Below are 72,089 nucleotides of genomic sequence, written 5' to 3' on the forward strand. Positions count from 1 at the left end.
CATTCCATCAAGCCGTGTCTGTTTAATTTAACCAACCAAACTATTGATATTGACTTTTTTGGTTTCAATCCACATTTTTGCAAGTAAGCCCTATCAATTTGTGGTATTGTGATCCTCAAAGGAGAACTTTTAAAGGTAAACCTAGTGGGAACATATCTCTAGAGAATGACCTTTTGCTTAAATACACTTCTGATCAACCTATTTTTCCAATTTTTTTTCCCTTCTCTTTATCTTTCCATATCATTGTCTATTCTACATAATATATTTTTCAAAGTTCACTCTGGCCACTGATCCCATATAGACTGACCCTTCTTGTTCTGCAGAGGTAATTTTTTTGCAGTCAGCTCATTACCAGGATTGCATTGACTAGTACACCTCTATTATATAGCCAGAATTACACAGTCCACCTTAGTGATGCTTACAGTTTATCACCTCCCTCTCCCAATACAATGACCTCTGCACATGTCGCAGAGCACGCCTAGAACCATAAAACTGTGAGTTTCTTGTAAAGCTAGTGTAAAGTGTATCCATGAACTTGTGATAGTAGAGTGGCAGCCCCCTTAATCCCATAAAGAAAATTGAATACAAAAAAAAAAAAAAAAAATCCCTACAAAAGATGGATGATGCGTTCCCTTTAGATTATTCACGTGAGCCCTCAGATATCCCCTCCAGTACAAGTGGTTTCATTTGGACCCTGTAACAAGGCTTCCAGTCAGCAGTCCCTGATTGACATTTAACTAATGGAGACCCTTGATTCACATGAATGTAAACGGACACTTGGGAGCTGCTGGTTGTGAGCCAGCTAAGAAATTGTACTGCAGTTGTACCAAATTATTGATAGGATTTAGCCTGTGCAGTTGGTCCCCAAAATATCCTGAGAATGAGTCTCCGGGGGTCTCCCGTCCTCATGTTTTTTTTTTTTTTTAATTAACTAGTTGAACAGTTCTCTATGGAAGATATGAGGGAGCAGTTTGTGTATGTGATATTTTAACCAAGCATTACACCATGTATAGAAAACAGTTGATCACTTAGCAGAAGACTGCAAGAATTTTTTTTTATGTTCCTTACTTTTTTAAATACGAAGAATACTGACATTCTGACAATAATACTGACATTCCCTTCACATAGTTACAAAAGTTGTAACTATCCTATATATCGTAAAATCAAAAAGCATCTACTACGGTAATAGAAAAGATGAGTGAACGTTTTATTCTGAGTACCACAATTATATGAACATGGCTGAATAGGTAGGCATTGCAAATTCTAATATTTCTGAAGTTTCAGTAGCTTGAGACTTGGCTTGATGTGAACTGTAAACACTTTACTTGACAGTAGGAGGAACATTTATGTGGTGAAGCAGAAAACTTGGTTTTCATGGACTAGTCACTTCTCCTAGTTTTGTAATTTCAAACTAGTGGCGTCCTTAAAAATTCCTAAACAAATTTCTATTTCCTCAGGAAAAGCTGCTTGTTACACCTAGTCAATGCTGTATCATGTTTGTCATCCTTTCATAAACCAATATCCAGTATTATGACTAAAACTGCACAATGTATGTACAGGAAAAAAAAAAAAAATCAGTGCCATTTTTGATTAATTTTATACACCCTTAAGTTTGTGTATCCTCTGGGCAGCCAGATTTTGCTGCAGAATACCATGTATTTTATATTTTTATTCATATTTATTATAATGTGAGCTGGTTTGTTGTCAAAGTAGTATTTTTAACCAGCATGACTGTTTTAGGACTTTTGACTACATAGATGCTGCAATGTTTTCTCTCTTAAGGTAAATGCTTTCATCTGCTATCTAGCTATTTTAGACATCAATTTTCTTTAGGGGTTGAAAATTGATTCACTTTTCATGAATTTTCATATGCTCAAGGTATATACAACTATCATTTAACGAATTCTTAGCCCATTTAAGAGAATGTATGCTATAAATCCTGGTCCCATGGAGACAGAAATGTGGTAGCTGCCCATAGCAAACAGATCACATCTCATTTTTAGATTTTGTTGTTCAGACGACAGCTGGAATCTGGTTTTCATGGGCCTCAACTCGTGCTTTTGTTTGCACAATTTTTCGTACATACAGTTTGTTGATTGTGTTGTCCGGGTGCAAAGGATGGAGGCATTGATTGTGTATTTATTGTGCATGTCAGAAATGATAGCAAAGGCACATTGATGATGAAGAGTATGCCCTCCTGAGCACCATTTTACAATCTATCCTATAAATATGCATAAGACGTTCAATAACTTTGTAAATGCATTGCATTGTGTCTTGTACTGCACAGTATTAGTCCAGGTCTACACTGCGTCTTTTTGTAGTACAACTGGTTCATTTTTACTATTTCAGCTGAAGTCCAAATGAAGGCATTTTACACAATCTAGTCATCTGTAGTTGTCACTTAAAAGGAGTTTCCTGGCCCCTAATGCATATTTTATACTGATGAGGTATTCACAGGATAGGCCGTGATCTATGTGATCTGTAGAGGTCTGACTTTCAAACCCTGTACAGATCCGCTGTCCCTGCAATCTCCAGGTGTAACCTGCTGCAGTGGACAGGAAGCTTGTGCAGACTGCTCCTGCTCAAGTAATAGGAGTAGAGGAGCAACCCATCCACACTATAGCGGACTGCACAAGGCGTGTTGGACCACCATAAATCACATACCTGTGGCTTGTTCCATGGATACGTCATCGATATGAACTATGCATCAGGGGCCAGAAAACGCTTCTAACGCCTTCCCACTGCAGACATTTTTTGATTCTTCATTTTTGGTTCCCCTACAAACCCCATATCTCTCATATTTTTCCATTCCCTGAGCCATATGAGAGCATAATGTTTGTGCAACAAACTGTACTTCATAAGGTACCATTTAATATACCATATCATATACTGGGAATTTATTTTTTTTACAACTTATTAGCCTTCCCTTAGGGTACATGAACCTTCTGTCTTCTGATTGCATGTCCCATAGATTGCAATAGAACTGCATACAAGTCTATGGGACTTTTGGTACATAGCTGTTAAGGCTTCATTCCTACGACTGGCCTGATAACCTCCATTAGGCTCTCAGCTGCCATAGGAACAGGATGACTCGCACTATAGTAAAGTATGGATGGGCTTTTTTCCTCTTAATGCAGTTACAACGATCACTGTGAACTCTGATTGTGGGATTAGCTTTGGATTTCAGCTGTACAATGGGTAAAATCACTTGGTCATGTTACAGAAGGTTGCAGTGGAGCCCAGGCCATATACTCCAGAGCTTCATTCACAATTCTGTTGGCTGATGAAAACAAGCTTATTGACAGGTTCCTTCCTAATAGTTAAGCTTCGCTCCAGTAATGTGAAGGTATAAAGCTAGGTTTCTTGTTTAGAGCAAAGCTCTCCTTTTACATTAAGGCTTTATAAATGTACCACATTTGGCTGGATCTGATGATATATGGTATATATTCCCCCCCCCCCCCCCCCTTGCCTGTAGATGTTATAAGAAAGCTGGATCAGGCATGTTGTATTTCAGCATGTCCCATCCTTAGTTTCCATGTGAGAGAAGCTGCTGGAGATTTCCACTATTAAGCTTGCAAAATTGTGAATGTGACTGACAACTACAATACAGGTTGTAACTCCAGACCAGAACATGTGTAGTGCATTATGTCTTTCATATGTAAGCTATAAAATATTTTGGACACATGTCTTAATATTGTATTGTTCTCACTATACCATGGACTATATATCCTCAGGGCATTATATGTCACCTGTAATGATCTAATGGCTAAGAATGTTTTGCATATAAGACACTTCTATACTTTGCTGGTAATTGTTTTCTAAGTTACATTTTGTGATTATATTTTTTTCCTTATTGGTCCTCCATCTATATAATCTATTGCACTGAAGTTACAGAATGAATGTAATGATATATCATTTTTATTTTCTTATATATTTTTTTAAACTGTCCAAAGTAATTTTTGGGCTGTGCCAAACATGTTGCTGCACTAAGCAGAACCTGAACCTGTATCAGAGACTTTGTACCAGACTTAAAAGTTTTTCTTAGATGCTGTAAAGTAACATTTCTGTAGATGACCCAACAGAACATCGAAGAAAAAAAAAGTAAAGGCTGTTTAGAACAACCAAGGAGATATAAACTGGAATTTACAAGGTTATTCCCCTTTATTTCATAAACTTGCGTCATAAAATGCCTCAATTAAGAATGTTACCTATTAGAGTAATGTCTGGAAGTGTGGCAAACCATGAATGATTTTCCCTTTAGTCTGTGTATGATGTCTTTGGTTTAGTAAAGTAATTTTACAAGTTGTTTCTTGGTTCTCTGATATACTAGTTCTAGTGGCATCACAGAAGCCTAGCGCGCTACTGCCGACAAAGTGCAAGAACTCTGCAACCTACACTTTTACTTGACAACTGTAATCTGACTGGTGAATAGTAAATACTAGTTCTCATGGGAACGGCCAACAACATTTACATAGTTGCATAGTAGATGAGGTTAGATGAAGACACAGGTCCATCAAGTCCAACCTATAACCCTTCAATGTTGATCCTGTGGAAAAAAAAAACAAAAACATGCTGATGCCCTAAATACAGGCCCTAATACAGCAGTCTGTATGAAACCCTGGATCAACTTGTCTTTACCAAAATCTAAGACCCATAACCTGTGATATTTTTCCTTCAGAAAAGCCGTCCAGGCATTTTGAACTTGCACAAAGTATCCACCATCACAACATCATGAAATCTCCTCCTCTAGGCATAGAAGACACCCCCTTGTCTCTTCCATCAGTGAGCATTGGAAAAAATAGTGAAGACCACATACATAGGCTTCAAGATCATGACTATGAGCACTATACTGCATAGACACTGTGAAGACACATGTCTGCTCTTGGGCAGTGTATCATCTTGCTGATGTTTGCGGTCTTGTCACATGCTGCAATAAAGAAGGGTGTTTGGCGGTTTGTTTTGTTTTTGTTCTTTTTGATGTCTCCAATACCCCTGGTTGAAGATGAAACATGTGTTGCTTGTATTTTTCTGGTGCCAATCGTGTTCTCTGATTTTTCATTATGGGTGTCATTTGTCATCTGGTTTAGCATTATTACAGTCTATTATTAGGGTGCTTACAAAAAGACAGTACTCCATTTGGACAGAAGGAACCAGTGAGTCACATGAAGCAATAGATGCTTTTGGTTATAGAACACTCTGCACTACTCCAATGGCAACATGCTCTTTGTGGTTTCAACTTGTATTTGTGTATTAACCAGTGTAATTCCCATCAAAAGTGCATTATCACTTACCTATGGTGAAGCTTGTGTGCTAGGCATCTCTCCTCCCTCTATCTTTCTGTCTGCTGCTTGCTGCCATGTTAAGAATGTTTCTAGCATTGTAGATACTAAGACAGATTACATTAAATGGTGGCCGCACTTACAGCATTTCTCTTCTGTTAGAACCCCCTCTCTTAAGAATACTCAGTGGTGCCTCTGAAATTAACCCTTTCCTGCCCCCGTTCAAAGCCCGTAATGCTAGCTCCGTTTTCAGCAAAAACATTGATGTCATAGACTTGCAAGACGCACTACAGGCATGCCTGTTACCGCTGAAAGACTGTACAGTTTTGCTGCATTATCTTACAGTCCACACATGATGCTATAGACAGTAGCATTAGCACTGCCAGTGCAGTGAGCAGAGTTGGACTGACACATCTATTTCCAGTGTCCATGTATAGGACACACAGGATCGTTGTAGCTCTAGACAGAACCATTATTCTAGAGCTGGAATAAGCAGGCAGAAAAGGATTAGTAGAGGAAATACTGTGTTTCACGGTGGTGACAATAGTATTTGCAATGCGTAATGGGAGGTTAGGGACATGCCATCTCATGACCTACACTTATGTCAGACTTTTCACGCTGTGAGCACATCACCAGAAATGGAGATACAGCTGGGGGTGGGGTGGGGGAACAACCTAGATCCAGGTAAAGTAAGATCTGATCTATAGGCATTTAATGCTGTTTAGGTTTTTGGTTTTTTTCGGGGGGGCGGGGGTTTGTGTTTTGTTTTGTTTGAAAAGTTAATAAGATGGAAGAGCGCTTCATTCGTGTGTGTGTGGTCACCTTAAAACAGTTGTTGAGTCCAACTAAACTTAACTGAGGCCTAGACATTGCCTTCTTTAAAAATTAAAGTCTCTTTTCACTGGTTTTCCCATTCTGCGCGGACAGCCTGGTCTCTGACATTTTCAGTTCTTGAAGAGGGGATTTTTATTTGTTTATTTCTTTTATTTTCCTCATTGACTCCACTGTGGTGAAGTACAGTAGGTGAATGCTGAGGCTAGTGACAGATGAGCTTTTTTTTTTTTTTTGTAGGTGGATTTTGAGGTGGGTTCTGTATCAAAATCTGCCTGCAAAAAAACTCTGTGAACTAGCCCTAAGATTCTTTAATGAAAATTGCCAAACGGAATCGTTGTTAAAATTGAATAAATTTAAAGTGATTGGGTACCTTTTTCTTAAGAGACTGTAAAATATGGAACTGACCAATAAAATATAATATCCCATTGATGTTGTAAAATACAATATCTTTCAGAAAAATGCCTTGCCTTGAGATCCACGTTAGTGGTTTGCAGCTTGTGCGTTTTCAACTGTTGTATAATTCTGGTTTTCATTCGGAGGATGACAGGCATTCTGAGGTTCTTCACTACACAACAGATGGAGACTCAAAGACTTCAAACCATTGAGATAGGAGTATAGCACTTCTCAATAGGCTTGTATCTTTACACTGTCCAAAATGGTTTTGATCTCGTGTTTTGTTGTTGTTGTTGTTTTTTTTTTTTTTTCTTTTAATTTTAATGAGGAGGTTTGTTGTATATAAGCTTCAGAATAACCATTTGTACCTTAATAACATAGTTCATTTATGGTTGCCTATCTGCTTAGAAATACCTATTTAGCAATAAACATGTATGGTTTCTACAGAAGCGCGAGTAATTTACTTGGATTTCAAACTCATTCTTGTATTATATTCCTGTTTGGATATATGCTGGGTTTGAATGTGTATTGTGCTATTTTCTATCTAAAGCTTAAGAGGGTGGTCCAGGCAAAATAGGACACCCAAATTATTATTTAAATAGACGGGCAGAGGTGGTTTAAGAAAACAAAACAAAAAAAACACCCTTTCCCTGGTGCTCCGGTGTGTCTCAGCAATGGTCTGCTCCTGAAACTCCATTGTTGTCTTCTGGCGGAAGTGACCACTAATGCCAATTGGCCGACTCGGGAAAGGAACCTGGGACATCTCTACCTGTGAAGGACACCGGGACATTGCAGCTGGCAAGAAATTCCAGAGCAAGAAGGCAGCCGAGCTGCAGGACCCGACTAGGAAACTGGAGCATCTGAGACAGGCGTGTGTATGGGTGTGTTTGGTTTTTGTCCCACTTCCCCGAGCCTATTATAAAAATAACTTATTTTCCCGGACAACCTCTTTTATGGAAAGCTTGGTTGGGTTATGCTTGTGTTTTAGGAGGATCTTTGAATATCTGTAATGAATAAGGATTTATTAACCTTTAGTTTGGAAGGCTGAAATAAGTCTGTTGTTCTAATAGTGGATTGTGTGAAACTTCTACACAAAATTCTAAAGGTTTTAATGCACAGTGGGCATATTCAGGTAGTTGAATGCATATCCGTTATTTTACATGCACACTTCCTATAGTTCATCTATGCAATTCCTTTTTGACTGTTCATGCTGTATGTAACAGGTTTTGATATGTCTAAATATTTTTGACCAAAGCATCATATATTGAATGTATTGATTTACTTATCCTGAACTCATGAATGTTTATTGAATGTTATCTGTAGCTTGTCTTGTTCAATAAATCTTATTGATTATACAGAGTTTTCATCATGGTTTTTTTTTTTTTTTTTTTTTTTTTCCCTATTAAAGTGTGTGCCAAATGTACAATTTAACAGGGTATCCCAATTTCAAGGATCACATTCAAAATTGTAGTTTAAGTTAACTGCAGCTTTTTACCCATCATATTGTTCTATCCATTATGCTCTGTTTGGTTTTGATGTAAATTCAAAGATAATTGCAGTTTACAACGAGCAGCAACTGGATTGAACTGAAACCCAGGAAATGGAGGGGAGAGGAGACAAGAGGGCAGATAAAATCCTGAGATGGGGAAAACTTTGAGGTTAACTAACCCATAGTTACCCACAGCTTAAAAAAAATAAAAAATCAGTGAAAACTTTCTTTTTTCCCCTCTAACCAACCCCCCAAATTAAAATCTATAGGGAAAATGCTCCAATTTCTTCGGCTAAGATGAAAATTATTTTCCACAGCTTTTTTTAAAGGCTGTTCTGGATAACCGTATTTATTTATTTATTCTGAGTGGTTGTGGCAACATGATGGCATGAATTTTCCCCACTGGAATCTGCATCTGGGGGAAATCTATGTCAGTTGGTAGCTGATGTACATTTCCTGTCTTCACCTGACTTCTGGTTTGTACACAAGGCATAACAAATTTACGCTAGGTTCACACTAGCGCCCGGAGTCCGTTGTAAGCTTTCCGTCTTCTGCAGAAGATGGAAAGCTGTCAGACCGGGTCCGGCCGTGTGCGCTGGTGAGCGTTTTATGCTCTCCGCCACGAAACCGTTTTTTTTTTTTTTTTTTTTTAAACCGGACACCCGAGTACAGCATGTCTGACTCTGTGTTAGATTTAAAAAAAAAAAAAAAAAAAAGAATGTTTTGCCGTGGAGAGCATAAAACGCTCACCGGCGCTCACAGCCGGACATCTTTCAAACTCATTCAAATGAATTGGTTTGAAAGAGTCCTGCAGGTTTCAGTCTCCTGCTCAGTTTTGTGCAGGAAACGGAAACCTGCATGAACGGAGACCGGGCGCAGATGTGAACAAGCCCTTAGGCCATTGTGTGGCAGTCTGTAATATAGTGAGCATTGGCCGCAGATGTGCCAGAATTGTAAAGGGTCTCTGGCCTCTTAATAATAGAGAGATCCCATGTGTCAGAATTCAGATCTTCACCAGTTTGGGACTGGACATAATTTTGGGCATAACACACACATTTTGACATCTCCATCCCTCTCCACCCACTTTTCTCAAAAGTAGCAAAAAGGTTAGAAAATTAGAAAATTCTGCACCGGAAAACTGGTGCGACCAGATTAATACATTACTTCCAATAGTATAGGTTCATGGAGCTGGAGAAATGAGGGCATACTTACTAGCTCTGTTATAGGGGGATTGTGAGATCCCTACTGTATAATATTACGGAACAGGATTGCTGGCTACTATGCTCACCATAGCATACCTTGTCAACCTTCAAAATTGTAATAAAAACATAAATATATTTACATATCGGAAGCCAATAATTCTATAGATTTAACCCTTAAACTTTTTCTATTCACTCTTACTTCCAGATTTGTACTTTTTTTTTTTTTTTTTTTTTTTTTTTTTAGTTTTTCACTTGTGGGTTTCCTGTTACTTTATTGGGCTTCTACATAATGTACCTGTAGAAAGCTGTTGAGAATTTGTATGCCAAATTATTGGCATGAGTTGGCTGCTTTTTGATATTTCTTTCTAAGTAATATTAAATGCAACTAGTGTCCATGACTTGAGCAGCAGATGCAGGGCCTTGACTTGTTGACTTTCTCTTGCAGTATCACTGTATAGATTACATGCTGTCTTTTTCAGTTTTGCTCTGTACAGCGTGGCTTTTCATGTAATTAACGTCTACTGAGGAAGCGCTTTGCCTTTAAAAAAAATACATGATTTACATTATCCTGCAGCACAGAACTGCTAAACAAGTATGATGTAATGTGTTTACTGAGGAGCCGATAAATGAATTATGGTGCATTCAAGGATTTGCAGAGCTGGCATTCAGTAAGTTTGTCTCAATTACCGGGCTAAGGTTGTTATGTTGTGGTTCAATTTAAATTCATAGTATAAGCAAAATCTAAACATTGAAGCCTGTCGTATGATATAATTACACAGCGCTACAAAAATGTTGGGAACCAATGATACCAGCATAAACTCTTGTCAATCCCGTATCATATAAAGTCAGCATCCTGCTAACATGCAAACACATTTTTGGAAAAACCATAAAGTATAGACTTTGTTCCAATCCAATATATAGCATGCGTAATCTGTTTAACCTGTCTCGCTATAGTTTACAGTCAAATTAAAAGCTGTAAGAACTGTGACTTGAATGAATCACAAGGGATTCTGGTAGTTTATTTAAGATCAAAGCATTAGCCCAAATACTGCCGACGGCGATGTTTGCTGGAAAATAAACAGACATCTGTCGTCATTTTAATTTCTTTAACCATATATTGAGATCCTATGCATACATAAAAGGAGGGGTTACATGAGTTATGGAACTGCAGATCTTCAATCATCGTATCCTTGGGTTATAATTGAAGGCAGTATGACAAGCCTTGGGTATTTGGTATTTAAGTGTGGTCTCCCTGGATAAATAGATCATATTGTGTTGGAGCCTCAGTTAGGACAACCTTAATCTTTTCACATAACATAATTGTATCAACACCCTTAGTAACTTCTGAGGTTTGGTGTCCTCCATTTACAAGCTGGGAATCTAGGTTCTGATAAGAACCGAAATGTTGCTCTTGGAATAAATCCACAGTTTTTTCTAATTGTTGGAGTGCTGCCATTTTTTCCACTTCTTATGTAAAGTTGAAGATTTGCCACCCTCTAGTTTGGCTCTGCATCTGGTTTGCATGCTGTGCTGCTTTTGCGCAATATATTTTATATATATATATATATATATATATATATATATATATATATATATATATATATATATTATGTGTGTACAGTACAGACCAAACGTTTGGACACACCTCAATCAAAGACTTCTGCACAACACAACTGATTGTCCCAACCCCACTTATAAGGCAAGAAATCCCACTTATTGTGCCCTGTCAGGTTTAACTGTGAAGTGAAAACTATGTCCGGTGACTACCTCTTGAAGCTCCCCAAGAGTGTGCAAAGCAGTAATCAAAGCAAAAGGTGGCTACTTTGAAGAACCTAGAATATAAGACATATTTTCAGTTGTTTCACACTTATTTGTTAAGTATATAACTGATCTGTGACTTTAGCAGTGTACGGGAGTGGGTCGGTAAATGATTGTGGAGACCAGAATAGAGCTTAGAGCAGAGATTCTAATGACGCCCATCGTGAGCAATTCACAGTGTTGTAAATGGAACATAGTTGTGATAATCACGTAGCTAGATTAAGATTTATAAATTGGGATGAAAGTCCTGATATTTGTTTATGAAAGTACATAATGCGCTTCCTCAATCTGTTTTGTTTTTTTTTCTTTTTTTTATAAATATTCACGAAGGTAATGTGAGATTTCTCTCTGCAGACCTATAATGGAGGAGAATGTCACCGGATTTGGTAGGCTGCAGTAATAATAATTGTTATATATTGATGGGCACACCTTTTTGTCTTTCATCATTTTTTTTTAATTTTTTTATTTTTTTTTTTCCTTCCTTCTCATTTTTTTCCATTATTTCTTGTGTGGTCTTTACCTTTTCATTTACATGCGTATGCACTGTTTTCACCTATTTATGCTTTTCTCTACATTTTTGTGCTGTATATACAGTATATTCATGAGTCGCTCCTATTCCATGGTGTCCTGCTCAACCGATAAGTGTTATGTGGCTATTTCTATTGCTGAGATGTCGGGATTGTAGCAAATAGTTATAGCTAAAGGTTCAAATGAAAATAGTAGGGAGCACAAGAGAATAAGAGGCAGGAGGCTATTCCAACATGCCATTACTTCAAAACGTCATTTTCTAATGATAGAGTTCCTTTAAAGAGGACCTTTCACCGATTTGGGCACAGGCAGCTCTATACACTGCTGGAAAGCTGACAGTGTGCTGAATTCAGCTGATTCAGTCAGCTTTCCCGATCTGTGCCCCGGGTAAAGAGCTATCGGTCCCGGTACCTTAGCTCTGTACAGTCAGAAGGGCATTCCTGACAGTCAGTCAGGTACGTCCTTCTCCACAGCAGCGCCTATTGCGCTGTACAGTTTGAGCGGGGAGGAACGCCCCCTCCCTCTGCTGACACAGCTCGTCCATAGACGAGTATTATCAGGAGGGGAGGAGGCGTTCCTCCCTGCTCACAGTGCACAGCGTGATAGGCACTGCTGTGACGAAGGATGTACCTGACTGTCAGGAACGCCCTTCTGACTGTAAAGAGCTACGGTACCGGGACCGATAGCTCTTTACCCAGGGCACAGATAGGGAAAGCCAACAGTGCGCTGAATTCAACGCACTGTCAGCTTTCCAACAGTATATAGAACTGCCTGTGCCCAAACTGGTGAAAGGTCCTCTTTAAACATTTGCAGTACGGTTTTATATTTTTATTACATAGGGCCAAAAAAACGTTGGGTACTTGGGCCTTACTATTTTTAAGGGCATTGATCATAGAGTCCAGTTCCACTTTGGTGATCGCCTTATTTGAGAAGGTAGCTTGGGTAGTTGTTATGGATAGTATTTGCAGGTAGCACAGGAATGAGGCTCTTATTGGGTGGTGGTAGAGACTGAATAGAACTTCTGGTACAAGTGATGGAAATGTTAATAAATGGTATTGGAGTTAGAGATTATTCCTGTATTTCATAAACAGGATTTAACCAGTCAAGGTTGTTTGGTAGCCAGCATCTTATCAGGCTTATTTGTGTATATGTAGAATTGGGTCTGAGTCCAAACAAACTACATTTTCCATTCTACATCTGTCAAAATCTGCCTGCAAAAAAAAATTGTGAACATACCCTTAAAGTAAAGTATTTTGTTAGGAATATACAGTATATGATCATGTAAACAGGGGAAGAGCTGATGACAATAATGCAAACTGGGGACAAACTAATGCTTTTCTGAACATAATTCCACATAATTACTTGTTGCAAGTAATTGTTACTAATAAGAGCAACACTCATTTTAAGTAGCTCATCTACTCATGGAAAAAGTTCTTGATATTTTCTGACCTTGCAATCAATTTCTTTAAAGGAAAAATGTTTGAGTTATTTTTTATAATTATTCTCCTCTCCAGTCTTCCTATAAAGCCCCAATAAAGTTGACAATCTTGTGTTGTCTAAAGAGTGAAGCTTCCCGCATGTCGCTTGACCAATATTTGAGGCTTCACTATAGCCATAAGCAGTCTACAGATAGGTAAATGGGTTACAATATACTTGATTTACATAAAAATTAACACAAGGCAATACAATATGTACTGGGGGTGACTAGAAAAATCCGATTTCAGAACAAGATCTAAGATCCCTACCAATATGGTGAAAAGCGTTGTAATGCACAGTGGGCAGGACATTACCTGTGCGTCACACTGCTTCTCACAATACGGAACAGGGAAGCAGCTACTGACAGGTCACATAGAAAGCACATTCCTGTCGATTGGAGATCCACATTCCACCAGAAACTATGACTGAAATTTTGTTGTGTCATCACAGGCAAAGTTTCAAGTGGAACGTAGATTCCTCTCCATTTACTTCACAGCCAGCCTAGAAGTAGATCAATGAAACTGTATCAAGATCAGTATGTTCAATAATAAAACCTATAAGAGTAAAGGTTATTAAAAGGTAAAAGGACAGCTAAAACCAATACGTATCACAGATGTGTATATGAGTGTTATCAGAACCAGAGATACAGCAGTGATCATGGGGAATAGACGTTGTATATCCTATATTCTTTTCCTATATAAATGACTCCTTACAGTGAACACCAGATTGTCTGTCTGTTTTTTCCCATGAACAGCTCTCTGGGCTGTGCCAGCATTCATGTAAAAGACTTGGTCTATAATAGAAAACACATTCCTAAAATGGTTGCATCTCCTAATTGGTAACACATAGTCTTGTGTTTTCATCATGCGGTATCACATGGAAACCATTACTGTGTAAGCAGTGGCATAATTAAAGTCTTGGGGACCCTGGTGTAAACTTTGTTCAGGATCCCGTACCACCTCCCTACAGCGTATTTTTGCTAGTGAAAGTTATGGGTGCTGCAGTGGTATCTCAGATACTTGAAAGGGATACAACTACAGTACCCACAACTGCAGTTAACAAAAATATGGTGAATGAGCAGCCCAGCAGGTAAACAATACTAGGAGCTGCGTACTGTGGAAAATGATTGATCTACATGGTCCTAACTGCCTAAGGGACCAGTGGGGGTCTAGCACCCAGGGCCCCTGCTGACCAACTCTTTGAAGATACTGTGGTGCTTTTGAGACTGCCATGACCCCTTCACTATTTATGTAGCACAGTATCTATTTTATAATCACGGTGTGTCCTTATTACAGCCTGTAATAATAATGTCTGCTATAAAACAGATGGCGTGTGATGTGAGTAGAAAAGGGGCTCCACACAGTATAATATGCTTCATAGTGGCACCCGCACAGTATAATATGCTGCACAGGGGCCCCAACATAGTATAATATGCTGCTCAGTAGCCCGACACAGTATAATATGCTGTACAGTGGACCCACTCAGTATAATATGCTACCCATAGTGGCCCCACACAGACCCTGGAGTATAATAAATAGAGGCTCAGGGGAGGTGATTAAAAATAACAAACGCTTATACTGCCTTGAGCTCACCTCTTCTGGGCACCCTCTGTCCTGTTCTCTTCAGCATCTTCTTTGGTCCTCTTCGGCCTGCGACTGAGGTCATGCATCCTATACATCACTGCTGAGGCCTGTAAGTAGGCCTCAGCGGTCACGTGCAACGCAGTGACATCATTACACCGGCACGCTCCACATGACCGCTGAGGCCTAATCGCAGGCCACAACAGTGACATCTGGGGCGTGTAGGAATGTACAGACATCACATAATTCTGTGCCCCATTCCATTTGTTACGCAATTGTTTATTGCAATTGTTACTCCCCTGTGTGTAAATCACAAATGAATATTTCCTGATTTTATTGTGCTAACGGAGAGAAAGTAAGAGACCACAAAACACTGTACTGTGCTCAGTTTGGAATTTACAAATTAAATAGTGCCAAGCAAACTAGATATTAACCTCTTAAAAATGCTGCTTTTAATTTTTTTGTGTTTCAAGTTTTATTCCCCACTTTCCAAAAGCCGTAACTTTTTAAATTTTCTGTTCATAGACCCCTATGATGGTTTTCTTTTCGTGGAACAAATTATACTTTATAATAGCTCCATGAAATATTCTGTGCAATGTACTGAGTAGCTGGAAAGAAACTTGTAACCATGTGGAATTGGAAAAATTGCCCTAATTTTGTATTACATATTTATGTTGTGTTCACAGTGATAAATTAGGCCATAGAAATGAATGGGCCAGTGTTGTAGACATGAACACAGTTGTGTGCATGAAGCTTTGCCTATAGTTTGCAGGTCAGTACGATCAAAAACATTTATGTATGGAGCAGTGTGAGGGTGCTTTTTTTGCAGGACAAGATGTAGTTTTTACTTATACCATGGGGAAAGTGTGATGTACTGATTTACTTTTTATTAAAATTGTTTGGGAGGTGAAAATGGCAAAAAAGTTGGTTGATTTTGGGTCGTTTGTGGGGGCGGGGGGGTCATGTCAAATGTTCACCTTTTGGTCCCAGCCAATCCTAGTTACTAGAGATGAGCGAACAGTGTTCTATCGAACACATGTTCGATCGGATATCAGGGTGTTCGCCATGTTCGAATCGAATCGAACACCGCGTGGTAAAGTGCGCCAAAATTCGATATTCCGTACTCTGGCCAATCAGTGCTGGCCAATGCATTCTGTTGGCGTGATGAAGCAGTGCTGAATGTGTGTGTTTAGCTCAACTACACCTTGTGCACCCTCGGCTCTGCTACATCAGAGCCGAGGGTGCGCTTGAACCCTTGTGCACACTCTGCTTCATCAAGCTAATAGAATGCATTGGCCAGCGCTGATTGGCCAATGCATTCTATTAGCCCGATGAAGTAGAGCTGAATGTGTGTGCTAAGCACACACATTCAGCACTGCTTCATCACGCCAATACAATGCATTAGCCAGTGCTGATTGGCCAGAGTACGGAATTCGGCCAATCAGCGCTGGCTCTGCTGGAGGAGGCGGAGTCTAAGGTCGGACCTGAATGGAGACTGGTGTGGAGCGATCTTAGACTCCGCCTCCTCCAGCAGAGCCAGCGCTGATTGGTCGAGTTCCGTACTCTGTCCAATCAGCGCTGGCCAATGCATTCTATTAGCGTGAACTGAGTTTGCACAGGGGTTCTAGTGCACCCTCGGCTCTGCTACATCAGATTGCTACATCTGATGTAGCAGTGCCGAGTGTGCATCAGATGTGTAGTTGAGCAGAACTGGCTCAGCACTGCTAAGTCTCTGCATTCGCATAGGAATGCATTGGCCAGCCTTCGGCCAATCAGCGCTGGCTCTGCCGGAGGAGGCGGAGTCTAAGGTCGGACCTGAATGGAGACTGGTGTGGAGCGATCTTAGACTCCGCCTCCTCCAGCAGAGCCAGCGCTGATTGGTCGAGTTCCGTACTCTGGCCAATCAGCACTGGCCAATGCATTGTATTGGCGTGATGAAGCAGTGCTGAATGTGTGTGCTTAGCACACACATTCAGCTCTACTTCATCACACATTCAGCTCTACTTCCTCCAGCAGAGCCAGCGCTCTACTTCAGAGCGCTGGCTCTGCTGGAGGAGGCGGAGTCTAAGATCGCTCCACACCAGTCTCCATTCAGGTCCGACCTTAGACTCCGCCTCCTCCAGCAGAGCCAGCGCTGATTGGCCGAATTCCGTACTCTGGCCAATCAGCACTGGCTAATGCATTGTATTGGCGTGATGAAGCAGTGCTGAATGTGTGTGTGCTTAGCACACACATTCAGCTCTACTTCATCGGGCTAATAGAATGCATTGGCCAATCAGCGCTGGCCAATGCATTCTATTAGCGTGAACTGAGTTTGCACAGGGGTTCTAGTGCACCCTCGGCTCTGCTACATCAGATTAGTACATCTGATGTAGCAGTGCCGAGTGTGCATCAGATGTGTAGTTCAGCAAAACTGACTCAGCACTGCTAAGTCTCTGCATTCGCATAGGAATGCATTGGCCAGCCTTCGGCCAATCAGCGCTGGCTCTGCCGGAGGAGGCGGAGTCTAAGGTCGGACCTGAATGGAGACTGGTGTGGAGCGATCTTAGACTCCGCCTCCTCCAGCAGAGCCAGCGCTGATTGGTCGAGTTCCGTACTCTGGCCAATCAGCACTGGCCAATGCATTTCTATGGGGAAAAGTTAGCTTGCGAAAATCTCAAACTGACAGGGATTTCCATGAAATAAAGTGACTTTTATGCCCCCAGACATGCTTCCCCTGCTGTCCCAGTGTCATTCCAGGGTGTTGGTATCATTTCCTGGGGTGTCATAGTGGACTTGGTGACCCTCCAGACACGAATTTGGGTTTCCCCCTTAACGAGTTTATGTTCCCCCATAGACTATAATGGGGTTCGAAACCCATTCGAACACTCGAACAGTGAGCGGCTGTTCGAATCGAATTTCGAACCTCGAACATTTTAGTATTCGCTCATCTCTACTAGTTACGCCACTGGTTAGATCCAGAAATCTTTGGATAGTGACATAATCTTCATGATTTGGGCTTGTATGCAACCACATTGGGTTTGAGATAAAAATAATGCAATTGAAGTGCATACTTTTAGACCCAGAGGGAATTCACTCAAACACAGGGAGAACATACAAAGTCTGAGCCACTGTGCTATACATGTGTTCCTATATTATTTATCTACTTACCGTATATACCTGTCAGCTCATATTATCTATCTACATTTACATTCACTGGGGGTTATTCATTAAATGCACAACTTTTGTGCACCTTTTATTTAACATACCCCCTTTTTTTTGTCTTGCCAGTACCTGCACCGAACTTATCAGAAAGTCACAGTTGCATTATAAATATGGTACAGAATTCACCTAATGGAATTTGTGATTCTAATGTAGTCAGATTTGTTGGATTTTCATGATACCTATTTACTGAGTGCAGTTGCTCCCTTTTTGGGGGATTTAAAAAAAAAAAAAAAAAAAAAAAGAATTTTATAAATGCAGTATAAAATGTTACTCTTAGGTAAACCATGCCCACTGTCTCCAACAAATAAAGCAAAGCGACAAGCCTGGTGTAAAACAAATAGATGAGAACACATGATGAATATTGCTCCCAGCATATAAAACGTAAATCAGAAAATAGGTGCGTCTTGATAAATCTCCCCAGTTGTCTTTACCATTCATGAACTGTCATGTTTACTGAAACAGTTCTACGCCAGATGAAACTAAACATCTAACATATAAGATCACAGTCTTATGCATAACATCATTTTGTTCCTAGATGATCACTGATCCATGTGTTCTGTCTATCACATACCTTTCGTGGAAAGTTTTTCCAATTTAAAGGAAAGTCGGTATCTCAAACGATCTGATGTTCAATCCTAGTAAATACACATTATATCTGCTGCTGGATGTTAAGTAACACACTGAAGACCTCTTGCCTTATTTTGCTTCAATGATCAAAAGATACAAGGCATTCAGGAAAAACCAGTTTGAGGAATGAATGTTTTGTCATACTTAGGTTTCAATTTTTAAGTGAAATAAATTTTCGCATGGCGAAAGTACATACTTTGCTACAAGGTACAGGCATTGCATGCCGAGTTTGCCAATAGCATACTTACTGTAAACAGGGGCGTCACTAGATTCAGACAAGACCTGGGGCACCAAAGGGAACCAGTGGGAGGAGGGGATAATGTGACTAAGATTGATTTTTATTCATTTTATTTCTTGTTGCTTATGTAGCATAAACTTATTCCACAATAGCAATAAACCACTAAATATATTTATTCTAAAGTCAGAAAATGACCCCAAATAGGTGGAGTCTAGGGTTGAACTGGCCAACTAGAGTACAACAGGATCCTCCCAGCAAAACCGAGCCCCAAGGATCTATTTCTTTTGGGTTAATTCACAAATAATAATTTATTAGTCCTCAGTAGAGATGAGCGAGTAGTATTCGAAATACTTGTACTCGATCGAGTACCACTCACTATTTGAATGGAAAAGTTTGATGCAAAACCAGCATTGATTGGCCGAATGCTATACAGTCGGTCAATCAACGCTGGTTCTTCTCCTACCTTTAGAAGTCTTCTCCATGCAGCTTCCCCGCTTGTAGTGCGGGCATGCGCAGTCGGCTCTGTCTAGGCCCGATGCCTGGCAGTGGCAGAGTGAATTCAGAGCCAGAAGATGCCGCGGGGATGCTGCACGGAGAAGACTTCTCGGAGGATCCAGCCCGACCCTCACTCGTAGACTTGGTAAGTATAATTTGATCGAATGTTGCCTACCCCTGAAACGAGCATTTTCCCCCCATAGAGTATAATAGGGTTCGATATTCGAGTAGTCGAATATTGAGGGGCTACTCGAAACTAATATCGAATCTCGAACATTTTACTGTTCGCTCATCTCTAGTCCTCAGCAATGATATCATCGTCTGATGTGTGCAATGATATAAACAAAGATTACAATGCAATTAAATGTGGATGTGTCCATGTTCTGCATAGTTGTAGGGTGGGCTGCAGAACCATTTTTTTCTATTGGGCCCAAGAAATACCCATCAAGAAGTCGAGGAACCAAATTGTATCATCCTATATTCCTCCATAAATTAGATCTAAATCTCTAAGCAAAATTACTCGGCAGTAGATTATCTAAATGTATTCATTAAATGATCAGGAGAGATTTATACCCGGGTGGATACAGTAATAATCTGACATGGTAATCTGTGAATATGCCATTCATCCTGTAAAATAAAGAAGATATGAATATCCTACTGAACGTCATAAAGGAGCGATGGATTAAGCTATTGTACTGATTTCTGGTATCTAAGGATGGTATCAATGCAGCAGTTTTCTTTGCAAGTGGTACTTGACAATGACCCTGTTGCTGTTATTTTTTTCATTACTAACCGAGCCTCTAACGGTAAAATGGCTGAAAACACATTTTGGGATTCTGATATGCTGTTATAGAGAGAGTCTGGGCATGAAGGAATCCACCTCAAATGCATTATATTGAGAGTCTGGCAATAGTAATTGCTCTCAAGGCCAAGAGTTCATATATTTTATAATGGTATACAATTAGAAAATAGCCTTTAATGTTTCTTTAAATAAAGTAATATTATTGCTTGGATTCATTTCACAGTTACTGTTTTTATCCTGCAGATGGTGCTATGGGATTTTCAATCTATGACATTCTTTTTGGCAAGTTCTGTAGCCCTGACTGAATAATCATATTGTCTGAAATATGTACAGGTCATCAATAGGCTCTGGAATCAATCCCAATAATATTTCTGCTGTTTGTGTTCTCGTTTATTGTGCTTGTAAACTGTTCTCATTTCATTGCCAGGATTTGCTGTGTGTTTTTGGCAGAATGTCAGGTCAGAATGGCCCAGAAGTGTTGAGGAAATATCTTACAGCAGGCAAAAAAAATTTACCAAAAAGTATCTGTATTGTAATATCATATCATATATATGAAATTCACAAATATTCTTAATGTGGATATAACCTAACGGCATTGTACTTGACCTGATGACGTCTATAGTATCTATTAGAAAATGGGAACATATAGTGTTAAAATAATAAAACATTTCCAAAATGCAAATACTGCCTATGCTAAATATCACACTGGCAGGTAATGCAACTGAAACATCAGCTTGAACTCTATGCCAAACCATGCAAAAGATTACTATATGATAATCTTATGCTGCAGGGGCATTCATAGAAATCATAGCGAACCATAGCAAAACTCATACTAGGCCTTATCAATCACTTACACCGCCACTAAATATTCTACAGTATTTAAAATTAAAGTAGTAACAACAAGTTATCCCCTGTGCACAGATCCCACTGACCATCGACCATGAGAACTTCAATCATTTTAATGGATCCACAAGACATAGCTGATATAGAGCTCAGTTATCTCCAGCACCACTACTGAAATGAACAAAGTGAGGTCAACCAACAGGTTACCCCCTATCCTGTAGCTTGGGTATCCTTTTAAAGATAGTCCACAACAATTTTGTAGCCAATCTTTATATGGATGTCTGTTTTCATAACTAGAAAGCAAAATACAAGTCTAGCAGCCTGCAGGCCCTGGGGTGGGCTCTACACGCTTAGATTTATAGAGCTACTAACACACACTGTAAAAATCTTTGTGCAGTAAGCTCCCCCTGGTGGCGGTCGTAGGAAAATGAGATGACTGTGTATGTAGGAGAAGATAGAGCTGCTAATATGCCGAATATAATGTTTGCCATTGATACACTGAGATTAAACATCACAACTCCTGATTTTCACGACCTGTTCTGATTCCGCTTCATGTTTCGCTGCTGCTCCAAAGAGTTCAGCACAGATCATACAGGCAGCTGAACTTTTTCATTCAGTTTGTGTTATAGGTCTGTGAGTGAACGATACTCTCACTACATCATGCTCTGTTCTGGGCAAAAATCAAAACTGAAGCAAACATGCATTCAGGCAGATTTACTAATCCTGTCTGCTTTTTATGCAGTGCACGCCTAGTCTAAACAGTCTGGATTTGATTTAAAGCATAACTAAACTTTCTGACAACTTTTTGACTTTCTGGCAGTATTTGAGTCTTATACTTATACTTTATTAACAAATTGTGGATCCTTTCTGTGAAATCCTGTTTTTTTTCAGTCCTTCCCTTGCTTCTGTAATGAGAGCTGTTCTCTGTCTCTCACTAAATGTTACTAGGAAAAATATCTTTGTACCGTGTTAGCCAGTGGATATAAAATAAAAATTTTTTGGAGAAGTCTTCAGTAGTTGATACCTTTTATTAATGGCTAACTTAAAAAAAGATTACATATAGAGCTTTCGGGAACTACTAGAAAGGTCCCTTCATCAGACTGGTATAACTCAATGTCTGAAGGCAAGCATATTTATACAGGAATAGAGTGTTAGATGCAAAATAGATGGAAAGAAGAACATGCAAATAAACCGTTAAAAAAAAAAAATCAGTTCACAGGAAAGTTCTCTGGGTTTATGGTTCCTTTGATCAGTCACGTGGTGTCTAATTGTTGTAAAACGTCATAAAACCCTGTGACTGGTTTAGCCCCATTTGGAGTGTGTCAAAGATCATCATGAGTTTATATTCCCAAATCCTCTGTTTCCTGTTTTTGAAATTTCCTCTTAAAGGGATTCTACCATTAAAAAAAACTTTTTTTTCTAGGTAACACGATGGAATAGCCTTTAGAAAGGCTATTCGTCTCCTACCTTTGGAAGTGCTCTCCGCCGCGCCGTTCGTTTGAAATACTGGTTTGTACTCACATGCTAATTAGTTCTCTCGCAGCGATGGGGGCGTCCCCAGCGCAGGAGATGCGATGGGGGCGTCCCCATTGCTGCTCGAAAACTGAGTCTAGCGCCGTCTCTGTCGTCTTCAGCGCGGCGGAGATCACTTTCAAAGGTAGGAGACGAATAGCCTTTCTAAAGGCTATTCCGACGTGTTACCTAGAAAAAAAAGTTTTTTAATGGTAGAATCCCTTTAAAACTAAGATCTACTGAAAAATCTATTTATGTTGTTGGCATATTAGGAATTGGCAAACAAGTGTAAGGTAATATTTGAATGTAGCTGCATAAACTGTAGCAATAAATTTCACTAGAGGACACAAAGCCCCCAATCCAGTCCAGTTTTTTTTTTTTTTTTTTAATCAATTAGAAAAAAATTGTTCCTCACGAGAAGCCTAATTTAGTTTTCTAATAGTTTCAATTAAAGGAAGTCTGTCAAAGCTCCAGCTGTGGTACCAGCTCCCCACTTCTGCAACTGCAGATCCTTGCGTAGTTAAGAGTGGACTGTCCGGACTTATAAAGTCAATGGGCGGTCCAGAAATGGTAAACTTTCCCCCTTATTTACTTTTGTCTCCCCCTCTTTTACAGTCTCTCTTTCCCTTTTCTTTTTCAGGTGGACTTACCTGACTTCTGGCATCTTCTGGAACTATTCCTTGAGCTCCTGTCTTAAGCATACCTCCCAACTTTTGAAGAACCGAAAGAGGGACAAAATGTGGCAAATTTAGCCCCGCCCACTTTTGTGTTGACTCCGCCCATTCTCCACCCTTCATCTACCCCCAGTTTCATGTCCCCCCTCCATCTTTGCCCCCAGATTCATGTCTCCACATCTCTGCCCCGATTCATGTCCTCTCCATCTCTGCCCCCAGTTTCATGTCCCCCCTCCATCTCTGCCCCCAGATTCATGTCCTCTCCATCTCTGCCCCCAGATTCATGTCCCCCCCATCTCTGCCCCCAGATTCATGTCTCCACATCTCTGCCCCCAGATTCATGTCTCCACATCTCTGCCCCCAGATTCATGTCCCTCCATCTCTGCCCCCAGTGTCATGCCGTCCTCTCCTTCGTCTGCCCCCAGTTTCACGTTCCACCTCAGTGTACACATTACACTTACCTTCTCCTCGTTCCCCCGCCGCACTCTGCGCGCCTCTCTCTCTCTCACTGGCACACAGTTGTAGACACGATGTGACGTCATCACATCGCGTCTACACAGCCAGTAGGCGGCGTGCAGCGGCGAAGCAAGGAGCTGAACTGTGACAGCTCCTTGCTTCAGCCGCGTATGTGTTCAACTCAGATCTGCGTCCTCTGGACGCAGATCTGAGTTGAAATCGGGACATACCTCCCTCCAACCGGGGCCGCGGGACACGTCACCGGAATCGTAAATATCCTGCGGAAATCGGGACGGTTGGGAGGTATGTTTTAAGTGCTGAGTGGCTGAAGCTTCAGAACATGCGTGTTTAAATTGTCGTACCTGCAGTCTTCCCCGGACTCGCCTGACTGGATTCTTGGCTCAAGCCCCCACACCCTCCCAGAGTAATGGTGGCTCATTATGAAATTTTTTTTCACTCAATGATGACTGTATATTTTCACCACGTGAATTGTCCTGTGCTTTCATTCTAGGTGACTAAACTTTTAAATAATGAATCTTACAATTCTGAGGCTTTTTAAAGGAATTTCAGAGTGTATTCAACTATCTAAAGCAGGGTCACTTTAACCATAGGGCCAACAGTGCATCCGAGCCTTATGGTAGCAGGGGTCCCCTCAGCTGACCTGGATCGAGAAGGGACAGTCCCATATTTCAGGCATTGTCCTACTGGCTGCTGGTCCATGGAGACAAGGTTTGGTGAATATTCTCTCTTTTTTGTAACATTGGTGTTTGAAGGGGCAAGGGAAATTTAAATTATGTGGGGGAGAAGCCCATTCTCAAAAAGTTTGAACATGGCCCCTAATGTAATAAAATGACCCAAATCTAAAGGTCTAATGGTGCTCAGCATAAGGTCCCCTGCAATGCTTTGCAGCTGGTCTAATGCTGAGTGTCTTGATGTCTTACTACTGCATCATGCTTCTGGTTATTTACTTGGTAATAATAATAGTTGATGCTACAGTGATCTCCTATCGAAATCTGAACTTCAGAAATAGTCATACAAAGTGCTTACATGTATTAGATTAGTCTTCTGTAACTCTATAGCATTTGCTGTGCCAGTACAGTTGAATCATATTGTCCGCTTTAATTCTTCTTCAGTGCATTGCAGAGTAATTCCACATGGGGGCATTGTACACATTGAAATCCTGCTCCCAAACTGCAGCCTAGAACAATGATACATTAGTTTGTTCTTGTTAATAATGAATTGCCTGTTCAATGAAGAATTCATTAAAATGTATGATTACATCTTATTCAATCACTTGTCCTATGACCTAGAGAATCTGCTCATTTGACCAATTCTTCTAAGGGGATTTGATCTGATGTGTGCAGAGATATTACCTAGTAAACATTTAATGCAAATGTCAAAGATTTTCTCAGTAACGATTTTGAGCTGTCCTATTTTCAAGAGGTATTTTATTACCAAAAAAAGGAAAATCCACAAATTTTTTGAAGGTATGGGAAGTTCACTGAAGCTCTTGGAGCATTTCCCAATATAATCTAAAATGCAATATGAACACAGCCGAAGTTTTATATTTTACACAGAGAAGTCAAAAAGTCAGCAATAGCTGCTAATGCAGTATATAGGGATCAGGAAAGAAGATAACCTAAAAGTGAAATGAATTGAGTGGAACATAGACGGGAACATTCATTGCAGAAGTCTAGTAGCATGCTATCGTTATTGTAGACTCTCTGCATGTAACACAAGAGCACTGTGACTTGGCATTGTTCTTTACGGACTGTTACGCTAGATTCACACCTGCGCTCGGGTTTCCATTCTTCGGGTCCACATGGGAACCTGAAAAACAGAAACCCAATTTCCTTAAAAAAAAAAAAAAAAAAAAGTGGTTACCTGTGGAAACTAGAGATGAGCAAGTAGTATTCGATCAAATACCTCTCTTGCATAGGTATTGGGGTAAAAAAAAAAAAGCGCCAGAGAAGGTGGGAGGGGCATCAAATTTTTACTGCGTTTACCACATGGTATTCGACTGAGTACACCAATAACTATGCAGGGGAGGTATTCGATTAAATACTACTTTCACATCTGTAGTGGAAACCATAGACTAGAATGGGGTCTGCCAGGATTCCATGGGGCAAACTGTGAAAGAGTGCAGATGGGAATCCAGCCTTATGGGGTTATTATGACTGGTAGTCACTGAGGACACTTTTAGCACATCATACCCTAATGTTGGGAGAGAGTTTTATGGAGTACAGTCTGGTTGATTCAGATAACAGGCACTGTGTTTGGCACTGCAATGGAAAAACACATAATGGCAGCATTATTGCTATCACTTTTACTGAGTAACTGTGACGCATTTTATCAGTTCATCTGGGAGCCAAGACAGCTATCCCAGCCATTAGTTCAATGAGAAACAGAATATTAAAGGGATGTCACATCTGAACTAACACTTCTTTATATTATAGAGGTTGTCCAGTTTCAGCATGTAAATGTTATTGTTTGTACAATGACGTTTTCTACAATTTTTCAATATACTTTTTGTTTTGGTTCCTTATGGTTTTCTAGATTTCTACTTGCTGTCATTCAATCTATTTGCTTCCTGAGTGCAGGTTGTTACAGTCACAACACACTTATTTGTGCTTTGTCTTGTAACGAATTGAGCGCTTGTGTATCCAACACAAGACCATGGACTGTCCATCACATGACTATAGATTGATTTTTATCCACTGTAGGTATACAAAAAAATCCCAGCAAGCATAGATCTAGAAAACCACGAGAAATTGATCTAAAAATTATATATGAAAATTATAGAACTTTTCATTAAACAAACAATATTTTTTGTTGAATATTAAACTATATTTAAAACATCCTTGAAATATAGTGGTGTATAGAGCTCATTTATAGGGATTCTATCATAAGAAAAAGTTTTTAAACTAATAGCACATAGGAATAGCCTTTGTTACTTTTATTTCGAAGATCCACGCTGCCGTTTTTTTATTTTTATTCTTTTCTTCATTATGCTAATTGTGCTTAGAAAGCAAAGGGGATGTTATTGAATGCCGCCTATGTCTTATGCTCCTGACACATCTCCTCTTCTTCACTCCTCTTCTTACACAAGACTACCACAAAATGGCCGACAGAACAGCCGACTGAGCATGTTCCCTCGCCATTTTGTGTTTTTTTTTGTTTTTTTTTAATGATAAAATACCTTTAAAGAGGTTTTCTTTAGGCTAGGTCATCAATATCTGATTGTGGGGATCCGACTCCTAGGACCCCCTACTTAACAGCTGTTTGAAGAGACTGCAGTGTTCACATGAGTGCTGTGTTTTGTTCACTGAATTTCAAGGACAACTCCATACATTGTGTAGAGGCAGTGCTTGGTACTGAAACTCAGCATTCACTTGAATGTAACTGAGCTGCAGCTGCACCATATGGTCAATGAATCTAAAGTCATTTGCTCATAGAAGAGGCCACAGCATCGACAGTTGACCCTGCACTAGATAATATGCTCCAAAGTGATCCATGCACAGTTCAATGCTCCAAAATGGCCCCAGCACAGTATAATGCTCCACAGTCGCACATGCACAATATAATGCTCCAGAGTGGTCATTGCACAGTACAATGTTAAACAGTGGCCCTGCACAGTATAATATGCTCCACAGTTGTCCTAGCACAGTATAATATGCTACACAGTGACCCCCGCACAGTACAATGTTCCACAATGGCCGCGCACAATGTAATATGTTCCACATTTGTCCCTGCGCAGTCTAATAATCTCCACAATAGCCACCACACATTATAATATGCTTCAAAGTGGCACTGCACAATATAATGCTCCAAAATGGCCACTGCACAATATAATATAGATTGTGCATATGCAGTCCATATTATATGGCACAACATGCCGGCAGGATTCCCTGACACCCAGTCTACAGATGTGTCGGCCAGCAGCTCCTGTATGTGATCTCCATTTTGACCCGCTCCCAGGCCCATTACACATACCTTTTCTTCCTCCAAGCTATGGACCCAAGACATCATTGCCGGCCAGCACCTCTTCTTTGTGATGCAATGAAGAGGTGGCCTTCCAGCGTTGTTGTCCTGGGGTCCGGATATCCACAGGAGAAATGGTGAGTATAATGGGTCTGGGGGCGGAAACTACGGGCGCTGCTGGTCTGGGGTATCGATTATACTGAGCCCCAGCAACATCAGCAAAATGGCAAAAAATCTAATACATGTAGGTCACATGACATACATACAGTACAGTAAAATTGTTAATAAGTGTAATTTAGAAAGTTAGAGGTGTGGGGGGGGGGAGATGTAAGACGCTTGCTGATGGTTATAGCAAACGATTGATTGCATGAAATTTATATCATTTTTGGCTCTTTTTAGGTTGTTCCATACACACAAAGGAAATAAGTGTGTGTTTAAAAAAAAAATCTAATTGAAATAGTTTTCTGGGGGAAAAAAATGATTTCCTGGAAAAATTTCAGGGGTACCAACACTTATGGCCAAAACTGTATGTCTTATATGGCAGATAATAGAATTTCTCAATGCTGGAAGGGACATTTCAGTGTACGTCAACTCTCCTGTCAGTTCTAGTTTAAACCATCATTAAAACATAGGCTGTTTGATACAAAATTCTATTAATAATATCAAACATTTCTACGTCCTAGATTCAGAAGATCATTTAATAACATGTACATTATAGTTAGCTTCAAATACATAGTTAGATACTTTGCTCTGAAAATGGGAGGACAACTGTCACTGCATCCCTCCGCCAAATAGGGCTTTGTGGTAGACGGACTGGACAAATGTCAGCTCTCAGTAAAGGGAACATGTCTGCCTTGAGTTTGCCCAAAGGTCTGATGAAACCTAGATTAAAGTCTTTTGCCTGAAAGGAGATCTTCATATTAAATCGCCAATAACAACTGTACAATGAAACATAATGGTAGCAGTATAATGTTGTACACGTGTTTTTCAGCTGCGAAAGCTAGAAATCTAGTCAGAAATGCTGGAAAGATGAAATGGTAATGTTTAGTGAGATATGATATTGATATCTGCACCAGAGTGCTCTGAAGAACACATTAACCCTAAACACACACCCATGACAACATATGCATGACTTTGGGACCAATCTGAGAGTAATTGAGTGGTCAGGCCAGATTTCAGACTAGTACCTGCTAACTTAACTCTAAAGAGACGTGAAAATTGTTGTGCATATTAGAGATGAGCGAGTATATTCGATCGAATACCTCCCCTCCATAGATATTGGTGTAAAAAAAAAAAAAAAAAGAAGGCGCCAGGGAAGGTTGGAGGGGAATCGAATATTTCCCGTGTTTACCATGTGGTATTCGACCGAGTGCACCAATAACTATGCATGGGAGGTAATCGATCGAATACTGCTATTTGATCGAATACTACTCGCTAATCTCTAGTGCATATACATCTATATTTTCAAGCCTTCCAAAGTCTTTTGAGGATTTGCCGAAAAATAGAATAAAATTGCAAATTCAGGAGTGCCAGACATATGTAGTCTTACCCAAGAAGACTGGAGACTGTAGTCACTGCAAAAACTGCCCTTACCAAATTGCTGAGGAAAGGGTCTGAATACATACATAAACACAAAGCATAGAGAAATTAATAGAAACACACACACACATAGTCACCACCCAGGACTTCAAAAGGCCAGTAGGCCTCAATGAGCTCTGGTATAAGATTTAATAGTACCAGGATATATGAAAATCACTTTTGTAACATTATGGCACAGTCAAATCTTCCATCAGTTGAGTATCTTTGACCCTTAGAAGTCAGAGGGGGCTCCAAGCAACTTCACAAAGATGGGCTATACGGACCAGGTGGCATGCAATATGTCTTCACTGGGATCCTAAGATGAAAGAGAAACAGAAATGGTGAGAATAGAGGTAGAATCTTCAAGACCTCTCTAAGGGCAAGTAGCAAGGGCAAGAACTCTTTGTGCAGCTAGCCACGATGGGATGCCGATGCAGTGTAGCGGTATTCCATCGCGGCATCCCGCTCCTGATAAGGCATGAATGAATGGACCTAATCAGGAGTGAGTCTCACGCTGTGGACGCTGTGGCTGTCTCAGTAGTGGAATCCATGGGAAGAAGGGGCATGTCGCTTCTTTTTCCCGCTAGTGGAAAAAAAATCTAATGAATGGGAGCCTATTTTGCAGACGGATTTTGAGGCAAATTCTGCGTCGAAAACCGCCTGCAAAAACTTCATGTAAACAGACACTAAGAAGGAATGGAACACAGGGCAGTTCTTCTATTCCACTTTTTAATTATGTAGCATTGAATATATAATAGGTTGATAAGAAAAAAATCTATGATCAATTTGAGAAAAAAGTTGTGGTGTAACAAACTGTGGAAAAGGGGTCTGAATAGTTTTTAAATGTACCGTAGTTGACATTTTTTAAAACTTCTGTCTCCTAGTCTGGCATCGTCTTATACAGGGCATGATGGGCAGTTCAATTGAACTGAAAATTATTTAACCCCTTCCTGCCGCAGGCATTTTTTGATTTTGATTTTTGATTCTCCTTCTTCCAAACCACAAAACCTCTTTATTTTTCCATTCAAAGAGCAGTATAGGGACTTAATGTTTGTGGGACAAATTATGCTTTGTAATGGTACCAGCTATTGTTCCATATGATGTACTAGGAAGCTGGAAAACAATTCAGAATGGGGTGGAATTTTTTTAAAAAACTGCATTTGTACGACTTTCTTATGGGCTTTGTTTTTATGGCATTTTACTGTGCAGCCAAAATGACATGTCACCTGTGTTCTATAGGTTGGCATGATTCCAGGAATACCAAATGTACAGTTTTATTTATGTTTTAAAAATCCAATACTTTGCAGCAATAAAATTAAAATTTCTTGACGTTGCTATATTCTGATATCTGTAACTTTTTTATATTTCTGTGTACGGGGATGCATATGGTGTCCTTTTTTTTCAGGGTCAGATGTACTTTTAGTTATACCATTTTGGAGAATGTCTATTGCTTTGATTGCTTTTTATACACATTTTTATGAGAGGCAAAACAGCAAAAAAAAGGCAGTTTAGCTCTTTTGTTTGTTTGTTTTTTTCCTGTTATGACATTCACTGTGCTAAAAAATTTTTTATTTTTTTAATTGTATTTATTAGACCCCCTGGGGTCTGATCATTAATGCAATTACAAAGAATTTCAAAATCCTGGCATAGAGCAGCTTGTCATACAAATTAATGTCATATAAATCATGGCGACTGATCACCAACCTCAGATCTCTTTCCAAGTACCAGTGATCTACAAGAAAATGGCGACGCCCGTGCACCTCCACAGAAATGTCACCTTGGTCACTTCAGTGACTCGTGTCATTCATTTAATCATGCTATCAAAAGTTTCATAAACTGTTTGTCTGACCACGTGATATATATGGTAATGAGTGAGATATGTAAAGTCAATTACATTGGTTGTACTACCAGACCTTTAAAAATTAGAATATCAGAGCATTTTCACAGCATTCAGAACAGTAACTGCTCCAAAGTCACTGGAGTGTCGAAACATTTTTTAAGCAGACATTCAAGTAACACATTGTGTTTAAAATTCAAAGCCATTGAGCATGTCCCACGGTCAAATAGAGGAGGAGATTGGGAGCACATTCTCCATGTATATGAAGCCCTTTGGATTATGAAATTGAATACCCGTTATCCGACAGTTAGGAATTTTAGAAACAATTTATCCTACATCTATCAAGTCTAGCAATATGTTTGGGGATATGCCACCATCTTTTGCCTATTTGCAGTTCCCAAATACTAACTGTATACCGAAGTATCTTCTTTTTTTGATGCAGTGACAAAGTAAATACATCACTGCCTTGTAATTTTCATAATTTTTGTATTTTGATTACCAGTGTATTGTCAAATCAGGTTACGTTTCAATCCAACACGTGATTGCTTTTCTAACCAATGGTTGATTTCCTTTTCTTGCGCATGCACATTTGATTGTGATTAGCTAGTTGCCATATTTGTGAAGGGCAACGATCTACTACGAATCGACAATCATGTTTTGGATCATGAGACTTATTTGGAACTATTTATCTTATTCCATCTTATGAGTAAATCATCTTGGTGTCAGATCATGGAGTTTTTAATATCAACATTTATATGTTTGTTTGGTATCGTTTTATTTGTGTTGCTTTGAGTTTTTCATTTATTTGTTTTTTGTTTTTTGTAAAGTTACTTATTAATATGATTACTTCTTTTCATTATGTCTATATTATCTTTTGATATGTCAGTATCTTTGTCTGGTGTTTTTTATAGTCATGCAATGGGTTAATGTGTTAATTAAGCATACACATGGTTGTAAAACCTTAATTAAGAGTCTGTAAAAGGGAGCAGGAAACTTTGTTTTGCCAGGCTATTGAGTAAGAAGGTCACCTCCGAAACGCGTCATCTGGCGCAGTACATGGACATCAGGGTTTCTTCCCCGTTTTTTTCCCCTTCATCAATTTTTAATTCCACTAGATGTTGTATTAATTAACAGTTACGTTTTATTGGATACAAGCGCATCGCTGGATTTTTTTCCTCTCTTTGATATGCATCATGGCCCCAGCCGGAGGGGTATTACAAGTCCGTGCGGAGCTATCCTGAAGAGATGGAGTTGAATTGAATTGCACTTATGCAGAAGCTGGAATCACTGTGAGTGGGCTGTGTGTTTTTTCTTTTCCCCCTTTACCCTCTTTTTGGACTGTAGGCCTTAATACCTGCACTAATCGCTGGTGTTAGTGCTGGATCTCTGCTGTATAATACAGTAGAGACCCTGCTGCTATATTTAAATACCCAAAATCCACTGTAATAGTATGTGAAGGCCTATGTAACAGTACAAGTAAAAGCAATGAGGATAACCATCAATTAATAAGCAATTGCTTCAATGTTTTACACAGTAATGCGAATGCAGTAAGCAAGAGTTTTTGCTGGCACCATGACAAAACAATTTTAGCTAGGAAATGCATCAAATTTTTTCCATGGCGTTCTTCATTGAGATTTCGATGCATTTTTTTCTGTGTTTTTTCTCCCCTTATTAAACTTATAAGGAAAACAGAAAGTAAAATCAACATGCTGCATTTTTTTAAAATGAGCCCTGTGGTAACACAAACAATAAGATAACATAATACTTTAATAGTCCAACCGTGGGGAAATTTCAGAGTGTTACAGCACCATGATAATACAGATACAGGATAATACACAGTAATATATTACAGAAGGAGACAGACACAAGCTGAGAAAAATACTAGGAATCCATAGCAGCTAATGAAGAAAAGAAGGAAAGAAGACTTCAGGATAATTTAGCTCTGTCTCTTCGCTTGGTCTGATGTAGATTATGTAGCCTGACCGCAGTTGGGAGGAAGGACTTTCGATAGCGCTCCTGCTCACACTTGGGATGAAGCAGACTGTCACAGTGCTGCCAAGTGCCGTCAAGGTCTCATACATGGGGTGGGATTTATTCTCCCGCATGGAGCTCATCACGGACAGTGTCCTTTTGTCACCCACCACCTGTACTGGGTCCAGGGGGTTTTCCAAGGCAGGGCTGGCCCTTCTGATCAGCCTGTCAAGTCTATTTCTGTCCCTGGTTGATATACTGCTCCCCCAGCAGGCCACTCCGAAGAAGATGGCTGAAGCAACCACAGATTTGAAAAAGGGCCTAAGAGGTGTCCCCTGGACTCCGAAGGCCCTCAGCCTCCTGAGCAGGTAGAGTCTGCTGTGGCCCTTTCTGTGCAGTGCATCCAGTTGACCAGCATAGTCCAGTTAATTATTGAGGAGCAGACTCAGGTACTTATAGGTCTTGACTATCTCAATGCATGACCCTTGGATCTCCTCCGGGATTGGAGCACTTCTCCGTTTGCTAAAGTCCACCACCATCTCCTTGGTCTTCCCAGCATTAATCCTGAGCTGGTTCCGCTGGCACCATTCTACTAAATCCCAGTTTAAGTCTCTGTACTCCCTATCGTCACCATCAGTGATGAGGCCTACTATATATGAGTCCTAATTTAGATGCACATCAACATAATAGTAATCTGAATGATACCAGAGATAATTGTAGCTGCTAAGAATGTAGGAAGCACTAAACTAAAGACATACAATAGTCATGTACACCATGTCATATAAGGTAAATTCCTGCACTTACTATTTTCTAGAAATTTGCACCAGGAATATCATTAAAAGATAAAGCTATTGCTTTTGTCACTTAAGACAAATCAGTCACCTACAAAAGACAGTTATAGATATCTAGTCTGGCCGCTTCTGCTGCTGCTGGGAAAACCAATCACACCGTCCCCAGGAGCAGACATAAAGGAAAGGTGGTGTCAGGAGTCGGGAGATGCATTTTATAGCTGTGAAATACTGGTGGGTGTTCCTGGCCTGCACATCGGGTGAGAAGGTTCTGCGGCAATGGTTTACAGTCACTACTAACCATAAATTTATTCATGCGCTATGCAAGGGAATTATTACTGCCAAGCAACCATTAGAAGAGGGAGCACTTCTAAACATTACTTCATTTCACAGGTCTTCTATGCATTTTTTGTTCAATTCCCCCTGCATTTCATTTATTATACAAACTATATCAATATAGAAAAATGGCTTAGAATATATACAAAGTATGCTAGAGTCAGCATTTCCTTGAGACATTCTGTACATGGTTGTTTTGCCAAAGTCTCTACGTGGTCAGTACCTGTATTTTTTTCCCCATTAGATTAATTTAGTTATATTGCTTGCTTTGCATCTTTCTACTGTTTTCTATTACTAAATAACAGCAAAACGGTGTGGATACATGAAAAGAGAACATTTATTGATACAGAAATGTCAAAAGATAGGGTAGAAAGAGGTGTATAGTTATAGAAAACAGATATGTGAAAGAAAAGCTAGAAACTAGAAACCATATTCAATCTAAATATTTTATATAGTAATTGTCCATTTTACCCCATTATCCAATCTCGTAATCAACTGTTTCGGAATTTGCCTATACTCTTAGTTACCGTTGTGGGCACAGAAGTCTACAGAGATGTATTTCAGGTGTAGGTAACATGAGCATGCAAGTGATTAGATATAGGGGTAAAAGAGTCAAAGGAGGTGCATGTCCTGCCTCGTTGTTATAGTGAGACTGTACATGAAAATATATCAGGGATAGATCAGTTACTAGCTGGTGGAAACAGCAGTAGTCCAGTCTTTGAAAGATTAAGTTTCAGAAAGAGGAGAGACATAAAATAAGAGACAGCAGAGAGAGACATTTACTGGTGTTTTGTAATACTCGGGTGATATCACAAGAGGAGGTATATAGTTGGGTTTCCACAGCATAAAGATGGAGAGTGAAGACAGGAGAATGAAGAAATGGGGCACAGTGATGAGTATAAAGTATCTGAGAGGTGCTGAGTATTTATAGCACCTAGATTCCTATATCTATAATAGATTGGTGTGTTCTGTGAAGAAGAGGAAATACTGCTGGCAAAAGAAAGGTTATGGTCAGAATGTTGTAGAGAAGAGTTAGTAAATTTAGAAACTGAAAAAGAGTTGGAGGAAGACCAAGCGTATTACCGTGTTTTTGTGTGGATGAAGAGTAACATTCTGAAATACCAAAATAACTGGTTAGTGAAAGAAACATGGATGGTACTGAGGATGTTATAGTTGTCCTTGATGATGATATAAAGATGGGAAGTCAAGAAACAAAGTGGTCCAAGAATTGAAATTGGTAGAACGAGAGCAATAGTAGAACATCCAATAGTTACTTGCAGGGAGTGAGGGCAGAAAAGTTTAATGTGGTAATGAAGGGAAGGTGACTGATGGTACTTGGGAATGAGCTATAAAGTGCACTGTGGTGTATCTGCAGTACCTTCCTATGACGGACATTTATAACCGTAATGTGAACCCAGCTTAAGATCAATGAGTAAATATAAACTGCTTATTCAATATGTCTTTTTATTATATAAATGTTTAAAAATGTTATACTCCATATTTACTTAGAAACAAAGTGTCTCCTTAGCTTGTTCTCAGGATACTCGAATATCATATTAGCATCATGTGGTACAGAGCCAGCCAAAGTAGAAGGGTTTATTATTTACACTCTGCACATAATGCAATAAAACGATTGAGAGAGTAATAAAAATGTCCTTCTTTTACTGTGAATGACATTGTCAGGAAAAATGGCATTCGCAGTGAAGTCATTTAGGCAGATCTCAGAGAGGTTAAACATGAATTACATACAAGTACTAAGACAAGACAACAAGACGATTTATTTTGTTCCAAGGACAACATTTCTCAAAAAAGTTGTCTAGAAATTCAAAAAATGTGACTACATAACCTTCTTCTTCTAATAAAAGTCATGTACAGCAAGCATCAAGGGCAGTGGAATAAATTGCACTATTCTTGGTATGCATTACAAAGCCTAAACAAATTTGTTTTTACACTGTTTGTCTTGAATATTCTTAGAGCACAGTTAGCATCCAAAATACAATGGTGACTAAAACGCTTTGTGTTACTCAGTGTCTCTTCCCAAGGATTACTAATATACAAATGCCCATCACTTGCAATCTTTCTAATTTTTACCATTCTAGACAACTTATTATACAGACATCATATCTGTAATATGTAATATATAAGATGTGTGTGTTACTATTCTGGTGCCCTAAAACATCGAACAGGCCAATGATGTTAAAAATAAGTTGTAAATTTTATGGACAACCAACCATATTGGATTCTCTTTTTTGATAGGTACTAGTGAACATATGGTAAGGAGACCATGAAGGATTTGCCGGGTAGCTTTGATGAGACAGCTCGAATAATAATAATATTTTATTTATATAACACTAACATATTCTTCAGCACTTTACAAATCATAGGGTTAATGTACAGACAAAATGAACCATTACAGTGTAACGGTGGGACGGGTTGGCCCACTGGGGAACCAGTGAATCCCGCAGAGGGCCCCTTACCTTTATGGGGCTGTACCGGACCACACTGCTTTTTTTTAATAGGCAGTAGAAGTGCAGTAATGGCCCCTATTCACTTACCTCACCCCGCTCCTGGCCAGTGCCCCCCTCATATGCCACACATTACTTCATCATGATGTAATGTGCATCACACAGGGCCCGAGCTGAAGTGAAAAGATAGGCCTCAAGCAAGAACGGGGAGAGGTAAGTGATGCAGCCAGGTTCTCCCCGCTTTTACTATCTTGTTTTAATAACCAAATCACAAAACTGGGGAGAAGTGTCTTTACCAACTCTATTTTACCACTAGTCAGGGTCGCTTTTAACCATAGGGCCAACGGTGCACCAGACAGTGCACTTACACCAGACCCTATGGTAGTGGGGGCTGCCTTTGGACGGTGGGACAGTCCTACATTTGCTGTCCTGCTATCCAGTTCAGTGGGTCTGAGCTACGACAACTCAACTTTAACTCAAGTTGAAGCCAATGATGAAGTAGAGATCCATCCGCCCTGCCCACAGGCTTCTGGCTCTACCACTCACAGACACACATTGAGCCTGTAGCTGACAAGCTAAGCTCTGATACTTACCTGTCTGCTCTCCAGCACCTCCTGTTTTTACCTGTTCCAGGAGCACATGATGTGATATCAGAGCACCTAGAGCAAATAAGGAATGGCACTTTGGAGCAGGCAGGTAAGTAATCACCTAATACTGCTATAGGTTGGACCAGTGAAGGGGCCACTGTATGTTCCCCCTCATACAGTGGCCTCTTCACTTGCCCCATGTACTGTATGAGGACCATTGATGGGGCCATTATTTTGTGGGCAGGTGGTCAGTGATGGAGGCCAATAGTTACATTAAAGGGGTTGTCCCGGATAACTGGGCACCGTAAATTGCTCCATACAGCTGATGGGACCGTTTGTCAGCCCCCTACCTATCAGGAATTTATGGTCTATCCTGTGAATAGGCCATAAAGAAATTATCCCTGGAAAACCCCTTTAAAATGCCCCTCACAGTTTAATGTCTTCCAACACAATGTCAGCCCCCATTACTGCCCCCACACAATATAATGGCCCCATCACTGTTCTCCATACAGTATAGGGGACCAATGAAGAGGCGACTGTGTGGGGGGACCAGTGAAGTGGTCATAAAAAAAATTTGGCCCAGACAACCCCTTTAAAAAGGTTGTCGATAAATCGGAGCAACCAATGTGACCGCCGGGGAGTTGTATAAATTTATTTTTTTTTAAACCGGATACTCACCTGTCCCCAGCACCTCATTGTCCCCTGCCTGTGCCTACTCGGTCTCATGGTTGGGCCTCAATTCAGGAAATTCTGCACCTAATGTGTCTTAGTGGTCACATATGGAACAAGAAGGCATCGGCATGAGACTGAATTCACATTGGCAGCGGACAATGGACCAATGGGGACAGGTGAGTATGCTTTATTTATTTTTACACCTCCCACCACATGGGTTGCTCCAATTCCTGGACAACATCTTTAAAGAATTTATCCATGTTTCTAATATTGATGGCCCGTCCTTAGGATAGGCCATCAATATTACATCTGTGGGAGTCTGACAGCCAGGACCTTTGCAGATTAGCTTTTCCAGGACATTATAGCTAGAGGTAATGGTGACAATTCTAGGAGCCATGCCATTCACTTGCCATACAGGATGTAGCAGTGGATTTAGGTAGTGCAGTGGTGCACATCATATGGTGGGCGAGCAGCATGGTCCCTGACATATTACCTTTAGCTGATCTGTCTTGGTACAGCTGATCTGCAGGGGTCCTGGCGGTGGGCCTCTAGAAACCATTCCACTGGTGGGCCCTAGACATCCAGGTCCAAAACTGGCGCCAATGAAACATTTGTAACAAGGCTCTCACAAGGATAGAGGGACTTTTACAGTTCCCTCAGCTTAAGAACTGGGTGTTTGCTTCAACATCTGTACCCCTAAAGTTAATACCATATTAAGCAGTATTTCATTGATTCAAGGGAACCATCAGGACAATCCTTTTCAAGATGTGTCCACCAGCTGATTACCTGATGTTCCTCGCCTAACATCAATGGCATCCTGCTGCTTTGCTGAAAGGAAGCCATGGCTATATACTGTAAATCATTTGTCATACACTACCACAATATGTTAATGAGGGTATCTTAGTAATTTTGTAAAGCAATAACTGGTCTCCACTGCTTTGTTGTTTCCCCAAACCATAAAACAATGCATAGCAAGCAGCTTTATAAATTCCAGTTTTCATTGTGGATTTCAGCTCATTCCATCTATCAATTTAGCTAAATATTACTGTAGATAGGCAACTTGGGTAATTTAATTAAAGCACAATAGTCCTGACTGCTAATAGTCTACACTTCTTATGTAGTTTGTCAATAGCTAGAAACCATATAACATTCTACTAAGTCAACTATGTTGTTCCATTGTTATGATGCAACACAATTCAAGGTGACTGCAATTACTCAGATCACCCAATTCAGTTAGCAAATAGGTAAGGTAATAGTAGAAAGGGATATACTGGTAGCTTGTTGCATGATATAATGCTAAACTTGTCTACTGTCCAGGGACCTGTCCTAATTCATTCTAGCTATCCAATTATCTATCAAAAGCCAACAAAAGGAGTATTTATCCATGCTTTATCTAAGGGAAAATTGTAGCATGATGTAAACATTTCTGCTACACTAGAGATGGTAAAGATTTGCAAAGCCTGTTTGAAAAGAGCTGAGTGTGTGTCTGTTCCAGTGATCTATTGGTTTGGGAAGGTGGCCAAATGGTTAGAAGATATATTCTAATTACATTAATCTAGGTTCTCCTAGTTGAATTATACATCGATGGCTTCTGAACCTGATCCTCTGATCTCAGAGTTCTAAGACTGGCACATAAACAAAAGATCCTCTAGCTTTCTTTTATCGTATTTATTGTCTTACTAACTTAATGGTGAGAACATTTGTATTTTAAAACATGCACATTGGGTAACCTTCTCCAATGCAAGAGTTTATATACTGTAGATTCTGAAAACAAATGGTATAGGCCATACAAACCCAGCTGGAACTCTAGGCCACATAAGAACTGATATTAAGAGTTTCCAATTACATTAATTATTTGATATCACATGCATGGCAATATGTTACCATTAACTGACCCTTTCCTAGGAAAGGGTCGAAAAATTCTAAGGGAGTCTGGATTATCTAAGGGTCCTTAAAGTGATCTTTCTTCCCTTCCTTCCCAATATTTTCAACATACAATGGTCTTTTCTGGTCCTTTGTAACTTGAAACCAACTCAACATACAATACGTGCCTAGAGGTTCAAACAAATCACCATGGTAATCATTGACAATCGATCATTCCAATTGATCATTCCTGTATTAGTGAAGTCTATGCACTGACTGGTTATTAGCACCTCTCTATAAGATTATAGAGCGATTATACATGTCTTGTTCTTCTCTTTACCAGTGCCAGGATGAGCTGCTCCTTTGGACACCATGTCATAGAGGCTACATGTTAACTTGGAGTACACTGTGCTTAAAAATGTTTTTGTCACCATCATAGACAGTGGTTTACAGCTTCCAACAGCTTTTTATTTTTTATTTTAATTTTAAGAAAAAAAAAAAAAACCATAAATAAAACCCAACAGCTCTTTATAATGTTTAAATGAATTGCTAGATCTACAGTATATTAGTTATCTGGTAATTTTTTTGTTTTGTTTTGTTTTTTTACACTTTTTTCCTGCTTTTATGACAGTTATCTTCAGAACAGATAGTAGTTTTCCATACGGTTATAGTCTCCAGTTATAGTGGTTCCAACTTCTATTGGTCACCCCAGAACCATTATTTATTGTGACTTGAAGTACAACTGTACTTATAGCCATGTCTAGCTACTACAGAAAAAGACCACACTTACCCAATTCCAGATGATACATGACTGTGCAGGATGCTAGCAAGCCCCCATTGCAAAACATGATAGAAAACAGGTACAAAATGCTAATGAAACATCCACTCACACACCTACAATCCATGAGGGCGCCCTTGAAGAAGCCTGACAACACACAAAATGGCCGCTGCCTGTTTGTTCTCTCCATCTCATGGTGTCACCATGCTGGAAGTTATTGCCTGAATAAAGCAACCTTATCCATGAATGGTGAGTGCTGCCTTTTCTTTGAGACTAAAAAAAACTGTTTATTTAGCAGAGCACCAAATGGCCGCTGCCTGTTTGTTCTCTTCATCTCATGGAGATATATATATATATATATATATATATATATATATTTGACGATCCTACTGTTTCCTCTGGATTTAATGAACTATATTGGAGCAGGATAGTGCCAGCTATTTTTTATCCATATTTTTAATTTTTGAATGTATTCTGCTCTTGGTTTGAACAAAGTACCTTACAGTCTACCCTGAGCAGAAGATGGTCATTAAAACTGCAAAATCAGCAGTCACGAAGACATGAATCTTGGCTTTATCTTCAGTAAATCCCTAGATAACACTGGTTGAAGTGGAGCGGCATATACTCGCAGTTTTCACTTCAACCAATATACAGGGGAACAAGTGCAGCTACAGAGAGAGGAGAATGATTCCTCTTTCTCCTGTCTCTGTGACTTCAGATCACACCATAAGAGGGGATACCACAGATACCATACTTGCCATTTAACCCCTGAGCTCTAACAACCTGTAAAATAAAATTAGTACTTTTGACAAGCCCCCCCTGACCGACTTCATTCCTGCGCACTCTATTATGTCCCATAGAGGCCCCTGCACACAGTATTATGTCCCTTAGTGGCCCCTGCACACAGTATTTTGTCCCTTAGTGGCCCTTGCACTCAGTATTATCCCCGGTAGTGGCCCCTGCACAAGTATTATGCCCCACTGTGGACACCCATAAACAATTATTATACTCTGGGGTCTTTTCAGACCCCAGAGTATAATAATCGGAGATCCGGGGGAATAAAAACATAAAAAACTACTGTTACTTACCTGTACCCCGGCATCTACGCTGTCGGCCTCCGCTGCCACCCTTGTTGAATGACGTCGGATGTCACATGACCCGAGTCGCAGGCCGGGGTCATGGGACGTCAGAGACGTCAGACAACTAGGCCTGAAAGCCTGCCCGGATCGTGGAGAGGTAAGTAACAGTGTTTTTTATGTTTCTTACCTCTCCCGGGCCTCCGATCATTATACTCGGGGGTCTGAAAAGACCTCCGAGTATAATAATAGTCTTTGTGGGGCCCACGGTGTCACTTATCGATCCCGGCCCAGTCACGATCGGTATTAAATAAAAAAAAAAACCTCAGCGGTAGCAGCTGTCACCGGGCCCCTAATGTCCTGGGCCCTGTGGCAGCTGCTTCTGCTGCTATGGCGGTAGTTACGCCACTGCCTGGAATGCAGAGAGGGATAAAATGTTGCTGATCCAAGGCTGAAATGCATTAAAAACTTAAAATGCACATAAGGCACCAGAGTTACCGTATATACTCGAGTATAAGCCGAATTTTTCAGCACAGTTTTTGTGCTGATAAAGCCCCCCTCGGGTTATACTCAAGTCAAGCAAAAAAAAAATATTTTTTTTTTTTTTTTTTTTTTGGGGGGGGGGTCTATGACTAGCCGCTATAGTAATGTATTGAATCTCCTATAAAATAGTGGGAAAAAAGCTTTTAAAAAAAAGTAAAATAGAGATAAATAAAAGTTCTAAATATCCCTCCTTTCCCTAGATTACATATAAAAGTAGAAAATTACTGTGAGACACAAACACATTAGATATCCCTGTGTCTGAAAGTGCCCGGTCTACTGAATATAGGATATCTGCAGTGCTCCTGTTCCATCGGGAAGGGGTTAATAAGAGCACTGCAGATACCCTATATTCAGCCAGGCTGAATTCCAAGTGGGGGAAAAAAAACTCAGTCCTCAAGCTCAGGAAAGGGGCAGACAGACAACCAAAACACCCCCTCCCCTTCCCCAGCACCTACTGCACCCAAAAACTTAGACCATTTTAATTTTTGAAATTTTCCAGTAGCTGCTGCTTTTCCACCCCTCGGCTTATATTCGAGTCAATAAGTTTTCCCAGTTTTATGTGGTAAAATTAGGGGCCTCGGCTTATATTCAGGTCGGCTTATACTCGAGTATATACGGTATGTCCCAGTAATATATATTTGAGCCATTTTCAGAAGGGTTTATGCCATGTTAATTTGACTGTCGGGGGTTAATATTAGTCATCCTGGGACAGAGATCTAAAAAAGTAGCCCATTACTTGGTACTATGTTTAATCTGGAACATTGTTCACTAGAGCGCTTCTTTGGAGTGTTCCTTTGGATATTACAATATTTTCTGGTTAGAAGTCATCTTTTGATGTACTACAACAAAAGCAAGTTTCTTATTTTATTATCTGATGTACATTTATATTAATACCTTGTGGTATTTTATGTTTCACAAACATCTTTATTCACGACAAATAATTTATAATGTACAAGAATGGCTGCACTTTTATTTGATGGGAAGTTTGTTTACAGCTTTTATCCCTCACAGAAAGCAACTGAGTAAAAATAATTTCTGCAAAGTAAATGAGATTAGACGGGTGGATATAAGTGCAGAGAGTTTATAGACACACTTGCCCTAAATAAAGCATATTTGTTTCTTAAAGAGACACTGTCCAGAACTAAGATCGTAAAATACAATGGTGAATAGTAGAGATGAGCGAATAATAAAATATTCGATATTCATTATTCGTTTCGAATAGCCGCTCAATATTCGACTATTCGATCGAATATCGAACCCCATTATAGTCTATGGGAGAAAATGCTTCATTTCAGGGAATCCCACCATTCAACTCAGGAGGGTCACCAAGTCCACTATGACACCTCAGCAAATGATGTCAACACCTCTGCAATGCAACTGGGACAGCAGGGGAAGCATGTCTGGGGGCATCTGACAAGCTCAAGTCACTGTTTTACCCCAACATCACAGCCTATCAACTACACACTTTCCACACTCAAAAAAACCTCTATCAAAGTGGGAAAATACCTGGAAACCTTCTTTCTTCCCGAAATGGATGGACAGAAACCCAAATTTAAGCTAAACAAACATTAACGAGCACCCCTTTAAATCACGTTGCCCATGACAACCACAGATGGAATAGGCAATGGGAAATCCAACAGTACCCACCCTGAACTGTCATTGTGGATGTGTGTGTGTGATGTGGTAAGACGTTCCAAAATTCACTTTTATGGCCCTTAACGTGAGCCCTTCAAAATTAAGTTACAGGCCTTTAAGCTGAGCTACCAGCAGAGATTGAGGCCCTTCAGGTGACTTCAGCCTTCTACCTGCAGAGTTTTAGGCCCTTTGGGTGAGTTGAGCCTTGCACCAGCAGAGTGTTAGCCCCTTTAAAATTCTTAGCCCCTAAAACGGTGGTTCCAGAACCATCACTCTCATTGTGTGGGATTGATGCAGTGGATTGGACTGAGGACCCAGAGATTGACCTTGATTTTGATTGTCAAATTGATAACATTTTGGCATCAAGTCCTGGGGGTAACTTTTATTCAGAGGGCCGCAAAGATGGAGAATTGGCTGAAACCACTACTACCGGTAATGTTCCTCTAATATGGGACTCTACATTACCTCTACAGGGTTCTGATCAGGTGTTAATATTCCAAACAACATGCTCCAGTACTTTAGATGTAGATCAGAAACCCCTTTCCCTTCCGACACCAGATTTAACAAAGCTTCACCATCATCATCCTGCTGAGATGGAGCCACTAAAGGAAACCTTGCCTTCAAAGGCATATTCTGGAGCTGTGACTGAGCCAAATCTAAACACAGAGTCCTTTGGAATGGAACAAAATTCACCAGCAGTGTTTTTGGCCCTTTGGTTGAGTTGAGCCTTGCACCAGCACTTGTCCCTTAACATCAGGCGGGCCCTAAGTTCTGCGCTAAGTTGCACAAAGTTCCCCTTGACCACCAACGCGTGGACAAGTGCATGCAAGGGACGCTGCATCTCAATAGCGGCACACTGGCTGAATGTAGTTTTGGCTGGGACCGGGTTGCAAACTGTGGCGGCCTGCCTTGTCTCCCCGCCCAATATTCCTGGCAGGAGTGCTGAAACACCACCCTCCTCCTCCTCCTCCGCCGTTGAATCGATCCCAGCTACTGGATTGGGGAGACGTCAGCAGGCCGTGCTGAAGCTCATCAGCTTGGGGGACAGACAGCACACTGCCTCCGAGGTCAGGGATGCCATCCTGGATGAGATGGCAATGTTTTTTGCCCCGCTGCAGCTTGGCCCAGGTGCAGGTTGGCGTATGTGATAATGGCTGGAACCTGGTAGCAGATCTGGAGGTTGCCAGACTCAAACACGGTCCACACATGGCCCACGTTTTCAAATTATTGGTGCAATGGTTTCTGACAACTTCCCCCAATTTACACAAACTACTGGTTAAAGTGTGGCGCTTGTGCTCCTACTTTGGCAAGTCTACAGTACCTGGTTCTAGCCTCAATACACTCCAGCAATGCCTACATCTGTCTGAAGCACTGGCTGTTGTGCGAGGTCACCACACGCTGAAACCCTAGATACCGTATGTTGAGCAGGGTGTGTGAGCAGCAGAGAGCTTTGATGGAGTTCCATCTACAAAACCCAAGGGTTCATCAAAGTCAGCTCCCTCCGATTCTGCACCATGAGTTTCCTTGGGTGGCAGACTTATGTGAAATCCTATCCCATCCTTTCCACTGGACAAGAAACATTAGTATGCGCTCATCACAATTGCTGATATGACAGCTGCATTAAGCAATGTGCAGGGTACAATGCAGACCAGGCCCGAGCACCAGGAACAGGTGTTAGAATGGCTAGCGGATAATGGTTCCAGCTGCTTTTCCAGCAGCCGGTCAGCCACTACTTGCAGTCGTGTTCATACCCAAGAGTTTGCCCCTCCTTCCTCCCAACATGCCCAATCTTCCTAACAGACTCATCCCACCCTTGCCCCCTCCTAGGATCTCTTTTTGGGTCATTTTACTGTCTCTCCCTCTGTTGAACCACTTCCCCTCAATACGGAGTGATATTAAACAATTAATTTGATACTCAGGTCGCTGATGTCTACCCATTCTCAATGGAAACTAGTGGCTTTCTTCCCAGTCACACAAGTACAGTTAAGCATTGTTTGATGCGATATCTCAACCTTTCACACTCACAAGTTTCTTTCCTAAAGTATAAGGAAACTTTAATGAAGGATAATCTGAACATCTGGTGTGACCGTCCATTGACAACTGCAGCACTGAAGTTACTATCACTGGAAGTTGTACACCTTTTTTCTCGATGCTATGCTAGCTGACTACACTTGGTTGGTCGATGGTTATCTTAATGCATATCGCCAAGGGGCATCAGATGTGTTTCTCAGCACTGAGGCCACCTCCTCTGAGCTCCCAAAGGAACTTCAGCAGATTTATGTTTTGCAGCAAAAGAGAAGAGAAAAGGCCTTGAAAGAATATCAAGTGAATGGTGTGGGTTTCCTCAAAAGGGCGGAGAAGTAATGGCTGCAGCTGTACTACATTTATATAGCAGTTTTCAGTGTTCTAGTACCAGTGTCCGATGCTTGTACTTCTTGAGTTATTGGTTGAAATAATGTCACAGAAATAAATGAAAGATACAAGGGGTAGACCCTTAAAAATTGGATTGAGCTGATATAGCCTGAATGAATTTCGGTGTCTCCCACTTATCTTTAGGGGGCAGATCCTTAAACATTGGATTGAGTTGATATAGCCTGACTGAAATTCTGTCTCTCCCACCTAAGTTTTGGGGTTACACACCGTGGAAAAACTGAAAAGAGTGGAAATAGCCTGACTGAATTTCGGTGTCTCCCACCTAGGTTTTGGGGTTACACACCGTGAAAACTGGATTGAGCGGACATAGCCTGACTGAATTTCTGTGTCTGCCACCTAGGTTTTGGCCAATCACACCGTGGACATTGGGATTGACCGTACATAGCCTGACTGAATTTTGGTGTCTCCCACCTAGATTTTGGGGGTACACACCCTCGATGACTTGGTATAGAGTTTACAAAATACTCTGTGCTGACACATATGGATGCTGTGTGTACAATTTCTTAAAATTGTACCCTGCAGAGTTTGTCAGGTGCTTCCCTGCTGCTTTTTCTAACATGAGGACGATAAGAGAGAGTACACACGGCCATGGGCAGCGTACGTTAGATATGTTAGAAGCAGCAGAACAGTCAGATATGTAAAGGTGTTACACATGCTATGTGGCAGCAATATAGTAGAAAGCAAGTAAAAAAAAAAAAAAAATCCCAGTAGTTAGAAAGTATTGAACTGTTACTTCCATCTGCTAGGTACCGTATTTTTCGGACTATAAGACACACTGGACTATAAGATGCACCTAGGTTTTAGAGGAGGAAAATAGGGAAAAATATTTTTGAAGCAAAAAGTGGTAAAATATTTAATATATGGGAGTTGTAGTTTTGCAACAGCTGCAAGGCCACATTGACAGGTGACCCTGCAGCTGTACGGGGATGCATAGAGTGTTTTTTCTACTGTTATTTATATTCTAGGGAAAGGAGTGATTTAGAACTTTTATTTCATATTTTTATTATATACAGTCCTATGAAAAAGTTTGGGCACCCCTATTAATCTTAATCATTTTTAGTTCTAAATATTTTGGTGTTTGCAACAGCCATTTCAGTTTGATCTATCTAATAACTGATGGACACAGTTATATTTCTGGATTGAAATTGAGGTTTATTGTACTAACAGAAAATGTGCAATATGCATTAAACCAAAATTTAACCGGTGCAAAAGTATGGGCACCTCAACAGAAAAGTGACATTAATATTTAGTAGATCCTTTTTTGCAAAGATAACAGCCTCTAGTCGCTTCCTGTAGCTTTTAATCAGTTCCTGGATCCTGGATGAAGGTATTTTGGACCATTCCTCTTTACAAAACAATTCAAGTTCAGTTAAGTTTGATGGTCACCGAGCATGGACAGCCCGCTCTCAAATGATCTGAAAACAAAGATTGTTCGACATAGTTGTTCATGGGAAGGATACAAAAAGTTGTCTCAGAGATTTAACCTGTCAGTTTCCACTGTGAGGAACATAGTAAGGAAATGGAAGACCACAGGGACAGTTCTTGTTAAGCCCAGAAGTGGCAGGCCAAGAAAAATATCAGAAAGGCAGAGAAGAAGAATGGTGAGAACAGTCAAGGACAATCCACACACCACCTCCAAAGAGCTGCAGCATCATCTTGCTGCAGATGGTGTCACTGTGCATCGGTCAACAATACAGCGCACTTTGCACAAGGAGAAGCTGTATGGGAGAGTGATGAGAAAGAAGCAGTTTCTGCAAGCACGCCACAGAGTCGCCTGAGGTATGCAAAAGCACATTTGGACAAGCCAGCTTCATTTTGGAAGAAGGTCCTGTGGACTGATGAAACAAAGATTGAGTTGTTTGGTCTTACAAAAAGGTGTTATGCATGAAATCCAAAAAAAAAACAGCATTCCAAGACTTGGAAAACACTTGCTACCCACTGTACAATTTGGTGGAGGTTCCATCATGCTTTGGGGCTGTGTGGCCAATGCTGACACTGGGAATCTTGTTAAACTTGAGGATTGCATGGATTTCACTCAGTAACAGCAGATTCTTGAGAATAATGTTCAAGAATCAGTGACGAAGTTGAAGTTACGCCGGGGATGGATATTTCAGCAAGACAATGATCCAAAACACCGCTCCAAATTGACTCAGGCATTCATGCAGAGGAACAATTACAATATTCTGGAATGGCCATCCCAGCCCCCAGACCTGAACATCATTGAACATCTGTGGTATGATTGGAAGCGGGCTGTCCATGCTCGGCAACCATCAAACTTAACTGAACTTGAATTGTTTTGTAAAGAGGAATGGTCCAAAATACCTTCATCCAGGATCCAGGCACTGATTAAAAGCTACAGGAAGCGACTAGAGGCTGTTATCTTTTCAAAAGGAGGATCTACTAAATATTAATGTCACTTTTCTGTTGAGGTGCCCATACTTTTGCACCGGTTAAATTTTGGTTTAATGCATATTGCACATTTTCTGTTAGTACAATAAACCTCATTTCAATCCTGAAATATTACTGTGTCCATCAGTTATTAGATAGATCAAACTGAAATGGCTGCTGCAAACACCAAAATATTTAGAACTAAAAATGATTAAGATTAATAGGGGTGCCCAAACTTTTTCATAGGACTGTATTTTTAAAGCTTTTTTTTTTTTTACTATTTTATTCCCCCCCCCCCCTCCCCTTCCCCGGGGGCTTGAGCCTGCGGTCACTTGATTGCAAGTCCCATAGACGGCAATACAACTGTATTGCCGTCTATGGGACATTCTGTATATTATTATTACGGCTGGTCATAGACCCAGCCGCAATACTAATACAGCAGTGACAGGCCTGGGGCCTTCATTAGGCTCCCGGCTGTCACCCGAACAGGTCGGCTCCTGCGATATCGCCGCGCAGGAGCCGGCCTGCAACTTTACAGGTACGGGGCCGGTGGGGACCGGCCCCGGGGGAGAAGGCGCTGCCAAGCCAGACTAAGACCCGGCATCCACTGTACTAGAGAGGCGGATGCTGGCGAGGGATAGACGCCATCACAGGTGCCGGGGCCTGAGACATCGCTGCGCTCCTCTGCCCTGCATGAAGCCAGGGGCGGGGGGACGGAGGAGCGGAATAGCATCACTCCTCCCGCTGCTGGCTTCATGCAGGGCAGAGGAGCGCAGCGATGTCTCAGGCCCCGGCACCTGCATCTATCCCTTGCCGGCAGCCGCCTCTCTATTACGGTGGGTGCCAGGCGCCACATTCGGAATATAAGAAACACCCTTCTTTTCCCCCCAAATTTGGGGGAAAAAAAGTGCATCTTATAGTCCGAAAAATAATATGAAGTGCATGGAACAAAGCCCATTATTCCCAGACTTGCCTGATACATCACTGGGCACTTGCATATACTGTATCTCACATTCACAAGTACAGTAAGTATTCCCAGAGGATAGGAAAACATGTGGCACTTAGTAACTGTAATAAATCTTCTTTATTGTAAAATAAGAGGGTACGGGGTAGAGAGCGATAGCAGACAGCAACACATTTAGCTGTTTCATTTTATTCTCCTGTGGGACAACTTGGGCAAATCCACAATACTTTTTTGTAAATTTTTAACTTCCCTTGATGATTATGTCTTCATCATTGGGATTACATTTATTTCCATTAGAATTGTTTCCATAGATGAACAGTTAAATGAATCTGCCTGCTCCTTCCTAATGTTCTTTTACAATCTGCCATGTTTTGTTAATTAACCAGGAGCCTGTTCTCGCTATTTGTGTGAGATATCCCATGTGCGAAACGCCAACATTTCCAAAAGTTATGCGTTCATTTAACATATTTTAAATATATGGAAAATGTTACATGTGATTTCAGAGCAATAATTGTGATTTTCACAACAAGCCTCCTTATGTGAATTATGGGCCATACATAAAATGTGTCTACCCTTAATTTTCCCTGAATTTTATTAAAGTCTGCAATTTTTTATGACACAAAATCAATACATATCCTGAGTTAAGAGTAAAGCTAAAGAAGGACACATTTGTAATCAGGGCCCATAAGCTGATATGCAATTATTAAACATTCTTTCAATGCAATGCAATATTCGTGACTGTATACAATTAATCACAAAATTTAATGCACCATTTTTATCTTACTTATGGATCAAGCTGTCTTGTCACTTAGTGGGAATTACAGTACAAAACATTGATGTTCGAGAATCTTCCAAGCCTGGGGACATTAGCCAGTCATCTAAATGTTACTTTAAGTATCTGGAATACTGCAATGTAGACATATTTGAGCTTATTCTCCTCTTCTGCTTCCTCTGTATTGTCACACCTTCACACGTTGTGTTATGGCCGACGCAGATGTACGAGGCAGAGGCTTTCAAGCAACTTAATAATAAACGCTGTTACCGGCGGTTACCAAATGTTCCAACTAATATATTTAAAACTGAATTGGACCATATTTTGAACGAGGCCTGTGCCATTGGTGTTATCAGTGAGGAAATTAAATTGGGCCTGACTATTGATTTTCCAATTGTCCCCACATTCTATCTTCTTCCGAAGATCCATAAGGACAGCGCTGTACCTCCGGGTAGGCCTATTGTATCGGGCATGGGCAGCCTGTGTGAGGGAGCTTGTAAATTCATTGATTATTACCTCCAGGGCTGTGTAGAGACTTTACCATCGTATGTCCGTGATACATCTGACATGTTCCGGCACCTGGATGGTTTACATCTGGAGGGCAATACATTCATGGTCACCTGCAACGTCGAATCCCTGTATACTTCCATCTGCCATGACCACGGAGTGCGTGTGTCGAAATTTTTCATGAACATGTCTAATCTTGATCCATTATTGATTGACTTCATCCTGGAGTTATTATCTTTTGTGTTGACACACAATTATTTTCTATTCAAGGACCGCCCCTTCCTGCAGCTTCAGGGACCGGCAATGGGGGCGTCTTGTGCGCCCTCATATGCCAATTTGTTTCTGGGGCTGTGGGAGAGGGAAGTGGTCCCTTATGTCCAGGGTTTCGACGTCGTACTCCATTGGTCAAGGCACATTGATGATATTTTTTTTATCTGGCAGGGTTCGGCGTCGCAGCTTGACATCTTTTTAAATGATAAATACACCAGAAATATAGCACGTATATCGGAGGAATAAGTGCAGCCCATCATGACTCAATCATACTTCCCTCCATTATATTGCCCTTCAAAAAAAGCATGTCTTCAACCATATATCAATACACAAACACAAAACCTGGAAAAACCAGATGGTTGTAGACACTCAACATACCCAAATCGAATTTTAGTATAAAAGTATACCTTTATTCACCAAATGTAAAAAACATATACATAAATACAAATAACACACTGGACAAATACATAATACCGTATGAAAAAACCAACAGCACACATAAATGATCCTACAATAAAAGGATTATAGACAAAGTAAAACACTCAGCCTGATGTAACACCCATGAAATACTGATAAATTGTTCCATAGAAAAAACATCATAATGCCCTTCTTCAAAGAAAACACTCCTCTTTACTATACAAAAGGTCAGGACCTGACCAATAGTGTGTACTCAGGAGAAGAAAAATGGTTGCACATACCTAAAGCATATTATCATTATGGAAACAGGGCCACTAGTATAATGGACACATGAAAAGGTATATACTAGAAATAGGTTTACATCAGACAAAAGCTCCAATCTTACCCATAATCAGTGATTGTGGTATAGGGCAGGATCACAAAGTGTCTGTTGTCGACCCGACGCGCGTTTCGGCACGCTACAAAGCCTTCTTCCGTGGGTCGGTTCTACACAGGTCCTTTTATATTCACCAGGGCTGATAGATTCAGTCCGCAGCAACTAAACGGCATATAAACCCGTGATAAACTCATTTTTATGTAAGAGTACCCCCATGGAGACAGAAAAAAAAGTTATATAAAAGTAAAAATAAAAAAGTTTAAATAAGTTTAAAGTAAATTAGAAATAAATAAAGCCCCCAAAATCCCTTTTTCCCATATAAAATGTTCTATTATGTAAAATCCATAATAACCTGTCTATCGAAAAATAAAAATGTTATGCCTTTCAGAAGATGGCGATGCAAAAATAATTTTTTTCCCTAAATTTAATTTTATTCTGCACAAATAGCAACACGTTGGGGCCACACGGTGGCTCAGTGGTTAGCACTGCAGCCCTGCAGTGCTGGAGTCCTGGTGTTCAAATCCCGCCAAGGGCATAAAACCATCTGCAAGGAGTTTGTATGTTCTCCCTGTGTTTGCATGGATTTCCATCCCATACTCCAAAAAAGACATAATGATAGGGAAAAATGTACATTGTGATCTCTATGTGGGGCTCACAATCTACATAAAAAAAAAAAAAAAAAAAAAATGTTACTTATACTGTAAGCTGCATGGGAAAAAAATGCTAAAAAGCAATGCCAGTATTGATGTTTTCTTTTACATCCCACCCAGAAAGAGTTAATAAAGTGTAGTCAATATGTTACAGGCACCCCAAAATGGTGGCATTGAAAAGTACATCTAATACCGCAAACTCCAAGCCCTCATATGGCCACATTGCCCGAAAATAAAAATCTAGCTTGTACAATGTGAAGACAAAAACCCCAAAAGTCACCAAATCATTAGGACGTAAGTGGCTGCGACTAGAAGGAAATGTATAAGCTGTGCGAGCGGTTTATATAGCAAGAACTAACTGCTCTGTATTCCTGCTATTTTGTGGAGGACACCCCAAAGAAAAGCTGGTTTGCACATATATATATATATATATATATATATATATATATATATATATATATATATATATATCTATCAAGAACTAACTGCTCTGTATTCCTGCTATTTTTTTGGGGGACACCCCTGAGAAAAGCTGGTTGGAACATATATAGCAAAAAGTAACTGCTGTGGATTCCTGCTATTTTTTTTTGGGGGGGGGACACCCCTAATAAAAGCTGGTTTTCACGTATATAGCAAGAAGTAACTGCTGTGGATTCCTGCTATTTTTTTTGGGGACACCCCTAATAAAAGCTGGTTTTCACGTATATAGCAAGAAGTAACTGCTGTGGATTCCTGCTATTTATTGGGGGGACACCGCTGACAAAAAAATGTTTTTCACTTATATAGCAAGAAGTAACTGCTGTGGATTCCTGCTATTTATTGGGGGGACACCGCTGAGAAAAGCTGGTTTTCACTTATATAGCAAGAAGTAACTGCTATGGATTCCTGCTATTTTTTTTTTTTTTTTGGGGGGGGACACCCCTGAGAAAAGCTGGTTTTCACGTATATAGCAAGAAGTAACTGCTGTGGATTCCTGATATTTTGTGGGGTGGCACCCCTAATAAAAGCTGTTTTTCACATATATAGCAAGAAGTAACTGCTGTGGATTCCTGCTATTTTTTTGGGGGACACCCCTGAGAAAAGCTGGTTGGAACATATATAGCAAAAAGTAACTGCTGTGGATTCCTGCTATTTTTTTTTTGGGGGGGGACACCCCTAATAAAAGCTGGTTTTCACGTATATAGCAAGAAGTAACTGCTGTGGATTCCTGCTATTTATTGGGGGGACACCGCTGACAAAAAAATGTTTTTCACTTATATAGCAAGAAGTAACTGCTGTGGATTCCTGCTATTTATTGGGGGGACACCGCTGAGAAAAGCTGGTTTTCACTTATATAGCAAGAAGTAACTGCTATGGATTCCTGCTATTTTTTTTTTTTTTTTTTGGGGGGGACACCCCTGAGAAAAGCTGGTTTTCACGTATATAGCAAGAAGTAACTGCTGTGGATTCCTGATATTTTGTGGGGTGGCACCCCTAATAAAAGCTGTTTTTCACATATATAGCAAGAAGTAACTGCTGTGGATTCCTGCTATTTTTTGGGGGACACCCCTAACAAAAGCTGGTTTGCATGTATATAGCAACAAGTAACTGTTCTGTATCCCTGTTTTCCACCATCCGTGGAAAGCTGGACTCCTGTCCCTGCAGTGTATCGCTCTGAGAAGAGCTGTTGGTTTTTCCCTGCCTATCTGAAGCTAATTGTTATCTAGCCCTCAGCAGATATGTTTCTCTTCCTATCTCTGACTGCAAATCTGACGAATATGGCGGCGGCCGTTCTTATGAATGGGAGGTCACATGTTTTCAGCAGCTAATGGGTTTTTTCAATTTTTTTTTGATGCCTCCATTGTCGTAGTTCCTGTCCCACCTCCCCTGCACAGTTATTGGTGCAAAAAAAAACGCCAAGGAAGGTGGGAGGGGGTACGAATTTTTACTCCGTTTGCTGCGTGGTATTCGTTTGGGAACGAATGCCTCAAATGGCCTGATATTTGATCGAATTCCTATTCGATCGAACGGTGTTCGCTCATCTCTATATATGTGCCCTCTGTTATGTTGGAAATGTCATGTATGAGAATGACCAGTTTGTTGACATGTAGAAGTTGATTCATACGTATTCCTGCAACTCATCTAACATTGGATGACAGATGGTTCATCATTTAGACTTTAAAGGTAAGGAGCACTGGAACATGACATTGGAAAGTATACAATGTGTTCTACAATGTCTGGGGAATACTGTACTGCAATTTTCTTTACTGGGCTATGGAAAAGTTCAAAACATGACATGAGGGAATCCAGCATTGTTTGCAATGTTATTCCCTGCTATCTAATGTTATCAGGATGTTGTTAATGTGATTTGACTAGCTAGAGCTCTAGTTATGTCCAGGTTCCTACTTAGTGAGATGCACAATTTGTAGTGTCCTGCCTGGTTTCATGCACATATGAAATGCATAAAAGATCAGGGTCGGACTAGCCCACCAGGGAATCGGGGAATTGCCCGGGGTGCCCCGAGCCCTGACTGTTAGTACTCATTTTGTCAGTGCAAATGCATTGGTTAGGGTCCCGATCGGGATGGCCAGGGGCCCCGATTGGGCACCTAACCAATGCATTTGCATTGACAAAATGAGAGCTGGGTGCATTCACACTGAGTATACGTTCACTGATTCTGAACGTGTAAACTCGTTCCGAATCAGCGGCGTTAAAACAGATCCCATTGCTTTCTCTGGGAGCCGGCATACATGCGCTCCCCATAGAAATGAATGGGCTGCTTTTTTCCGTATTGCTTACAATGTGATACGTGCGTATCACATTGAAAGCAATCAGTGAGCGTATACTCAGTGTGATTAGTAGTGTCAACTCGGAAGGACACTGTGTGTAGTTGCAGCAACGGCTAATAGCAGCCAGCACAGGAGCTGCAGGCATTCATTGAGGAAGCTCCACTCAGCGCTCTCAGGAGGCTTCACCCCTCCCTTCTCTGGCTGCCCACCAATGAGAGGGTGAGGAGAGCCCAGGAGGCGGAGCTTATCCCTATACAGAAGATGGACCCTGCCGAGCTCCTGCAATTACAGCCTGCAGACAAGAAAAGGAGCAGTGGAGAGGTCAGCAACATGAAAGTAAAACATTACAGGTACATACCATGTGCCTCACATTAATATCAATTAACCCCATCATGTCCCTCACATTAACCCCTGTGTGCCCCATATAAGGGTTACTAATATGTGAGATATATGGGGGTAATAATAATGAATATACTTAATTATTACCTCCATATCTCTTACATATCAGTAACTCTTATGGTGAGGCAGACAGGGGTTAATGTCAGGGACATGATGGGGTTAATTGATATTAATATGAGGCACATGGAGTTACTAAATTGTACTGCCCATGACTAGACTTATTATCCTCAATTGTGTGTAAAAGTATGGACTATTATATTTCATTGGGCCCGTACATATGGCTGTTGTTTTTGCGGCTGTTTGTTAGGGCCAAATTGAAGAGCTGCAAATTATAGAGCAGGTCCCATAGCTGTCCTATAGCTGTTCTATACCTAGACCTTTCATATCCTCAGAGATGGGTGGTATTATATACCACTAGAAAGACTGAAATCACTGCACTGCCAGCTTTCACTGTATGTGCCTCTGTGCTGGAGATATAGATGCCATTAATGTCGGCAGCAATATCTCTCCACTGTCAGAAGAGCGAGTCTTAAGTTTTATTCACACGGAGGAAAATGGCACTTTGTTTGGCGCTGAATATTCTACACTGAAAAAAGCGCCTCACATTGAATTCAATTGGTTCCATTAGCTTTTTTTTTGCTAGTGGAAAAAAATCTAGTGAGACCCATTGAAGTCAAAGGGAGGCTTTTTTTTTTCAGCGCTTAAAATAGCAGTCAGCAGGTGACGTGACAGTATTTAGTTCTGGTATAGCGGTCAGTGGGTGATGTGACAGTATTTAGCCCTGGTATAGCGGTCAGTGGGTGATGTGACAGTATTTAGCCCTGGTATAGCGGTCAGTGGGTGACGTGACAGTATTTAGTCCTGATATAGCGGTCAGCAGGTGATGTGACTGTATTTAGTCCTGGTATAGCGGTCAGTGTGTGATGTGACAGTATTTAGTCCTGGTATAGCGGTCAGTTTGTGATGTGACAGTATTTAGTCCTGGTATAGCGGTCAGTGGGTGACGTGACAGTATTTAGTCCTGGTATAGCGGTCAGCAGGTGGCGTGACAGTATTTAGTCCTGGTATAGCGATCAGCAGGTGACGTGACAGTATTTAGCCCTGGTATAGCGGTCAGTGCGTGATGTGACAGTATTTAGTCCTGGTATAGCGATCAGTGTGTGATGTGACAGTATTTAGTCCTGGTATAGCGGTCAGTGAGTGACGTGACAGTATTTAGTCCTGGTATAGAGGTTAGTGGGTGACGTGACAGTATTTAGTCCTGGTTTAGCGGTCAGTGGCTGACATGACAGTATTTAGTCCTGGTATGGCGGGTCGTGTGTGATGTGACAGTATTTAGTCCTGGTATAGCGGTCAGTGAGTGACGTGACAGTATTTAGTCCTGGTGTAGCAGTCAGTGGGTTATGTGACAGTATTTAGTCCTGGTATAGCGGTCAGTGGCTGACATGACAGTATTTAGTCCTGGTATAGCAGTTAGTGGGTGACGTGACAGTATTTAGTCCTGGTATAGTGGTCAGCAGGTGACGACCAGTATTTAGTCCTGGTATAGTCTATAGGGTCTGTGTGCTTTCTCTGGCACACCACTTGCAGTTGCGTTCGGTATTCCATTTGGGGGAGTCCTCATGCAGAGCCCCTGGACGGAATACCAACGCAGATGTGAACGAGGCCTAAGCCTTATAGTATGATGCTCAGTATATTGAGATGACAAGGATTAGGCCCAACAGTGAGACGCAGCTAAAAAACACTGTGGAAAAAAATAGCGCTGAATGTCAATGTATTTTTTCCACAGTGTTTTTCATTGAGTTTTTGATGCATTTTCCAGCACTTTTCCACCAATTGCTCAGCTGAAAGTAACAGGCCATGGTTTTAGAAGTGCGCACATTTAGGAATTTGCAGCATCTTCCACATCTTTTTTTCCTGCAATGTGCGGATGAGGTAAATTTGATTAAATTTCATTCACTTTGCTGGTTCTGTAAAACACACAATTTTTTTTTTCTGCAGCAGCCAAAGACATAGTGTTTTTGCAATGTGGGGCTTCAGGTATTTATGGCTGATCTTGAGTAACAGGGTGTTACCCCATCACTGACCCCACACAATATGGCCCCATCACTGTTCCCTATACATTATGGGGGACCAGTGAAGAGGCCATTGTATGGGGGGGGACCAGTGAAGTGGCCATAAAAAATTTGGCCCAAACAACCCCTTAAAAGAGGTTGTCCATAAACTGTAGTGATTACTGAGCTGTAGGTGTAAAAAAAACCAAAAAACAAAAAAACAACCTTCTTACCTGTCCCAGCACCCCGTTCTTCCCTGCCTGTGTCTGTCGGTCTCATGGCTGCGCCTCATTTCTGGAAATCCTGTACCTAATTGGTCTCAACAGTCACATGAGGTGCAGGACTCCTAGCAAGGAGGCGCTGGTACGAGACTGAATGGACACTGGCAGTGGACGAGGGAGCGCTGGGGACAAGTCAGTATGTTTATTTTTTTATTTTACATCTCCCGCCCGGCACATGGGTTGCTCCAATTCCTGGACAACCACTTTTAAGGATTTATCCATGTTTCTAATATTGATGGCCAGTCCTTAGGATAGGCCATCAATATTACATTTGTGGCAATATAACAGCCAGGACCTCTGCAGATCATTTTCCAGGACAGCGTGACTACAGGTAATGGTAACATTTCTAGGAGCCATGCTGCTCACTTGCCATACAGGATGTAGCAGTGGGTTTAGGTAGTGCAGTGGTGCACATTGTATGGCAGCTGAGCAGCATGGCTCCGGACATGTTATTACCTTATGCTGCCCTGTCTCAGTACCGCTGGCGGGGGACCCCTAGAAACAATTCCACTGGTGGGCCCTAGACACCCCAGTCCGACACTGTAAAGGATTACAGATGGAAAAAGGTACACTGGCCATCATAGCTATGACCCAGTGCACAGAGAAGCTCATTTACATGCACATTAAAATTAAATTTGCTGGGCAGCAAGATTACATATAAAACGAATATCCTAGGAAATTTGATCATTAGCTTTTTATTGAATCAGAGGTTTTACTGCTCCTGACTGACCATGGCTGTAAGCAGGGGCATCGTGGTTGCAGGGGCGTGACCAGTGGGGTATGAGGTCCATGACAGCTGGAGATGGCCAGGGCCCTGGACCACTATGATAGCCATCGGGGAAAGCCTGGCCCATTTTCAGTAGATGCTAGCCAGGGAAGGTGACTTAAAATAGTACTTATATAAACTCATCTCTCCTGGGCTCAGCGTCTTCTCCAGCTCACTACTATCATGTAACTGAGGCCTGTGATTAGGTCCCAACAGTTACATGGGGTGCAGAGGCATAATGACGTCAGTGCGCCCCCATGTAACTGCTGAGGACCAATCACAGGCCTCAGCAGGGATGTCTCAAGATGGCTGAAGATGCTGAAGACAGCCAGTACGAGGATACCCAGGTGCTTCCATTCATTTCTATGGGAGCGTGCTGTTCGGATCGGCTGATCCAAACATTGTTCGTTCATCTCTATATATGATGCTTATTTTCTGCCCCTCCTCTTTTCACAGGCCTCTGTTGCCATACTATAGTAGCTAAGAACTCGTGCATGCATCAAAGGGGTGGTGTACTGGGATGACACAGGGCTTGCTCAGAACGCTGGTTGAACGCCCCTGAAGCTTGGTGAGGCTCATGAGCATAACAGAATGAAGCGTTTTTAGAAGAAACTACAAGGAAAATCCAAGAATGAACGGTAGGAGTAGAATAGCCTTTTTAAAGGTTATTTTTTTTAGTTAAAAATGAGTTTTGCCGATGATAGACTCTCTTTAAACATGTGATATAAAGCTCGCCTCAATTGCCTCATTAGGGAAGTTTAATTTACAAAATCCCAATAGTGCTGTACATTTACATTTTGTCCAACCTATGGCTAAAAATTTCCAACACAATGGCTCATTTTGTGGCACACAAAATCATACTGTTAGCCATCATAGCAATCTTGAGCAGTCTTTGCCGGTAATTTTTTCACACATGATTGTTTGCCAAAATGGCCAAAACCAGATTTTATCTCATAAGTACGGCCAACTTTAGTATAGGTTTTTGATGGAGAAGGGCACCGAGGATTTCCACAGCTGCTCTCTGATGTCAACCCCTACAGAGGACTTTCCTGAGCTCCCCATTTCAGAGGTGTTTGAAAGATGCCATGGTCACTCATGCATCCTGCTTCTCTATTAGTAACTGGTGGATCCTCCAGTGGTCACACATTTATTACCTATCCTGTTAATTGGTAATGAATAAAATAATAGGAATAAGTGTGTTTTTGGAATAACCCATATAATGCTAGGGCTACATAGCAATTTTGGCCATGAATCCCGTTGTGAGACCAAAGATCGCAGTATTACCCTGTGGCTCTTTCACTAATGTAAGTAAATTGTTGCATTGTGACCCTGAGGGTGCTGGGATTACTGGCTTCTAGTAGCAAAAAATCTAAGCACTGCTCAACCCTGAACCATTGTTTTAAAGTTACCCCAGAGTATAATAGCATTTTGTGGGTGACAAACCCAAAAATTTCAGGTTCAGCCTAAGTCTGAAACTTTTGGAAAATGTGGGTCAAATTTAAAGCTAACATATAACTGTGTGGGGATCAAAAAGGGTCAATGTGCTGTGTGAGAGCCAAAAAGAAGGGGGCAATATTATGTGTTGGGGCTAAAAAGGGACAATATACTGTTGGAGTGAAAAAGGTGCAATATACTGTGTGGAGACCAATAAAGGGACACTATACTGTGTGATGATCAGTAAATGGGGTGTTATACTAAGAGGGAGTCAGTAAATGAAATAATACACTGTGGTGGTCCATAAAGGGCGGTTATACTATGTCTCAGCAGAATAAAGGGATGGGGGGGTGTAGCCTAAAATTCAATTAGTGGGGCCCCCGTCATAGAACCAACAATCGCAGGATTGGGTATTTTTTTTTGGGGGGGTGCCTTTCTATTGATCACTTCTGGCAAGAGAGACACTAAGTTTACCATTGATGGAATCACAGTTGTCACACACAGCTGTCTCCAAAGAACCTTCTAGTAGCTTTTGTGAGCAAAAGTGAATGAAAATGTTATGGTAGCTTGGGCTTTCATGGCCCCTACCCCTGGGAGCCTTTACTGCCCAAACTGCCATTATTATAACTTGTTATTACATGAGAGAGGTGATTTCAACATAAAATAATCTACATTAGCTTTGATATGTCTCCATACCCTGCTGCCCCCCTCCTTTTCTCACCTTCCGGTCTTTGATTGTGGCCTGAGTCTATCTGCATTTATTCACACCCCAATTCACACCTTATTGTCCTCTTACAATGGCCTTGGTCATAGCAATCTAGTGTGCAATCGAAGTGTGTGATCCTAGTGTGTAGATTAGAATTAGGCCAGAATTGGAACAGAAGGTAACTCAAATCAACTACTACAAATATACCTACAAATCAGAAGAAATGCTTCTCACTATAATTACTGTTGTGGTTCCTATACTTGTAAAAACCACTTTTCCACCTCAAACCAGGCATCCCAGCAAGGAATTCCTCATCTCCCCATCCATCCTACCCCACCACCTGACTTTCCCTGCACAGCTACTCACACACCTGCAGGTTTTTTGCCCCAGACACACACAACCCCCCCGCACCCTCTCCTACCTACACCTGCTGTCCCTCTCCCTGCTCCTCCTTACCTCTGGTGACATATCTCCTAATCCGGGACCACCCCAGCAAACCCCTATGTTCAACTCATTCCCCACACCTGGCATCAGAACACAGAACCCCTCAAATCTTAAACCTATCTCACTCACTCCTGCCTCTCTCCCTGCCCTCTCTGGTGCACTATGGAATGCTCGCTCTGCACGCAATAAACTTGCGTACATCCACGACCTTTTCATTTCAAATGAATTTACATTTCTCGGCATCACAGAAATATGGCTGACACCCTCAGACACCGCCTCCCCCGCTGCCCTCTCCTATGGGGGTCTGCACTTCTCACACACTCCCCACCCCAACAACAAACCTGGTGGAGGTGTAGGCCTCACCTGCCCTCACCCCCCCTCCTTTGAAGTGCACTCGGTTCGTATCTACTCACCCTCCAACCTCCAACTGGCCGTCATATACCAACCGCCTGGACCCACCACTGCCTTCATCGAGTATTTCACCACCTGGCTCACACACTTCCTATCCACAGACACCCCCACCATCATCATGGGCGATTTCAACATCCCCATTAACACAGACCACCCTCCCGCCTCCAGTCTCTTGTCCCTAAACCACCTACTTTGGTCTCTCCCAATGGTCCTCCTCTGCCACTCACATAAAGGGGGACACACTAGACCTCATATTCACCCGCCTCTGCTCCATATGCAGCCTCTCTAACTTTCCATCCACGCTATCTGACCATAATCTGCTGACATTCTCTGCCCTCTCCTCTCCATTAGACCTCCCAACCTCTAAACCAACATGCCCCCGCAGGAACCTCAACCGTCTGGACATCCGCACCCTCTCAGACTCACTCCTACCACTCGCTGACATATCCTCACTCCAGGACACAGATGCCACTGCTGCCTTCTATAATACCATCATCATCTCAGCCCTTGACTCTGTGGTCCCCTTCACAACCACTAGAGCCCAACCTATCAATAGGCAACCCTGGCACACTGACCTAACTAAAAAACTGAAATGTGCTGCGCGGGTTGCAGAGCGCCTCTGGAAGAAAAGCCACTCCCAGGAGGACTTCCTCAGTTACAAAGAGGCTGTTCTTGCATTTAAGAACGCACTCACCTCCGAAAAGCAGATCTACTTTACCACACTCATATCTGCACTCTTTCGCAATCCCAAACGGCTATTCACCACCTTCAACTCCCTCCTCCATCCTCCTGTGTCCCCTCCGACATCACTTATCTCAGCTGACGACTTTGCCTCTTACTTCAAAACTAAAATCGACACCATCAGAGACAATCTCACCCTACTCCCCTGACAACCCCTCTACCCAACTACTTGCTGCTCCTCATCCCTGACCTGTTTCTCCACTGTCACTGACGAAAAACTCTCCTCCCTAATCTCTAAATCCCACCTCACCTCCTGCGCACTTGACCCGATCCAGTCACATCTCATCCCCAAACTCACTGAAGTCATTACTCCAGCCCTAACCCATCTCTTCAACCTATCCCTAGCCAATGGATCCACACCTCCGCCTTCAAACACGCCACAGTCACACCTATACTTAAGAAACCGTCCCTCGAACCATCCTCTCCAGCCAACTATCATCCCATCTCACTGCTCCCATATGCCTCAAAACTGCTTGAGCAACACGTCCACTCAGAACTCTCCTCCTATCTCTTGTCCAACCTGCTCTTTGACAGACTACAGTCAGGCTTCAGACACCGTCACTCCACTGAAACTGCCCTAACAAAAGTCACTAATGACCTGCTAACCGCCAAGGCCAAGCGCCATTACTCTGTCCTCCTCCTCTTTGACCTCTCCACTGCCTTTGACACAGTCAACCACTCCCTCCTGTTAGAAATTCTCTCATCCCTTGGTATTTCAGACCTGGCCCTTTCCTGGATCTCCTCAAACCTCACCGGCCGCACATTCAGCGTCTCCCACTCGCACACCCCCTCCTCACCACGCCCTCTCTCTGAAAGTGTCCCCCAAGACTCTGTTCTAGGACCCCTCCTGTTCTCCATCTACACCCTTGGCCTGGGCCAACTCATAGAATCTCATGGTTTCCAGTACCATTGCTATGCTGATGACACCCAAATCTACATCTCTGGACCAGACATTACCTCTCTGCTGGCCAGAGTTCCAGATTGTTTAACGGTTGTAGCCTCCTTCCTCTCCTCCCACTTTCTCAAACTCAATATGGAGAAAACTGAGTTCATCATCTTTGCCCCACCCCATATGGCCCCTCCACGCGACCCATCTATCAAAGTCAACGGAACCACACTTACCCCTGTCCCACAGGACCGATGCCTTGGAGTAACACTGGACCCCGACCTATCCTTCAAGTCACACGTTCAAACCCTCAACACTTCCTGCCACCTCCAACTCAAGAACATCCACCAAATCCGCTCCTTCCTCACTCCTGAAACGACTAAGACGCTCGTCCAGGCCCTCATAATCTCCCGCTTAGATTACTGCAACACCCTTCTCCATGGACTCCCAGCTAACACCCTCGACCCCCTTCAGTCCACCTTAAACTGCGCTGTTCGCTTAATTCACCTCTCCCCCCAATCTTCATCAGATGCTGCCCTCTGCCAGTCCCTCCACTGGCTACCCATAGCCGAGTGGATTGAGTTCAAGCTACTGACATTAACATACAAAGCCATCCGCAACCTGTCCCCTCCATATATCTCCAACCTAATCCCTCGCTACCTGTCCACACGTAACCTCAGATCCTCCAATGACCTCCTACTCCGCTCTGCTCTCATCCGCTCCTCACACAACCGTCTCCAAGATTTCTCCCGTGCATCCCCCATACTCTGGAACTCCTTACCAAGACACATAAGACTGACCCCCACAATCACAGGCTTCAAGAAGGCCCTGAAGACTTACCTATTCAGGAAGGCCTACAACCTCCAATAACACTATCACCGCACCGCCATCTGAACTGTCTCCCCCTCTTCTTCTGTCTCTACCCCCCTTCCCTCATAGATTGTAAGCCCTTGCGGGCAGGGCCCTCTACCCCATTGTGCCAGTCGGTCACTGTTAGTTTTATATCTGCCTGTATATTTTGTGTACTGTATGTAACCCCCAAATGTAAAGCACCATGTAATTAATGGTGCTATATAAATAAACAATAATAATAATCATAATCTAAATATATTTACAAATAACCATATAAAACACAAACAATTCAACAGGAACAATGCATCATCATGTTTAATAAAAGCAGTCTGGCAGAAAATGATTATTTGGTATATTTTAACATTAGAAGTTTATTAAATTTGTTCAACAAGGAGTCTGGGAAGGGGAAGGAGGGAGAAGGAAAGGGAGGGAGAAAACCAGGAGAGAGAGATGAGGAAGTGGAAAAGTATGGAAAAGGGTGGGGGGGGGGGGAGGGGAGGGATGGGTAGTAATATCAAACTCTGACGCAGCAGAGTCAAATATTTGGTATATTTTGGTATATTTTACTTAGTGTTTTATTTAGGATGATGAAGTCTCTTGCCAGTCCTGGAAAAAGTCTCAATGTCTCCATTCAGTGAGATTATATATTTCTTATCTGCCAAGAAAATAAACAGAATTTGTTAATGTAAGTAAACCAAAGAATCCAAAAGGTGGTCCAAATTAAAACATATCGTATGGAATGCCAGATTATCTCCGAACCAATCGGATGGGTGAAATGGATTCCTGGGTAAGTTCAACTATCTACGTAGGGGGTCGTACAGTCAGGGCAAATTGCTAAGATAAATATAGAGACTAGTCCACTTCTCTGTTTCCCCTAACAAAAAACCTATATCAATAAATTGAACGACCTAGTGTTTCCTAAAATTCTTAACTTCAGAGCCACAGCTCTAATTCACTGTGACTGGAAACTTACCCTAAAAAAGTTGACCCTTAACAAGCAGTTCCTATGTGTTCCTTTGATGATATACTCTGACCATCATGTGTTGCCCCCCCAATACCAGTCAAGAGCTAGCTGACCTATTACAGCTGTTTTTGTCTGAGACGATCCACACACTTCCATCTCTCACACATTTCGTGTGCATGCGCCCAACAGGATTGCTGGTAGGTAGTTGGTAGGTAGCTCTGGTACACCACCACTGCTCACCTCCTCAAAGAGGACATCTTCAGGTTTACCCAAGGTTTTCTACTTAATTGGGAGGGGTTGGCTTTGGTAACTCTCCTGTTTTAACTTCTGGAAATTGACTCTTGTTTGCCGCATATTTTGACCTGGGTACTTGTGTTGTTATGATAGCAAAAAAAATTTATATATATTCACCTGTCCCTGATACTCTGGTGTCCTCTCAGCATAGTCCGGTCCTGCAGCTCCACTGTCTTCTTTTATCAAAAATTCTGACTGGCTGTGATGTCACAGGTCCCTTCCCTTAGACCGCTGATTGGCCTCAAGGTTCACGTGCAGAGGGAACTTCCACTGGAAGAAAACAACAGAGCTGCAGGACCGAACCACGCTGGGAGACACTGGGGAGAAAGGTTTTTTTTTTTTTTTCGTTTTTTTTTTCTTGTTTTTTCACCTTCCCCAGACTATTTAAAAAAATAAAAAATGTTATCCTGGAAACCCCTTTAATGTCCCTGAGGATATTGGTCACAATCACTGTCCCCCACCATCACAATATAATGGCCCTATCAATGGTTCCCTTACAAAATAGGGGACCAGTGAAGGTGCCATTGTGTGGGTGAGAATAGTGGGTGCCAGTGAAGGGGCCACTGTATGCCCATGTGCATCCAGAGCAGGAAGAGGCAGGAAGCACCAGAGAGCAGTCAGGTAAGTAACTTGTAGTACTTACCTGACTACTGTAGCAGTAAGATGCTTAGCTTGTAGGCCACAGACCACATTGAGCCATTATAAGCTCAATGTTGTGGCTTTCTGATCTAGTAGAAGAACCGGGTTGGTAGCGTCACTTCTCTCTGGTTTTGCGATCCGGTTCTTAAAACCAGGGAGAACATGGCTGTAACACTTACCTCTTCCTGCTCCTGCTTGCGGCCTCTCCTCTTTCCTTTGAAAAAGAAAGGACCAAGAATATATACATTATATTTATTTCTTACTATCTTACATGCTTCTTACCTGTTGTATCCCTCTATGTCTAGGTTGTTGATAGAGATTAAGCATCTTCTAGTGTCTCTTCAGGACCGTGGTCACTACATGCTGTTTTTGTTCTCTTGTTTGTGGTTCAGTATATGGGCGATGGGTAGTGACAAGGCAAAATATTGTCAGCATGCTATTATGCAATGCACTGTGTGGGCAGACTTGTACCACCAGACACTAAAGGTTATATAGTCAAAGGCGTTTTACAGAGAATATGGGATTCCGAATTCTGAGTACAGTTCATTCCATGCCACATAAGCAGGTCAGTACAGACAGCTTGTTATTGAGCACGTGCAGGATGTGACGCTTCTGGGCATCACCAAAGCAATGATGTGACAATTAGCAAGCTCTCATTGGCTAGTAAGGAGTCAGAGTAGTGAGGACATGTTTTTCTCATCAGTACGTTAGCAGTAATCCAGCTGAAGGAGACCAGGGAATCTTATGCACAAATTGTTAATTCACAGTGGCTAGTATTGCAGACTTGTGGGGTTAAGCAGCAGTGACAGTGAAGGAATATGGCGGCTACTGATGACATTAGATTTGATGATGTCAGCGATGAGTCTGGCAATAAGAACAAGGGCTGATGGTCTTCTGCATGAAGTGTGACGGCAGTATAACATGCTGGAAGGTGTCTTGCTATAGGGGCGATTAATGGTAACTTGTGCTCCACGCTGTGCACACAAAAGGAAAGTCAGTAAAGATGGCTTGTTGTTGAGCAGGGATTGGCTCTTTAAGATCTTCACTGTATGGTATAGCTATCTGCTGGCTCATGCAGACATTTACATTTCTATTTATTACAATTGGCGATGGTGCTTTCCCTGACTCGATTTCTGCCCAGTTAACATGGGAAAAGAAGGGGTGGTTTCTTATATTGCCATTTACGCCTAATCGTACGTGCTGGTTTTTGAACAGGAGTCTTGATAGGATGTCTAGGATGATATGGTCACTAAGGTTCCCATACGATGGTTCATGATGAATAACACTGTTCATAATTTTTTCAATGGTGTCTCCTGTGAATGGTAGGCACCGAAATATCATACAATACATCATAACACCCAGGGCAAACCAATCTACGCCTCCATTGTATGGTTGGTGCAAAATCATCTCAGGAGCTCCGAACCCAGGTGTGCCAGTGAAGTCTGTGGCATTAACACGGTCATAGACTCCAATTAGGGCTAGTCCAAAATCCGTAATTTTTATGTGTCCATCTCCAGTCAGCAGGATATTGTCAAGTTTAAGATCCCGGTGGACAATTCCATTGGTGTGCATAAATTGTATTCCGCAGATTAATTCTGATGTTATTAATTTGATGTTGTTTATATTGAGGCAGTTCTTGGACACATAATCATACAAATCCCCTCCATGAGCCAGTTCAGTCACATAGAAAGCATAGTTTTGGCTGTGAAATGCTGCATAGCCATGAACAAGGAATCTGGTCTTGTGCGCTAACCTGAGGACTTGGCGTTCTTCCATATCTTGGCCGAAGGGTATTAAGGCTCTCTTCTTTAGTATTTTCAGGGCCACACTTTCTCTACGGATTATATCGGTGGCTAATATAACCTTGCCATAAGTTCCTTCCCCAAGCACACGATGTAGTATAAATTTATCTAATGTAAGTGGGAGAGTGATTTTTCTATATTTGGTGGCAGGGCCACTGCATTCAGGTGAGGTCTCATCTGGGTTTGGGTCTTCCTGCCCCTTTCTCTTCTTTGCTGCTCCCTCCCCTATTTTTGCACTGATTTCGGTCGTGCTTTGGCCAGCAGTAGATGTGTGCGTCTCTCTTATATGGATTTGTTTAAGAATTTTGTCCGTCTGATTTTTAACAAATCTCACAAATCTGCCCCATTTATTTTGTATGGATTGTAAGAATGTAACATTGGGGCTTAGCGCACTGTCACCCAGATGTGCTTGACTAACCTTCGCACTGGGCCTCTTCGAATCCATCTTTGTGCTTTTCGGTGGCTGTTCCTTCAGGTCCTCATGTGCTGGGTCCTGCTTTTCTCTCTCTCTCCCTTTTTCTTTCTTTTTTATTCTTGTTGAATCCCTTTCTTTTGTTCTGTGTTTGCTGTCCATGTTGTATCACAAGACAACAATTGGGCAGTTATCCCAAAATATAGTACGTAAATGTAAATCTAGTCCAAAGACAAAATCCACGAGTGAGTGTTGTAGTTGAAATCAACGGCAACTGAGGCTCAGGGTTCTCAGCAGTTGAGTATGGAACTCTCGGAACAGTGATGTCACATTACATGCTTGTGAGCTCACACTTATTGTGATGTCAGCAGGATACGGTGTATGAGTATTTTATCAGCTCTAATCACCAAGTTAATAACTAGCAGCTATTTAAAGGGCAACTACCCCTTATAAATATAAAGAATAAATACATACTGTATATACCAGATTACACAACATATTACACCAATAACATTTTTTGGTATGTATGTCACTGTTGTAGATTTGGATAAAAATAACATTTAAGCGATGTGCAAATGAGGCAGTTGGTGCACTTGGCACATTACTGGCTACTGAATATGCCTGGGTAAGGTGGACTCTCTGGTAGACTCCCTGTCTGTCCTGTATGAATAAGCATCCAGCAGAGCGGGGAGGAGCATTATATAGGTAAGAGTCTACTTCTCCCTTGTTTTTACTCCACACCTAGAGCTGGATTAACAAACAGCATGAAATAAGCCTGTGTGTAAATCCTGTCCTCTTTTTTGTTTTCATTTAGTTTCTGTTTAGTTACTGGATACAGGATAATATTTTTCTACCATCTTTACTCAAAATATAGCAAAAATCTGTAGTGGAAATGCTAAAAAACTGGCACTTGCCAAACACTTGTGAGCATACTCTTACACTGTGCAAGTTATCCACCTTTCCCTGGTTCCTAAAAGGCAAATCTGTCTAGCTATGGTAAAGTAAAGAGATGTTACCACTGCATAGCTACTGTAGGTGTATAACACTGCAGAGTGTAGCCAGATTTTCTAGGCTTTTTAATGCAGTAGTATTCTGCCTAGTTATGCTCCAATATGAGAGAACTGTATTTATTAATGTGTAACCAGTGAGATCTGGAATTCTACTGTCAGGAAAAGCTTGGTAGTGTTGATGGAGATGATATAATGATTAGAGAAAAGTGAACACCATTCGATCGAATATCAGGTCGTTCGAGGCAGTGGCATAACTACCGCCATAGCAGCAGAGGCAGCTGCCACAGGGCCCGGGACATTAGGGACCCGGTGACAGCTACTACCGCTGCTATCATTATACTCAGGGGTCTTTTTGGACCCCCGAGTATAATGATTGGCGGACCGGGAGAGGTAAGGGAACGTAAAAAACACTTACTTACCTCTCCACGATCCTGCTAGGCCTCCTTCCTAGGTGACTGATGTCTCTGACGTCACATGAACCTGGCCTGCGTCCTGGGTCATGTGACGTTCGACGTCATTGATGAGGGACGGCAGCAGAGAAGACAGCGTAGTAGTCGGGGACAGGGACAGGGTAAGAAACAGTAGTTTTTTTATGTTTTTATTCCCCCAGGTCTCCGATTATTATACTCTGGGGTCTTTTCAGACCCCAGAGTATAATAATTGTTTATGCGTGTCCACAGTGGGACGTAATACTGTGTGCAGGGGCCACTGTTAAGGATAATACTGTTTGCAGGGGCCACTATGGGGGATAATACTGTGTGCAGGGGCCACTATGGGACATAATACTGTTTGCAGGGGCCACTATGGGGGATAATACTGTGTTCAGGGGCCACTGTGGGGCATAATACTGTGTGCAGGGGCCACTATGGGACATAATACTGTTTGCAGGGGCCAATATGGGGATAAGACTGTGTGCAGGAGCCACTAAGGGACATAATACTGTGTGCAGGGGTCACTATTGGGGATAATACTGTTTGCAGGGGCCACTATGGGGGATAATACTGTGTGCCGGGGCCACTATGGGACATAATACTGTGTGCAGGGGCCACTATGGGACATAGTACTGTGTATAGTGGCCACTATGGGGGATAATACTGTGTGCTGGGGTCACTATGGGGCATAATAGAACGCGCAGGAAAGTGTAGGAGGGAGTCGGTCGAGGTCATTGGTGTTGGTCGGGGGGGAAGGGCCATGTCAAAAGTTCGCCACGGGGCCCCACCATTCCTAGTTACGCCACTGGTTCGAGGTATTCGATTGCAATCGAAAACCACGAGGCAAACGCAGTAAAAATTCGTATCCCCTCCCACCTTCCCTGGTGCGTTTTTTGCACCAATAGCTGTGCAGGGGAGGTGGGACAGGAACTACGACAACGGAAGCATCGAAAAAAAATCGGAAAAAGGAATTGGCGGCCGAAATCAGGTGACCTCCAATTTAGACGGCTGTTGGCCGTGTGGAACTATAGTTCATCAAGGGAAGCATAAATGCCAACATGTACTGTGACATACTGAATCAGAGCATGATCCCCTTCCATCAGAAACTGGGACACAGGGCAACATGATAATGATCCCAAATAAACCTCCAAGATAACCACTACCTTGCTAAAGAAACTGAGGGTAAAGGTGCTGGACTGGGCAAGCATGTCTCCAGTCATAATGGAGGAGTGGACGAGGATTCTAGTGGTAACCTGTGATGATCTACTGAACTCCATGCCCAAGAGGATTAAGGCAGTACTGGAAAATAATGATGGCCACACAAAATATTGACACTTGAGGCACAATTTGTCCATTTTGTCTTAGGGATGTGCTCACTTTTGTTGCCAAGGGTTTAGACATTAATGGCTGTACGTTGACTGAATTTGATGGCACACTGAATTCACACTGTTATGCAGGCTATAGACTGACTACTTTACATTGTATGTGTCAGATATACAATGTTATAATGAAATAATTACAAGTCATGTTGAGGGGTGTACTTACTTTTGTGAGATCCTGTATACATAGTTACCGTACATAGTTACATAGTTATAAAGTTAGGATAGTTGTAAAAAAGACATATGTCCATCAGGTTCAACCAGGGAATGGGAAACGTCATGACAGTTTATGCATTTACCATAACTTCATTATAACCATCAATGCTATTTTGCTCTAAAAAGGCATCTAATCCTTTTTTGAAGCTGTCAGCTGGGACTCCTGTGTCCAGCTCCTAGGATAGGTTATTCCATAGATTTACAGTCCTTACAGTGAAGAACCATTGTCAGCTCTTGAGATGAAACCTTTTTTCCTCCCAGAGGAGATAGGGCCCCCTTGTCTTTTGAAGGGATTTTACATGGAACAGCTTTTCCCAATATTTTTTGTATGGGCCATCTATATAGTTATACAGTTTTTTCATATTTCCCCTTAAACCCCTTCCAGACATCCACCGTACTAGTATGGCGGATGCCGGCTGTTTTACTATGGCGGCAATGGTGTTTAACCTGCAATTGTAACCTGCAATAGAAGCCCCGGTATTTTGCAATGCATTAGCATTGTAATGCATTGCATTAGTGATCAGACCACTTGGGGTTCAAGACCCATAGGTGGTCTAATGCATCATTTAAAAAAAAAAAATAATAAAAAAAATAAAAACATACCATATTTTTTGGACTATAAGACGCACTTTTTTCCCCAAAAATTTTTGGGGAAAAGAAGGGTGCATCTTAGCCAAAGAGAAGAGGACCAAGGAGGATGGTAAAGGCAGCTGGATAGACCGAAGATGCCCCAGAGAGGTGAGGTAAGGTGAGTATAAGTGTTTGTTATTTTTAATCACTTCTTCTGGTCCTCTACTTATTATACTCTGGGGTATAATACAGGTATTTTTCAATTTTCTTTTTGACTCCTCACCTTCCAAACA

The 72,089-nt window shown here is 41.5% G+C and overlaps 1 protein-coding gene and 1 pseudogene across 2 annotated transcripts in view; both read left to right on the plus strand.

The window, feature by feature from the left end:
* Nucleotides 1-1,364, plus strand: part of CCDC50 (coiled-coil domain containing 50) — a 41,679-nt gene extending 40,315 nt beyond the window's left edge. For both annotated transcript variants that reach the window (XM_075268548.1, XM_075268547.1), the window contains one exon: nt 1-1,364. This exon is cut by the window's left edge and continues 406 nt beyond it. The gene's annotated coding sequence lies outside the window, so the exon portion shown is untranslated.
* A 32,218-nt stretch (nt 1,365-33,582) lies between these two features.
* Nucleotides 33,583-45,924, plus strand: LOC142198517 (piRNA biogenesis protein EXD1-like; annotated as a pseudogene).
* The last annotated feature ends 26,165 nt before the right edge of the window (nt 45,925-72,089 follow it).

The sequence above is a fragment of the Leptodactylus fuscus genome, chromosome 3, assembly GCF_031893055.1.
Source record: "Leptodactylus fuscus isolate aLepFus1 chromosome 3, aLepFus1.hap2, whole genome shotgun sequence".
NCBI lineage: Eukaryota > Metazoa > Chordata > Amphibia > Anura > Leptodactylidae > Leptodactylus > Leptodactylus fuscus.